This window comes from Bombina bombina, unplaced genomic scaffold (genome assembly GCF_027579735.1).
Source record: "Bombina bombina isolate aBomBom1 unplaced genomic scaffold, aBomBom1.pri scaffold_527, whole genome shotgun sequence".
Classification (NCBI taxonomy): Eukaryota; Metazoa; Chordata; class Amphibia; order Anura; family Bombinatoridae; genus Bombina; species Bombina bombina.
The window spans coordinates 1-72,089 of record NW_026512956.1 but is presented as its reverse complement, the minus strand read 5'-3'; the positions used below and the strand labels follow the sequence as shown (position 1 = coordinate 72,089).

The 72,089-nt window shown below is 36.1% G+C and overlaps 15 non-coding genes across 15 annotated transcripts; all 15 read left to right on the top strand.

Annotated features, from left to right (window-relative positions):
* Positions 1-36,246: 36,246 nt before the first annotated feature.
* TRNAC-GCA (transfer RNA cysteine (anticodon GCA)) lies at positions 36,247-36,318 on the top strand. The gene has a single exon. It is a non-coding gene; the product is annotated as a tRNA-Cys (tRNA).
* Positions 36,319-37,685: 1,367 nt separating this feature from the next.
* TRNAC-GCA (transfer RNA cysteine (anticodon GCA)) lies at positions 37,686-37,757 on the top strand. Its single transcript has one exon. It is a non-coding gene; the product is annotated as a tRNA-Cys (tRNA).
* Positions 37,758-39,051: 1,294 nt separating this feature from the next.
* Positions 39,052-39,123, top strand: TRNAC-GCA (transfer RNA cysteine (anticodon GCA)). The gene has a single exon. It is a non-coding gene; the product is annotated as a tRNA-Cys (tRNA).
* A 2,762-nt stretch (positions 39,124-41,885) lies between these two features.
* On the top strand, positions 41,886-41,957 carry TRNAC-GCA (transfer RNA cysteine (anticodon GCA)). Its single transcript has one exon. It is a non-coding gene; the product is annotated as a tRNA-Cys (tRNA).
* A 920-nt stretch (positions 41,958-42,877) lies between these two features.
* On the top strand, positions 42,878-42,949 carry TRNAC-GCA (transfer RNA cysteine (anticodon GCA)). The gene has a single exon. It is a non-coding gene; the product is annotated as a tRNA-Cys (tRNA).
* Positions 42,950-48,807: 5,858 nt separating this feature from the next.
* TRNAC-GCA (transfer RNA cysteine (anticodon GCA)) lies at positions 48,808-48,879 on the top strand. Its single transcript has one exon. It is a non-coding gene; the product is annotated as a tRNA-Cys (tRNA).
* A 1,179-nt stretch (positions 48,880-50,058) lies between these two features.
* On the top strand, positions 50,059-50,130 carry TRNAC-GCA (transfer RNA cysteine (anticodon GCA)). The gene has a single exon. It is a non-coding gene; the product is annotated as a tRNA-Cys (tRNA).
* A 920-nt stretch (positions 50,131-51,050) lies between these two features.
* On the top strand, positions 51,051-51,122 carry TRNAC-GCA (transfer RNA cysteine (anticodon GCA)). Its single transcript has one exon. It is a non-coding gene; the product is annotated as a tRNA-Cys (tRNA).
* Positions 51,123-53,861: 2,739 nt separating this feature from the next.
* Positions 53,862-53,933, top strand: TRNAC-GCA (transfer RNA cysteine (anticodon GCA)). The gene has a single exon. It is a non-coding gene; the product is annotated as a tRNA-Cys (tRNA).
* Positions 53,934-54,853: 920 nt separating this feature from the next.
* TRNAC-GCA (transfer RNA cysteine (anticodon GCA)) lies at positions 54,854-54,925 on the top strand. The gene has a single exon. It is a non-coding gene; the product is annotated as a tRNA-Cys (tRNA).
* Positions 54,926-55,845: 920 nt separating this feature from the next.
* Positions 55,846-55,917, top strand: TRNAC-GCA (transfer RNA cysteine (anticodon GCA)). Its single transcript has one exon. It is a non-coding gene; the product is annotated as a tRNA-Cys (tRNA).
* Positions 55,918-56,837: 920 nt separating this feature from the next.
* TRNAC-GCA (transfer RNA cysteine (anticodon GCA)) lies at positions 56,838-56,909 on the top strand. The gene has a single exon. It is a non-coding gene; the product is annotated as a tRNA-Cys (tRNA).
* A 4,893-nt stretch (positions 56,910-61,802) lies between these two features.
* Positions 61,803-61,874, top strand: TRNAC-GCA (transfer RNA cysteine (anticodon GCA)). The gene has a single exon. It is a non-coding gene; the product is annotated as a tRNA-Cys (tRNA).
* Positions 61,875-68,638: 6,764 nt separating this feature from the next.
* Positions 68,639-68,710, top strand: TRNAC-GCA (transfer RNA cysteine (anticodon GCA)). Its single transcript has one exon. It is a non-coding gene; the product is annotated as a tRNA-Cys (tRNA).
* Positions 68,711-69,688: 978 nt separating this feature from the next.
* TRNAC-GCA (transfer RNA cysteine (anticodon GCA)) lies at positions 69,689-69,760 on the top strand. Its single transcript has one exon. It is a non-coding gene; the product is annotated as a tRNA-Cys (tRNA).
* Positions 69,761-72,089: the final 2,329 nt, after the last annotated feature.

Genomic DNA, 72,089 nt, shown 5'->3' with positions numbered 1-72,089 from the left:
ATTGATGCTACTTTAAATAAAAGTGTACATGTAAAGAAAATTTCACCAGACAAAGAGGGGGAAGTTATGCCGACTAACTCTCCTCACGTGTCAGTACCTTCGTCTCCCGCTCAGGAGGTGCGTGAAATTGTGGCGCCAAGTACATCAGGACGGCCCATACAAATCACTTTACAAGACATGGCTAATGTTATGACTGAAGTATTATCTAAATTGCCAGAAATTAGGGGTAAACGCGACCACTCTGGGGTGAGAACAGAGTGTGCTGATAATATTAGAGCCATGTCTGATACTGCGTCACAATTTGCAGAACATGAGGACGGAGAGCTTCATTCTGTGGGTGACGGATCTGATCCAAGTAAACTGGATTCAGACATTTCAAATTTTAAATTTAAGCTTGAGAACCTCCGTGTATTCCTAGGGGAGGTATTAGCGGCTCTGAATGATTGTAACACGGTTGCAATTCCAGAGAAAATGTGTAGGCTGGATAAATATTTTGCGGTACCGACGTGTACTGACGTTTTTCCTATTCCTAAAAGGCTTACAGAAATTATTAACAAGGAGTGGGATAGACCTGGTGTGCCATTTTCTCCCCCTCCTATATTTAGAAAAATGTTTCCAATAGACGCCACCACACGGGACTTATGGCAGACGGTCCCTAAGGTGGAGGGAGCAGTTTCTACTCTGGCTAAACGCACCACTATCCCGGTGGAGGATAGCTGTGCTTTTTCAGATCCAATGGATAAAAAGTTAGAGGGTTACCTTAAGAAAATGTTTGTTCATACAAGGTTTTATATTACAACCCCTTGCATGCATTGCGCCTGTCACGGCTGCGGCGGCATTCTGGTTTGAGTCTCTGGAAGAGACCATTAACTCAATTACATTGGATGAGATTACAGACAAGCTTAGAGTCCTTAAGCTAGCTAATTCATTTATTTCCGATGCCGTAGTACACTTAACTAAACTTACGGCTAAGAATTCAGGATTCGCCATTCAAGCGCGCAGAGCGCTGTGGCTTAAATCTTGGTCAGCCGATGTGACTTCTAAATCTAAATTGCTTAACATACCTTTCAAAGGGCAGATGTTATTCGGGCCCGGTTTGAAAGAAATTATCGCTGACATTACTGGAGGTAAGGGTCATGCCCTGCCTCAAGACAGAGCCAAACCAAGGGCTAGACAGTCTAATTTTCGTGCCTTTCGTAACTTCAAGGCAGGAGCAGCATCAACTTCCTCAGCTCCAAAGCAGGAAGGAACTGTTGCTCGCTACAGACAGGGCTGGAAACCTAACCAGTCCTGGAACAAGGGCAAGCAGGCCAGAAAACCTGCTGCTGCCCCTAAGACAGCATGAAGTGAGGGCCCCCGATCCGGAAACGGATCTAGTGGGGCGCAGACTTTCTCTCTTCGCCCAGGCTTGGGCAAGAGATGTCCAGGATCCCTGGGCGCTAGAGATCATATCTCAGGGATATCTTCTGGACTTCAAAGCTTCTCCTCCAAAAGGGAGATTTCATCTTTCAAGGTTGTCAGCAAACCAGTTAAAGAGAGAAGCGTTTCTACGCTGTGTACAAGACCTTTTATTAATGTGAGTGATCCATCCAGTTCCGCAGTCGGAACACGGACAAGGGTTTTACTCAAATCTGTTTGTGGTTCCCAAAAAAGAGGGAACCTTCAGACCAATTTTGGACTTAAAGATCCTAAACAAATTCCTAAGAGTTCCATAGTTCAAAATGGAAACTATTCGGACAATCTTACCTATGATCCAAAGGGGTCAATTCATGACCACAGTGGATTTAAAGGATGCCTACCTTCACATACCGATTCACAAGGATCATTATCGGTACCTAAGGTTTGCCTTCCTAAACAGGCATTACCAGTTTGTAGCTCTTCCCTTCGGGTTAGCCACGGCTCCAAGAATCTTTACAAAGGTTCTGGGCGCTCTTCTGGCGGTACTAAGACCGCGAGGAATTTCGGTAGCTCCGTACCTAGAAGACATTCTGATACAAGCGTCAAGTTTCCAGACTGCCAAGTCTCATACAGAGTTGGTTCTGGCATTTCTAAGGTCGCATGGGTGGAAGGTGAACGTAGAAAAGAGTTCTCTATTGCCACTCACAAGAGTTCCCTTCTTGGGGACTCTTATAGATTCTGTAGAAATTAAAATTTACCTGACAGAAGACAGGTTAACAAAACTTCTAAATGCTTGCCGTGTCCTTCATTCCATTCAACACCCGTCAGTGGCTCAATGCATGGAGGTAATCGGCTTAATGGTAGCGGCAATGGACATAGTACCTTTTGCACGCCTACATCTCAGACCACTACAATTGTGCATGCTAAGTCAGTGGAATGGGGATTACTCAGATTTGTCCCCTATGCTGAATCTAGATCAAGAGACCAGAGATTCTCTTCTATGGTGGCTTTCTCGGCCACATCTGTCCAGGGGGATGCCCTTCAGCAGGCCAGACTGGACGATTATAACAACAGACGCCAGCCTACTAGGTTGGGGCGCTGTCTGGAATTCCCTGAAGGCTCAGGGATCATGGACTCAGGAGGAGAGTCTCCTTCCAATAAACATTCTGGAATTAAGAGCAGTTCTCAATGCTCTTCTGGCTTGGCCTCAGCTAGCAACTCTGAGGTTCATCAGGTTTCAGTCGGACAACATCACGACTGTGGCTTACATCAATCATCAGGGAGGGACAAGGAGTTCCCTAGCGATGATGGAAGTCTCAAAGATAATTCGCTGGGCAGAGTCTCACTCTTGCCACCTGTCAGCGATCCACATCCCAGGCGTGGAGAACTGGGAGGCGGATTTCCTAAGTCGCCAGACTTTTCATCCGGGGGAGTGGGAACTTCACCCGGAGGTATTTGCACAACTGCTTCGGCGTTGGGGCAAACCAGATCTGGATCTCATGGCGTCTCGCCAGAACGCCAAGCTTCCTTGCTACGGTTCAACGTCCAGGGACCCGGGAGCGGTTCTGATAGATGCTCTGACAGCACCTTGGGTCTTCACCATGGCTTATGTGTTTCCACCCTTCCCGATACTTCCTCGACTGATTGCCAGGATCAAACAGGAGAGAGCATCAGTGATTCTAATAGCACCTGCGTGGCCACGCAGGACCTGGTATGCAGATCTAGTGGACATGTCGTCCTGTCCACCATGGTCTCTGCCTCTGAGACAGGACCTTCTGGTTCAGGGTCCTTTCAAACATCCAAATCTAATTTCTCTGAGGCTGACTGCATGGAGATTGAACGCTTGATTCTATCAAAGCGTGGATTCTCGGAGTCAGTGATTGATACCTTAATACAGGCTAGGAAACCTGTTACCAGGAAAATTTACCATAAAATATGGCGTAAATACTTACATTGGTGCGAATCCAAGAGTTACTCATGGAGTAAGGTTAGGATTCCTAGGATATTGTCTTTTCTACAAGAAGGCTTAGAAAAGGGTTTATCTGCTAGTTCGTTGAAGGGACAGATCTCAGCTCTGTCCATTCTTTTACACAAGCGTCTGTCAGAAGTTCCAGACGTTCAGGCTTTTTGTCAGGCTTTGGCCAGGGTTAAGCCTGTGTTTAAATCTGTTGCTCCGCCATGGAGTTTAAACTTAGTTCTTAACGTTTTACAGGGTGTTCCGTTTGAACCCCTTCATTCCATTGATATCAAGCTGTTATCTTGGAAAGTTCTGTTTCTAATGGCTATTTACTCGGCTCGAAGAGTCTCTGAGTTATCAGCCTTACATTGTGATTCTCCTTATCTGATTTTTCATTCAGACAAGGTAGTTCTGCGTACTAAACCTAAGTTCTTATCTAAGGTAGTCACTAACAGGAATATCAATCAAGAGATTGTTGTTCCATCATTGTGCCCTAACCCTTCTTCAAAGAAGGAACGACTTCTGCACAATCTGGACGTTGTCCGTGCCCTGAAATTTTATTTGCAGGCAACTAAAGATTTTCGACAAACTTCTTCCCTGTTTGTCGTTTATTCTGGACAGAGGAGAGGTCAAAAGGCTTCGGCTACCTCTCTTTCCTTCTGGCTTCGTAGCATAATACGTTTAGCCTATGAGACTGCTGGACAGCAGCCTCCTGAAAGAATTACAGCTCATTCTACCAGAGCTGTGGCTTCCACTTGGGCCTTTAAAAATGAGGCCTCTGTTGAACAGATTTGCAAGGCTGCAACTTGGTCTTCACTTCACACCTTTTCAAAATTTTACAAATTTGACACCTTTGCTTCTTCGGAGGCTGTTTTTGGGAGAAAGGTTCTTCTGGCAGTGGTTCCTTCCGTGTAAAGGTCCTGCCTGTCCCTCCCGTCATCCGTGTACTTTTAGCTTTGGTATTGGTATCCCATAAGTAATGGATGACCCGTGGACTGACTACACTTAACAGGAGAAAACATAATTTATGCTTACCTGATAAATTCCTTTCTCCTGTAGTGTAGTCAGTCCACGGCCCGCCCTGTTTTTACGGCAGGTCTAAATTTTAAATTAAACTCCAGTCACCACTGCACCCTATAGATTCTCCTTTCTCGTTTGGTTTCGGTCGAATGACTGGGTATGACGTAGAGGGGAGGAGCTATATAGCAGCTCTGCTTGGGTGATCCTCTTGCACTTCCTGTTAGGGAGGAGATATAATCCCATAAGTAATGGATGACCCGTGGACTGACTACACTACAGGAGAAAGGAATTTATCAGGTAAGCATAAATTATGTTTTTTGTTTGTCTGTAAAGTTTTTAATGCTTTTATAGACTCATTATATAGAAGACACCCATTATGGCCATAAGTATCTACATATTTAGGGGGGTGGAGCCAGCGCTCAACAGAGATGGCTGCACAAGAGTGAGCTCCGTAAATCAATGTGGGCCAAGTTACAAAGATCTTGCTATGTTTGAGGGGAGCATGGCTATGTAATCCCCTTGAAGGTATAACAATATAGGCAGATACTTGTGTAAGCGTTCTGGAGCCTATAAAAAGAAGAAGAGGTCTCTTTTTAAAAATATCTACAGTGTGCCATTAGACGGAACTGGCGGTCTGAGACTCCGACACACAGATCTCCCGCTGCAGCTGGAGAAATTGATTTTAGCAGCAACTGTGGAGCTGGGGACACCAGACTGGTCGTTGGAAAGGAGAGACCCGCTACATAACATTTTAAAAGGTGAGAGTTGCACACCGCAACGATTGTGACAACTAAACCGCCGGTCAATAATGTAGAACTTTCCCCTGATACAAAAGTGCGAGAAAGCATAAACGCCAGTGACATTGAAATATGGGGACAGCAATCTGATAGTCTGTTGGGGATTTTTAAGCCACATTGTAAACAACAGAAACAAAAGCTAGCCCATCAGTGAAAATTTCTGAAGGTGCGTCACAGCCAGTTAATACAGCAGTATGGTACTGAGGCCTAAAATTTCAACTACTAAACTTGAAGCGTCTCAGACTACTATATGAGCTATGGTTAAAGGAATGCCCTAAAGTATACAGCAAATATATAATACCAAGCAAGGATGACACTTAAAATGGCTAGATAGCACTGCTGAAGTTATGTTATTATAGACATATTTAATTGGATACTTGCAAAACCTTTACCTGGGTTAAACATAGATCAATACTGTTCAATAAAACTGAGTGACTGATTTTCCTGTCCTTATGCTCTATGGGGCAAAGGTATTATAATATATAAAGCTACCCAAGAAGGATAAAACGTTTTACTGTTCAAATTGGTTTGCTCAGGAAACTAAGAGACTATAGATATCTGGCGAGCTGAAACACAGCTGAGGTTAAGGGACCCTTGGTAAAGAGTTGTCAGATTTACAGCTGATTCTGTAGAGGAGCTGGTCAATATGTCACCCAAAAAGGGCTCTAAGGGAGATAACCCTGGGAAAAAAAGGGAATGGTGTGCCTTCAGTTAACAAGTTTTTTAAGAGCCTTGAACAGTCACAGATTCCAAGTGCACAAGAAGTAGAGCCTAGAATGAGAACAGAGTCTATGTCATCAGAGTCTGATTCTGATACCTCTGGACATCCAATCACTGTCCCTAAAGCTTTACTTGACTCCTTGCCCTCTAAAAAAGGATTTTACATCTCTGGTACAACAGGTAAAACAATGTATATGGGAGGAGATAGCGGATATAAAAAAAGACCTCACAGAGATAGGTCAGAGGGTTGATAAATTGGAAGATGACTCGTCTCAACAACATACAGCATTGAATGACCTTACCGGCAGAATATCGCAACAAGATTTGACAATCCTGCAACTAGAAAATAAAGTCAATGACTTGGAGAATAGGAGCAGGCGTCATAATATAAGGATAAGGGGTATCCCTGAGGAAGTGTCTCCACAAGATCTAGAGACTTATGTTCAAAGTTTATTTGCCTATCTGGCGGAAGAGGGAGATGATTCCACTTTTGCTTTGGATAGAACCCATAGGGCTTTGAGATCTAAACCCTTAGAAGGCCAGCCCCCTAGGGATGTAATTGTCAAGGTAACCAGCTATCCTATAAAAGAAATGTTAATGAAAAAGATGAGACATAAACATCCAATAAAATTCAAGGGTATAAACTTTCAGCTATTTGAGGATCTATCATCCAGGACCCTGCTTAAAAGGAGGGACCTTAGACCTTTTACGACTAAGCTACGTCAGCAGAACATACCATATAGATGGGGTCATCAGTTTAATCTGCAGATTCAATGGAAAGGAAGAAAAATCTTTTGCCAATCACCAGATGATGTTCCTTCAGCATGTAAAGAACTCAAACTGGATCCCCCAGAGATGAGTGAAAATTTAAAGATGCCTCCAGACATTCGATCTAATAAAGCAGTCCCACTCCCTCAGAGGGTGGAATGGCAGAAGGTGTCCAACCGGAGAAGTGATAAGTTTGCCACTAGGCAACATAATACTGGAACCACAGGACAAGAGATTACTTGAAGCAAATACTAGTATTGTATTATAAGGTTTATGTTATATCTGAAAAGTCTGAGTATTGCCTAGATGCATTCAGTAAGGGGGTTCCCGGTTATAGGAAATTATATAGTTGTTACTTAGTTAGTTAAAGGACCACCAGTTCTAGATTAGATCAGGTCCTCATAGTTAAAGGGGCATTGATGAAGCAACATTTCTCACAGGTCCGCTTAAGAATTTATATATTAAGTGTGAATTCAAGTGTCTGAGTTCATTTATTTGGACTGAATTATGTATGCCTGAATGTGTTGATATGACTGCAAACAGAAATATGGTGGGCGAATGTTTGTTTGAATGTTCAGCTGTGTTCTTGCCAAAAAATAGTTGTTTTTATATATGTAGACTTGGCCCCAATGTGCAATTTCCCCCCTACTTGTTGTTTTTTCTATATAAAGCTTCTGATTTGGAGGCTAAATGTTTTCAACACATTACTGTTTTGTTGGTAATTTTGTTGGTAAATATGTTTCTTTTTAAATGTTGTTCTTAAGCCCAGGGAATGCATATGGTAACGATAAAACCAGATTAGTTCAGTCGACCGAGTGCAGCGAGTTGGAAACAATTTCCTGATGACGATAAACCACAAAATCTACACATAATTACCCAAAATGTTAAGGGGTTTAATGTTCCAAATAAAAGAGCAATGGCCCTCCAAGATTTATATAAGAGGGGTGGTAAGATCCTCATATTACAGGAAACTAATTTTAAATTAAATTGCACGTCAAAATATTTTACTACGCAATATACTTAACACTTTCACAGTGTAAATCAGCATAAAAAGATTAATGGAGTGAGTATTTTAATCCACAGATCTATCCCATTCAAGGCACTGAAAATTGATAAAGATAGAGAGGGTATGTTTTTATGTATAGTAGGCTTGTTGTATGGCAAACCGGTAACACTGGTTAACCTGTATGCCCCAAATCTACAGCAAGATAATTTTTTTCAACAGATAACTCGGAAAATCATAGATATATCTAAAGGACCTCTGATTATTGGGGGAGATCTTAATATACCTTTAGTCCCTACAATAGATAGCTCTAATCTATCTAATAATATTCCACACAAAGTCTCCAAGTCCATATGGAAATCTATCAAAGCACTCACTCTACATGATACGTGGCGCTATCTACACCTTTCTAAGCGAGACTATACATTTTTCTCACACCCACACAAGAGTTATTCTCGTCTAGATTATATTTTAATGGACCACATAGCTCTTTAATACATTAAATGTGATATAAAACTTACTACGTGGTCAGACCACTCTTTAGTGGAATGTTTTTTACAATGGCCTTCAATACCGACACGTCCGTTCTGTTGGAGATTGGATTACTCTCTACTCTTAGACCCTCAAGCAGTGGAGAAATACAAAAAGCTGATTGACTCCTATTTTTCTATAAATAACAACCCAGAAACTAAGCTAGATATAATATGGGAAGCACATAAGGCGTATATGAGAGGTGAATTCATTAAGACTAAAGCTACTAAACAAAGGGAAAATAGAAAAATATATATGTCTTTATCAGGGGAGGTTTCAGAATTGGACTACTTATCTAAACTCAACCCTAGAGATGATACTATACGACAATCTCTCAATGAGAAGCGGGACCTCTTGAATAACCACTTACAAATTGAATCCCAAAGAAAGCTCCTGTTTTTACAGCAGAAGTTTTACGGAGAAAGTAATAAAACAGGTAAATATCTAGCCAGGGCTCTAAGGAAACAATAGAATAAATTGTATATTCATTCCCTCAGGACAGGATCAGGTTCAGAAGTAGAGGATACGGTAGCTATAGCCAAAATATTCCAGAAATATTATCACAACCTCTACAACATTCATCTTGACAGGCCCTCTGAGACACACAGGCAAAATTGTGACCAATACTTAAAAGATATAGATCTTCCCAAGATAACGCCTAAAGAGGCACAGTTATTAGAGCTACCTATAAGTGTGGAGGATGTTCAGTCTGCAATTTCAGATATGAAATCGAATAAAGCTCCGGGACCAGATGGTTTCACTACCCTCTACTATAAAAAAATTAAGTCCCAACTCAGTTCACATCTCACATTGTTATTTAATTATATTACTGATATGGGTGGGTACCCTGAAACTATGCTGAAGGCACATATCTTGGTTATTCCGAAGCCAGGCAAACCGTCCATGACTCCAGCTAAATATAGACCTATTTCTCTGCTTAACGCAGATATCAAATTATACGCAAAAATATTAGCTACTAGGATGAATGCTCTGCTATCTACACTGCTTGATGAAGATCAGGTGGGATTTGTCCAACATAGAGAAGCCAGGGATAATGTAGGTAAAGTCATCACCCTGATAGATCACATTAAAGTCACCAAAACTCCAGCTGTCTTTCTCTCAATGGATGCGGAAAAGGCATTCGACAGGCTAGATTGGACTTTCTTACACTCTACATTAATCAAATTTGGATTCCCCTCTAAATTTATTTCCCACATTTTAGCTTTATACTCCAACCCAACAGCTCAAGTAAGGGTTAACAGTCTGCTGTCGGATGCCTTTGAGATACGCAATGGGACAAGACAGGGGTGCCCACTATCCCCATTATTATTTGTACTTTCTCTAGAACCATTAGCTGCTAAACTAAGGGACAACCCGAATATAAGAGGAATAGAGATTAGAGATAAATCTTATAAGCTAGCTATGTTTGCGGATGATGTCCTAATGACTGGTGGAATCTCTAAAATGGTCCCAGGAGGAACTGTTAAAATATAAAGATGTATCTAGCTTTTTGGTTAACCCAACCAAATCAGAATTATACCCTATTAATGTCCCAACAGACACCCTGAATTATTTGCAGATTAATAGTCCGTTTAGAGTTAATTTTGCGTCATTAAAATACCTAGGTATACATTTAACCTCAGATGAGGATAAATTACGTAAACTTAACTATGGGAAATTTGTTACTGAATTCCATTCCTTAACATCACGATGGATGCCAAAGCAAAATATATCGTGGTTAGGTAGAATTGCAGCTGCAAAAATGACTTTGCTTCCAAAAGCGCTATATCTTATTCAGGCCTTACCTATTGGAGGTGTAAATAAAGATATCCATAAATTGCAGAAAATATTGAACTCCTACATATGGCAGGGAAAACTGCCTAGATTATCTCAAAATGTACTATATACCCCTAGAGAGAAGGGAGGTCTGGGGGTCCCCAATTTATATTGGTATAAGACTGCTATATCTTTGGGTAGAATTCTGGACTGGTGTAGACAGAAAAAGCATTCTTTTAAAAAATTGATTCAATTGGAGGGGCAATTATTAAATATACCTCATATGAGTGGGATATGTTGGGCCCCTTGGGTCTCCACAACATTACTGAATACAGGTAGAGCATACACAATCTTTAAAGAGACATGGTCTACTTGGACAATGTATAGAAACAAATTCCCCAAGATCTCCATGCCACACTTCCCATTGACAACATTATTATATAATAGAGAATTTGGAGACCGTAGATCTGAGTCTGGGAAGGTGTCTAAAGAAGTTGGAGATCTGAAAGATCGAATCCCAGTTTATAATACTATACAAGAAGGTAAAATGCTAGGTAGACAGGTCCTACAAGATCAGGGATATGATTATTTTAATAATTAGTACACCTATCATCAGATTAGACATTATATATTTACACATAAATGTAAGAAAGATTTTCTACGTCCATTGACGGCATTTGAAACACTTTGTTTGGGTCAGGTACCCTTAATGAATGGTATAATTTCTACAATTTATAAGTTCCTTATGGAACTACACTTACCGCTTAGACCTACTTATGTGCAGAAATGGGAGAGAGAGAGATGAATATACAGATATCCCCCCAGCAGTGGAAACGATGGTCCTATTTCACAGCGAAATCCTCACACTCATCTTCATTTTTGGAAACTAACATGAAAATACAAATGAGGTGGTATCTAACTCCCAATAGGTTAAAATATATGTTTAAGAATGCGAGTAATAGGTGATGGAGAGGGTGTGGTCAAGAGGGAACTATGTTCCATATCTGGTGGGAATGTACTTACTTGAGTCCATTTTGGAAGGACATATATACAGAAATAGGTAAAGCTACGGTAATCACGTTAGATTTTTCCCCCTCTCTGTTTTTTTTCAACAATCTCTCTAGTGTTACATGTTGATTAAGACGTAGTTTAACCCAAATTATGATAAATGCGGCTAAAAAGCTGATCCCCAAACTATGGAAATCCTCAAGTATACCAACAATAACAAATTGGAGAAAGCAAGTTGACTTTACTATTAAAATGGAGAGATATTTCTACTTCTCTACTAATAGGATAAATATGTATCATGATATCATATTTCTTTGGGAGCAATATAAATATGCTACAATTCAGAATTAGTGAGAGGATGATCAGTAGCTTTTCTATGTTTCGAAGTTGGTTAATTGTGCCCCTTGGTCTTCTTATACACTGGGGAATACAGCGGGTACACGTACCAATTATGTTTATAGTTAAACTGAACTAGAATTATGCCTATATTTATACTTTGTTTATATTTATATACATATAGTGTGCTTTATATGTTGAAATATTTGAGAAGAGAGCCAATGCAAACCCCTGGGCAATCCTGTTTTTTACAATATTGAAATATTATTGTTAATGTTACTTTTTTATGTTATTTTTGATTCTTGACAGCAGTTATACCTAGAAATTTAGATTGATTGAAACAAAGTGTTTTGTATGAATATGATATATGTTTGTATCACAGATGCCACAGAAGCAATGAGAGACTTTCAAAAGAACTTTATTTCTAGTGGTGGTTATGTGTCATGTTTGTACAATGTATATTATTATGGCGATATTTTGTCTACATGTCAAACTTCAAATAAAAATAAAACATTTAAAAAAAAAGTATCTACATATTTATTTTTATTTTTTTATTTTTTTGTACTTTGTTCTGTAAATTTTTAATATCATCTAATACCAATTTAGAAAAAATATGGATACTATGGTCATAATTTGATGGCATGTATTTACTCTTAAAGGGCCACTAAACCCAAAATCTTTCGTTCATGATTCAGATAGAAAATAGAAATTTAAACAACATTACAATTTACTTCCATTATTTATTTTGCTTCATTTTTTAAATATCCTTAGTTGAAGAAAAAGCAATGCACATGGTGAGCCAATCACACGAGGCTTCTATGTGCAGCAACCAATCAGCAGCTAGGGAGCATATCTAGATATGCTTTTCATCAAAGAATATCAAGAGAATAAAACAAATTAGATAATATAAGTAAATTAGAAAGATGTTTAAAATTGCATTCTCTTTCTAAATCATAAAAGAAAAAATGTGGGTGGAATGTCCCTTTAAGTTTAAAACCCAAATTTTTAAGATGTAACTTACTCGACTCAACTTCATAATTCACAGGTTTATCAATATAGCAGTCATTGGAAAACATAGATTTCAACTTGAGCGATCTAAAAAACTTAAACAGATCTTTCTCTATTTCAAAAAAATCACATTTAGAAAAAGGGCAAAAAGAAAGTCCACATTGTAATAGTGACGATTCAGTCTCTGTAATCTGTACCTGTGATAAATTTAAAACTAATGATTCACCCTTGCTCCTCGTCTGTTCCGGTTGCTCCTGCGTGGTGCCGTGACTGTGTCTCCTGCCCCCACGTCTGACCTTGTGTCTGTCTCTGAGTCCCCCGTCGAGGACCCCAGATCTTGACTTGTATTAGATGTTCCACCATACCGGCGTCTGTTGTATCTCTGTCTGCAAAAACCGTAAGCTCCTCTGACGCAGTGACGTGCAGTGAGGTCAGAGGCTGGTGAGGCACTGGCAATGATACGACCAGGAAATACACACACACACACACACACACATATATATATATACACATACATACATACTCGCTCTCACTTTCTCACACACACACACACTCTCTCACTCTCACATTCTCTCTCACACTCTCTCTCTCTCTCACACTCTCTCTCACACTCTCTCTCACACACTCTCTCTCTCACACTCATTAAAGTTAATATGCATATATACTGTATATATGTGTATATTTAACTTACAAAGTTATAATAATGTCCACTGCCCATTCTGTGAATAGAATTACATAGTCCAGTATTTCCTAAGCTCCATACAATGTGTAGAAACAACAGGCAAGGGGAGTGTACAATGATGCTTTGTGTAACCCAAAATTCACACTATCCACATAAAAAAAAATAGATTTGTTCACTAAAATAATTTCACCTACTGCAAGAGATTTGCCTCTCCTACAGGAAAATATTATAATAGATTTGTATTCATGAATCAATTATTTTTTCAAAGTCTATGTTCCTAATAAATAAAATACAATGTTTGATGCATATTAAAGGGAATTATCACCCAACATTTAGACTCAGGGGCTCACAATGGTCCTGTCCTGCTTGGAACCAAGTGAATAACTACATCTTTAAATTTTTCTGGAATAGCTAACTTGTAGAAAAATGTCTGATCAGATTAACAAAGGTCATCAGGTAGGCCAGTTTAATTTTTGTCAGTTTCATTCCAGATATATATATATATATATATATATATATATATATATATATATATATATTACCAGCTGTTTAAACAGCTGGTAATAAAAATATGTATATCTGGAATGAAACTGACAAAAATGAAACTGACCTACCTGATGACCTTTGTTAATCTGATCAGACATTTTTCTACAAGTTAGCTATTCCAGAAAACTTTAAAGATGTAGTTATTCACTTGGTTCCAAGCAGGACCATTGTGAGCCCCTGAGTCTAAATGTCGGGTGATAATTCCCTTTAATATGCATCAAACGTATTTTATTTATTAGGAACATAGACTTTGAAAAAATAATTGATTCATGTCTTTCATGAATAAAAAATCTATTATAATATTTTTCCTGTAGGAGAAGCAAATCTCTTGCAGACGCAGTAGGTGAAATTATTTTAGTGAGCAAATCTATTTTTTTTTAAATTTTCACATATACAAGTTCAAGAACAAATGAGGGCCAAACACTTGAATGTATTAGACTACTACAGCTACTTTATAAATTAAATTAGATGCGCCTCGGCCAGGGATAGTGCAAAATGCAAATGCATGATGACAATGATCATACCTGTCCTGCAGGGAATGGAGACCCTCAGACCAGACCTGTGTGTGCACAAGCCTGAGAGGCCTGCCGCTTGAGCCCCCACGCACTGCTGCTGACCGCTCCAGTCTCTCTGACACCCGACCGAGGCAAGCTGATGTCCGATGACAGTCTGATGACTGGAATCCATTCTGGACAATGCAGGCACTGTCTGACAGCTGATCTGTCCGCTCCGCTCCTGAGTCCAGTCCACTGACTCTAACTGAGCTCAGCCTGCCCTGAGGACTCCTCCTGACACCGGGTCACGGGCTGACTGAGAGTCTGAGACTTTCCTCCTCCAGTCTCTGATTGCGCACCTCACAGTTTCCCGCCCGCCCGGCAGTAGTCAGACTCAGCCCACTGAGACTCAGACATGCTCATGTCTGATTGGCTGAGGGGCAGGCAGGCAGGGCTGAGGGCTCCCGAGGCTTGGAGAGACAAGCCTCCGGTGGGAGCAGTATGGGCCGCAAGAGAGACTGCATTAGCTCTAATTCACCACTGGTGGCAGTCTCTAGCGGCCCATACAACACAATAGATTCATATTGCGCAATGGAAGTATAGCTGGCCTCTACTTTCTTGCGCAATATGAATGTATTGTACACGTTTTTTTTTTTAAACATTAAAAGTCAATAACGTTTACTGAATTTGGTGGAGGGGAGGGGGGGTGTCACCTTTTGATGGAAAAAAAATAAAATTGGAAAAAATAATGATTTAATTTTTTTTTATTATTGTTATTAAAAAGGCTGTTATACCCACATTGGCCAGGGGAGGCACTGCCTCACCTGCCTCCTATGAATGCACACCACTGCTCTGACATAACCTCCGGTGTGTTCGGATCTCCAGCGGTACACTGTCCCCAGTGAATAATCAGTTCGGTCACATCCTTATTTGTTGTTTCTAGACATGTGCGGTTCGGTTCGATTCGGAAATTCGGAAAATTCTGCAAATTCGGATCGAAGCGAATTTCCGAATTAAAATACTGCCGAATTTACCGAATAAATCCAAATTAGTTGGGATTTATTTGGTAAATTCGGATGGACATGAATTACACTAGTATTGTACAGTATATTAGGTTATATCACTCTGCTATGGGTTACACCTAATATACAGTACATAATACTAGTCTAATACACAGCACACATACCGAAATTCCGAATTTCTGAACCGAACTGAATCCAGCCGAATTTTTTCAAATCCGAAACGAATCCGAAACTAATTAATTCGAAGTTTTCCGAATTCGAATCGATCCGAAACGAAATTCGAAAACCTCCAAATCGATCCGAACCGAACCGAATTTTTCGATCATGCACATATCTAGTTGTTTCCAACAATTTGCTTAATTCATCAGTCTTTATACTTGCCTTCAACTCTGTCTCCAACTTTAACAGTTCAGACTGCTGTGTGTTGATCTCTTTCTGTAATCAATCGACAGTTAGAACCATCAGATCAAACGAACATTTGTTCAAGATATGTTCGAATTTCTCTCAGTATTCTGAATTGTTAAGCATAAGAGGTGGTCGCACATTCATCCATAAGCCGCGGGGGATACGTCCCACCCTGTAGTATTCGGCTAATTTAGTGGAGTGCAATTCCCAGGCAAGTTTCTTTCTAGACACTTTGTCAAATTGTTTAGTGGAAACCTCTGCTGGTAATATTTTCAGGAAATCTCGGGAACCACGGGCAAGGGTGGTAATACGTGCAGCCTCCATCTCAGTGTAGGCAAACATCTTTGAATTAGTATCTCCATAATTTGTAACTATATCAGTTACCGTATCCATTACATCCAAGTGAAAATTACCAGTGTGGTGAAAAATACAAATGCAGTCCAAATGGTACAGCACAATGGTTTTCCAATGGTTCACCCTTGCTCCCCGTCTGTTCCAGTTGCTCCTGCGTGGTGCTGTGCCTGTGTCTCCCACGTCTGACCTTGTGTCTGTCTCTGAGTCCCCCGTCGAGGACCCCAGATCTTGACGTGTATTAGATGTTCCGCCATACCGGCGTCTGTTGTATCTCCGTCTGTGAAAACCGGAAGCTCCTCTGACGTCACCTCCGGTGTTTTCGGATCTCCAGCGGTACACTGTCCCCAGTGAATAATCCTCCTCATCGCGTAGGAACTTGGTATGTTTACGTGCTACCAGCACAGAACAAAGTTCAGTCACAGCCTTATTTGTTGTTTCTAACAATTTGCTTAATTCGTCAGTCTTTATACTTGCCTTCAACTCTGTCTCCAACTTTAACAGTTCAGACTGCTGTGTGTTGATCTCTTTCTGTAAACAATTGACAGTTAGAACCATCAGATCAAACGAACATTTGTTCAAGATATGTTCGAATTTCTCACAGTATTCTGAATTGTAAAGCATAAGAGTCAGTCGCACATTCTTCCGTAAGCCGCGGGGGATACGTCCCACCCTGTAGTATTCGGCTAATGTAGTGGAGTGCGATTCCCAGGCAAGTTTCTTTCTAGACACTTTGTTGTTTAGTGGAAACCTCTGCTGGTAATATTTTCAGGAAATCTCGGGAACCACGGGCAAGGGTGGTAATACGTGCAGCCTCCATCTCAGTGTAGGCAAACATCTTTGAATTAGTATCTCCATAATTCGTAACTATATCAGTTACCGTATCCATTACATCCAAGTGCAAATTACCAGTGTGGTGAAAAATACAAATGCAGTCCAAATGCTACAGCACAATGGTTGATAGGTGGTGCAAGCTGTAGGGGTACCACACAAAGCCCCTGTAACAATGTAGCACAGTCCAAAGGAAACAACAGCACTCACCAATTATGCAAAAACTTCCATCTTTATTGGGATACTCAAAGAGAAAAAGACAACGTTTCGGACCTCTAGTCCTTAGTCATGTCAATATATAAATGCAGGTAACACACCTTAATATAGGGGATGGGGTTAAAAAACCACATCAACCAATTAACTTTTTAACTGTGAAAACACAAATACTATTGCAGTGTAACCTGACTGAAAGAGGATGCGCCATCTAGTGACAAGCACATAATAATTCATATACATAAAATCAATTATAAATAGTTGCAAATAGCAGATATAAAAATATGGGGTGCTATCCATGTTTAGGCTGTGCGAGATGCAATAGCATGGTAAAAGGTAAATATTTCTACCATCCCCGCACTGGCAAGAAATATAGCATTAGGGGTTTATTTACATGTAATACTACTTATGCCATATATATGATCAAATGCCCATGTGGGCGGAGCTATATCGGAGAGACCACTAGGATGGTCCGGGAGAGAATATGTGAACATAGGTCTGACATTAGGAATAGTAAGCTAAAAAATCCAGTAGCAGAACATTTTATTCAGGCAGGTCACAGCATATGCCAACTTAGGTTTCAAATTATTGATCACATTAATACACCAAGGAGGGGAGGAGATAGAGAGCTGTTTTTAAAACAGAAAGAGGTATTTTTGATTAATAAACTGGAAACTTTGTTTACTATTGGAATGAATAAAGAATATGACCTTTCTGTTTTTCTTTGAATTTTTTTAAAGGACATGTAACAATGATATTTTGTATCTGATATTCTTTACTGTTGCTATTTGCAACTATGTATAATCGATTTTATGTATATGTATTTTTATGTGCTTGTCACTAGATGGCGCATCCTCTTTCAGTCAGGTTACACTGCAATAGTATTTGTGTTTTCACAGTTAAAAAGTTAATTGGTAGGTGTGGTTTTTTAACCCCCATCCCCTATATTAAGGTGGTCCGAAACGTTGTCTTTTTCTCTTTGAGTGTCCCAAAAAAGATGGAAGTTTTTGCATAATTGGTGAGTACTGCGGACTGTGCTACATTGTTACAGGGGCTTTGTGTGGTACCCCTACAGCTTGCATCACATATCAACCATTGTGCTGTACCATTTGGACTGCCTTTGTCTGCTTGTCTTCAGCAAACTGTTTGCTGTCTTTCTTGTGCATCATCTTTAGAAGAGGCTTAGTTCTGGGACGACAGCCATGCAGACCAATTTGATGCAGTATGCGGCGTATGGTCTGAGCACTGACAGGCTGACTCCCCACCCCTTCAACCTCTGCAGCAATGCTGGCAGCACTCATACATCTATTTCTCAAAGACAGCCTCTAGATATGACACTGAGCACGTGCACTCAACTTCTTTGGTCAATGATGGCGAGGCCTGTTCTGAGTGGAACCTGTCCTGTGAAACCACTGTATAGTCTTGCCGACCGTGCTGCAGCTCAGTTTCAGGGTCTTGGCAATCTTCTTATAGCCTAGCTCATATTTATGTAGAGCAACAATTCTTTTTTTTCAGATCCTCAGAGAGTTCTTTGCCATGAGGTGCCATGTTGAACTTCCAGTGACCAGTATGAGAGAGTGTGAGAGCGATAACACCAAATTTAACACACCTGCTCCCCATTCACACCTGAGACCTTGTAACCCTAATGAGTCACATGACACCGGGGAGGGAAAATGGCTAATTGGACCCAATTTGGAAATTTCCACTTAGGGGTGTACTCACTTTTGTTGCCAACGGTTTAGACATTAATGGCTGTGTGTTGAGTTATTTTGAGGGGACAGCAAATGTACACTGTTATACAGGCTGTACACTCACTACTTTACATTGTAGCAAAGTGTCATTTCTTCAGTGTTGTCACATGAAAAGATATAGCAAAATATTTACAAAAATTTGAGGGGTGTACTCACTTTTGTGAGATACTGTTTATGTCTATATATGTATACATATGTATTTATATGTATATATGTATTTACAGACAAATATACACATATAAAGACATAAATACGTATGTACACACATATAGACATATTCGCAGTTAAGTAGTTGAAACATGAAAAAGTGTATTTATGCAATATTCATATTTAATACATTGTTATACAGTGTATTTACTGTAAATATTTCACATTTCAATGTTCTTCACATAGGGGAAAATGTCATGTATTTTTAAATAGATATTTCTATACATATCTGTATATAGCTATACCTATATATTATAATCTATCTATATAGGTATAGAAATATTTTGAACCAAAATACCATCACATATATGTAGAAATATATATATATATATTTTTTTTTTAATTCTTTTTATTGAAGAGACATAGGAACAAGACAACATATACATATGCACTCAAGGAGAAATTACAGAGAATAAGTTACAATCAGAGTTCTAGATTAATTGCTACATACTAATTCGCATATTCTTGAGAAAGATGAAAGGTACTTATGCATTGAGAGGTACATAAAGCTTGTTCAAACATCTTATGTTGCACCCATGTCTCTAAATTTTATAATATCAACAAAACTAAACTAAGCTAAACAAGACCAAAACTAAACACTAAATAAAATAAAATACAACACAACCAACCCCCTTCTCCCCCCAAGAACATGGATATATATGTATTGCACTGTGGAGCAAATTGATAGTATAATCTCATAAATAAAGGTTCAGAGTCATAATGAATAATGTTGTTGTGCGTGTTTTCGACAATTTGAAATACACCACAGCCCGCGCCTTGTAGACCAGGAGAAGTTAACTAAAGAGTGAGGCAGAGAGGGTGAGGCAATGAGGACCATTCTGTAACCAGGAGCTTTGTGTTGGATCAAAGGGAATTTTGTTGGGACTAGAAAAATAAAGAAATAAAAAGATAATATTCTGGGGACTATAGGAATAAAACAGCTGGAAGTTTACCCCTGTATTTATGCAGTGGGAGACTGATTATGAAAAAAAAAAAAAAAAAAAAAAAAACTGTTTGCAGATTTAGATATATAGAGGTGCTCAAAGTGGGATATTGACGGTTCAGCTTGGCTGCTACAGATGGGTTGAGCCTACAAATGCAGCATTCAAGTGAATAGTATTCTACTGCCATAGAAGCTAAAAAGGGGGGGCTCCCTGCCCGACTATTAACAATTTTGTCACCCTGTCAAACAAAGGTATGCATGGCAGAGAGAATAGCAGATTATCCATAGTTTCATTCCCATCTTGTGTTGTTGCAAATAAACAAATGTAGTGAACAAATATAGTAAACAGACAGTGAATAAAGTCTAACCAGATTAAAAACTAACGGTAAACAGTCTCCAATATAGATCCAGCAACAGTGTTAATCTAAGGGTTAAATGTTCATCCACCAAATGGCAAGGTTATTTCAACACACAACTCTCTCTGTAACACAGAGAATGGTTCTCTAACTGCCGCCTGTGTGTAGCGCTCTGAAATACTAACAGTATCAATGGCAGTCATTTTGGAAGTTAGTGAGCTCAAGAGCGAGGTGCTATCGAGGCTGACAGAGTATTACAATGTCATAATGGTCAGATTTTTATGCCCCAGTTCAGCAAACATAACACTCCCTGGGCAGTAAAAACAATAAAGATACCTGTAACGGAGCTATTTAAGTAAAGAGGTCCGGTTTAGACAAGTCCAAGCAGTGCCGTGGGGTAAAGTGAAATAGCTAACTAACCAGACCGGCACACAACACTAATTATAGATTGACCCAGACCCGCATTTTTCACCGCAGTGGATCAGTGCTGAGTGGAGATCAGGCATGATGAGACATGAGACTGTCCGGGAGAGAGTCATTAACTTGTTCCTCTTTCTTTTAGGGTGAATCAGCTGAGGGGGGGGGGGGACCATGCTCAATTAGCAGAAACGTAGATGCTACATCATTGCCCTGTCAAAGCACCGTTATGCATGGAGGATAAAGTTTATAAACATAGCGCAGGCGAGCTCATATTAACTTAAACTTTGGGATGTGTCCTTAAGCTTCTCAGCCCACCCCCATCACTGCATGGAGCCTCAGCCTTCTCTTCTCTAGGGTCATTTCAGATATCCATCGGTGCAGGTATGTGTCGGGACAATCCAAGGTGGTAAGCAAAGAAAACCAGGTAGTTGGTAGAGAATGATCTGATGGGTCTGTAGTCAGCTCCGTTTCAGATGTAGACTGTAGCTGAATCTTTGTTAGCAGCAAGTCTCTGGGTGACACTTTGTCGTATGACCGGCATATAGCCCAGGAAGCTGCGATCTTTAATGGCTGGTAGGAAGAAGAATACTTGTTGGAGTCGTGCTGTAGCTTAGAGTCAGACCTTGCGGTATTCCTCACCCCCTCTTCAGTGGCTGTGAAGGGTCTTTCTTCCTTGCTGATTTTGTGTGTGGGTCCAAAACCCACAGACATCAGTAGTTGTCCCTTCGGTCTCTCCTTATATTTTCTCTTATGTGTCTCAGGAGTCATGCAGGCATAATTGCAGGAGGATTCTGTTGGAAGGCGGCGCCATTTTGGAACCGCATGCGAGAGACACCCGACCTGGGTTTCAGCTAGCAGAGTTTGCAGGGTATATTCCAGCTTATTTAACGCTGGTAAAAATAAGTCTTGCATAGCAGTGAAAATTTCTTCAGTTTGAGAGTCTGTCTCCATACTTGTGTCTTTTCCAGCTGTGTTGTGTATTACTCGTATCCCACGTGGGTTTCAGTACCTCAGCGCTACCGGGGGCTAGAGCAGATGACAGGCTCTGCACAGTTGCTTTGATCGGTCGGCGAAATCCGTTGAAGGAGCACCCAACAAGATATAACTGTGGGGAAGGCGGATTGGCAGCAAAGAATCAGTTATTAAAGTATTTTTAAAACTCTCAATGTCGGAGCTCTCAGTCTCTGCTGCCATCCGCTAAGCCCTCCCACCGGAAGCCTCTAGAAAGATATATTTATGAATAAATAGAACATATTCTTCTATGTGAAGAACATTGGAATGTGAAATATTCATATTTTAATGTCAGGTTTGCACACTTGAGAGTCTGCGATCTGGTTGTCACCTGAGTAGGGTGTTTTTTTGCTCCATTGACTTCTATGGGGGAATAAGTTAATGTGTTATTCTAACTTCGGCTTTTTACGCACGTCAGGTTAGTGCACAAGCAAAAACTTTTTACTTTCAGTTTGAAATATGAGAGCTACCCGACGCGCACAAAAAGCTTACTTCTTGCAGGGGTTAGTGCGCAAGCGGAAGCATTAAATACTGCTCCACTTGTAATCTGGCCCATAGACTTTTATTTGGACTTGGCTGATAGCTGTCACATGATGCAAAGGGAAGAAAAATTTAACTAACTTTTAAATTTTTCAGAAGAAATTCTACTACTTATTTGAAACTCAAACTAATGGCCAGATTATGAGTTTTGCGTTAGTAGCTATGTGGTGCTAACGAGCATTTTTTTCTTACCGCTCACTTACCTGCAGCGCTGGTATTACAGGGTTTTACAAACCCGGCGTTAAAAGGCAAGAAGTGAGCGTTGAGCAAAATTGTGCTCCTTGCCGCACTCCAATACCAGCGCTGCTTAAGTCAGCGGTGAGCTGGTCGTACGTGCTTGTGCATGATTTCCCCATAGGAATCAACGGGGAGAGCCGGCTGAGAAAAAGTCTAACACCTGCAAAAAAGCAGAAAAACTCAGTAACGCAGCCCCATTGATCCCTATTGGGAAACTAAAGTTATGTTTACACCTAACACCCTAACATCAACCCCGAGTCTAAACACCCCTAATCTTACACTTATTAACCCCTAATCTGCCGCCCCCGACATTGTTGCCACATACATTATACTTATTAACCCCTAATCTACTGCTCCGGACATCGCCGCCACCTACATTATACTTATTAACCCTTAATCTGCTGCCCCCAACATCACCGACACCTACATTATATTTATTAACCCCTAATCTCCCTCCCCCAGTGTCACCGAAACCTACCTACATTTATTAATCCCTAATCTGCCGCCCCCAAAGTCACCGTCACTATAATAAACATATTAACCCCTAAACTGCCGTACTCCCGCCTCGCAAACATTAGTTAAATATTATTAACCCCTAATCTGCCGTCCCTAACATCGCTGCCACCTACCTACATTTATTAACCCCTAATCTGCTGCCCCCAACGTCGCCGCCACTATACTAAATGTATTAACCCCTAAACCTAAGTCTAACCCTAACCCTAACACCCCCTAACTTAAATATAATTACAGTAAATCTAAATAAATATTAATATTATTACCTAAATAATTCCTATTTAAAACTAAATACTTAACTGTAAAATAAACCCTAAGCTAGCTACAATATAACTAATAGTTACATTCTAGCTATCTTAGGGTTTATTTTTATTTTACAGGCAAGTTTGTATTTATTTTAACTAGGTAGAATAGTTTCTAAATAGTTACTACCTAGCTAAAATAAATACAAAAGTACCTGTAAAATAAAACCTAACCTAAGTTACACTAACACCTAACACTACACTACAATTTAATAAATGACCTAAATTAAATACAATTAAATAAATTAAATACAATTAGCTAAAGTACAACCCCCCCCACTAAATTACAGAAAATAATAAACAAATTACAAGATATTTAAACTAATTACACCTAATCTAATAGCCCTATCAAAATAAAAAAGCCCCCCCCCAAAATAAAAAAAAACCTTAGCCTAACTATCAATAGCCCTTAAAAGGGCCTTTTGCGTGGCATTGCCCCAAAGTAATCAGCTATTTTACCTGTAAAAAAAAATACAAACAACCCCCCACACAGTAAAACCCACCACCCACACAACCAACCCCCAAATAAAACCCTAACTAAAGAAAACCTAAGCTCCCCATTGCCCTGAAAAGGGCATTTGGATGGGCATTGCCCTTAAAAGGGCAGTTAGCTCTTTTGCGGCCCAAAGCCCTATCCTAAAAATAAAACCCACCCAATACACCCTTAAAAACCTAACACTAACCCCCTGAAGATCGACTTACTGTTCTGAAGACCGGACATCCATCCTCAAGGAAGCGACAGAAGTCTTTATCCAACCGGGCCGAAGTCCTCAATGAAGCCGGGAGAAGTCTTCATCCAAGCCGGGTGAAGTGGTCCTCCAGACGGGCAGAAGTCTTCATCCAGACAGCATATTCTATCTTCATCCATCCGACGCAGAGTGGGTCCATCTTCAAGACATCCGACGCGGAGCATCCTCTTCATCCGGAGTCTTCTTACTGAATGACGGTTCCTTTAAATGACGTCATCCAAGATGGTGTCCCTTAGATTCTGATTGGCTGATAGAATTCTATAAGCCAATCGGAATTAAGGTAGAAAAAATCCTATTGGCTGATCCAATCAGCCAATAGGATTGAAGTTCAATCCTATTGGCTGATCCAATCAGCCAATAGGATTGAGCTTACATTCTATTGGCTGTTCCAATCAGCTGAAAAATTGACTGAATTTACTGAAAGGTTACATTCTATTGGCTGTTCCAATCAGCTGAAAAATTGACTGAATTTACTGAAAGGTTAACATTAATACAATGTCATTTGACCAGACTTTCTGATAGTCATATTTAAGTTGATTGTACTTTTACCAAGCCTCTAAAACTCTTCCTATTTTCATGTATATTAATTCATACGTAGTTCATTGATATCTGAAACTCCAGTCAGACATCAAAAGCAGAGATTAATCATAAATACATTCAAAAACATTTTCCCAAAGTATCATTATTACATAAATTAGTTTTTCTGACTAAATTCTGTACCTTGCAGATAACCAACATCACAAAAGAAAAGTATGGAATAGGTTTTTGTGGGGATATAGCTCAGTGGTAAAGCATTCAACTGCAGATTGAGAGGTCCTTGGTTAGAATCCGGGTGTCCCCCTTTGTTTATACCTTAAAATTTAGGGAACGCCATTCAAATGGGACTTAAAAATTCTGTACCAAATTATCATTATTACATAAATTAGTTTTTCTGACTAAATTCTGTACCTTTGAGATAACCAACATCACAAAATGAAAACTATGGCATAGCTTTCTGTGGAGATATAGCTCAGTGGTAGAGCATTCAACTGCAGATCGAGAGGTCCCTGGTTCAAATCCGGTTGTCCCCTTTGTTTATACCTTAAAATTTAGGGAACGGCATTCAAATGGGACTTATAAAAATGTGTGGGTTTTCAAAAGTCTAATAATTGATAGCTATTACTCATGTCAATTTGTAAAATTAGCCAACGATAACCAACATCACAAAAAGAAAACTATGGCATAGGTTTCTGTGTGGGTATAGCTAAGTGGTAGAGCATTTGACTGCAGATTGAGCGGTCCCTGGTTCAAATCCGGGTGTCCCCTTTGTTTATACCTGAAAATTTAGGGAACGCTATTCAAATGGGACTTATAAAAATGTGTGGCTTTTCAAAAGTCTAATAATTGATAGCTATTACTCATGTCAATTTGTAAAATTAGCCAACGCTATCTCTTAAACAATTAAGAGTACATACTATACTTTGTAAAGGAAGATATAAACTGCAAGCCCCGTGTGTTTTCCTGAAATATGATTATGAAAAAATAACCTTTTGAGGAAACTTTCAAGAAAGCCTGATAAGGTTAGAATAATATCCTTTGGACTGTGCTACATTGTTACAGGGGCTTTGTGTGGTACCCCTACAGCTTGCACCACCTATCAACCATTGTGCTGTACCATTTGGACTGCATTTGTCTGCTTGTCTTCAGCAAACTGTTTGCTGGCTTTCTTGTGCATCATCTTTAGAAGAGGCTTACATCTGGGACGACAGCCATGCAGACCAATTCGATGCAGTGTGCGGCTTATGGTCTGAGCACTGACAGGCTGACTCCCCACCCCTTCAACCTCTGCAGCAATGCTGGCAGCACTCATACATCTATTTCTCAAAGACAGCCTCTAGATATGACACTGAGCACGTGCACTCAACTTCTTTAGTCAATGATGGCGAGGCCTGTTCTGAGTGGAACCTGTCCTGTGAAACCGCTGTATGGTCTTGCCGACCGTGCTGCAGCTCAGTTTCAGGGTCTTGGCAATCTTCTTATAGCCTAGCTCATATTTATGTAGAGCAACATTTCTTTTTTTCAGATCCTCAGAGAGTTCTTTGCCATGAGGTGCCATGTTGAACTTCCAGTGACCAGTATGAGAGAGTGTGAGAGCGATAACACCAAATTTAACACACCTGCTCCCCATTCACACCTGAGACCTTGTAACCCTAATGAGTCACATGACACTGGGGAGGGAAAATGACTAATTGGACCCAATTTGGACATTTCCACTTAGGGGTGTACTCACTTTTGTTGCCAACGGTTTAGACATTAATGGCTGTGTGATGAGTTATTTTGAGGGGACAGCAAAGGTACACTGTTATACAGGCTGTACACTCACTACTTTACATTGTAGCAAAGTGTCATTTCTTCAGTGTTGTCACATGAAAAGATATAGCAAAGTATTTACAAAAATTTGAGGGGTGTACTCACTTTTGTGAGATACTGTTTATGTCTATATATGTATACATATGTATTTATATGTATATATGTATTTACAGACAAATATACACATATAAAGACATAAATACGTATGTACACACATATAGACATATTCGCAGTTAAGTAGTTGAAACATGAAAAAGTGTATTTATGCAATATTCATATTTAATACATTGTTATACAGTGTATTTACTGTAAATATTTCACATTTCAATGTTCTTCACATAGGGGAAAATGTCATGTATTTTTAAATAGATATTTCTATACATATCTGTATATAGCTATACCTATATATTATAATCTATCTATATAGGTATAGAAATATTTGAACCAAAATACCATCACATATATGTAGAAATATATATATATATATTTTTTTTTTTTAAATTCTTTTTATTGAAGAGACATAGGAACAAGACAACATATACATATGCACTCAAGGAGAAATTACAGAGAATAAGTTACAATCAGAGTTCTAGATTAATTGCTACATACTAATTCGCATATTCTTGAGAAAGATGAAAGGTACTTATGCATTGAGAGGTACATAAAGCTTGTTCAAACATCTTATGTTGCACCCATGTCTCTAAATTTTATAATATCAACAAAACTAAACTAAGCTAAACAAGACCAAAACTAAACACTAAATAAAATAAAATACAACACAACCAACCCCCTTCTCCCCCCAAGAACATGGATATATATGTATTGCACTGTGGAGCAAATTGATAGTATAATCTCATAAATAAAGGTTCAGAGTCATAATGAATAATGTTGTTGTGCGTGTTTTGGACAATTTGAAATACACCACAGCCCGCGCCTTGTAGACCAGGAGAAGTTAACTAAAGAGTGAGGCAGAGAGGGTGAGGCAATGAGGACCATTCTGTAACCAGGAGCTTTGTGTTGGATCAAAGGGAATTTTGTTGGGACTAGAAAAATAAAGAAATAAAAAGATAATATTCTGGGGACTATAGGAATAAAACAGCTGGAAGTTTACCCCTGTATTTATGCAGTGGGAGACTGATTATGAAAAAAAAAAAAAAAAAAAAAACTGTTTGCAGATTTAAATATATAGAGGTGCTCAAAGTGGGATATTGACGGTTCAGCTTGGCTGCTACAGATGGGTTGAGCCTACAAATGCAGCATTCAAGTGAATAGTATTCTACTGCCATAGAAGCTAAAAAGGGGGGGCTCCCTGCCCGACTATTAACAATTTTGTCACCCTGTCAAACAAAGGTATGCATGGCAGAGAGAATAGCAGATTATCCATAGTTTCATTCCCATCTTGTGTTGTTGCAAATAAACAAATGTAGTGAACAAATATAGTAAACAGACAGTGAATAAAGTCTAACCAGATTAAAAACTAACGGTAAACAGTCTCCAATATAGATCCAGCAACAGTGTTAATCTAAGGGTTAAATGTTCATCCACCACATGGCAAGGTTATTTCAACACACAACTCTCTCTGTAACACAGAGAATGGTTCTCTAACTGCCGCCTGTGTGTAGCGCTCTGAAATACTAACAGTATCAATGGCAGTCATTTTGGAAGTTAGTGAGCTCAAGAGCGAGGTGCTATCGAGGCTGACAGAGTATTACAATGTCATAATGGTCAGATTTTTATGCCCCAGTTCAGCAAACATAACACTCCCTGGGCAGTAAAAACAATAAAGATACCTGTAACGGAGCTATTTAAGTAAAGAGGTCCGGTTTAGACAAGTCCAAGCAGTGCCGTGGGGTAAAGTGAAATAGCTAACTAACCAGACCGGCACACAACACTAATTATAGATTGACCCAGACCCGCATTTTTCACCGCAGTGGATCAGTGCTGAGTGGAGATCAGGCATGATGAGACATGAGACTGTCCGGGAGAGAGTCATTAACTTGTTCCTCTTTCTTTTAGGGTGAATCAGCTGAGGGGGGGGGGGACCATGCTCAATTAGCAGAAACGTAGATGCTATATCATTGCCCTGTCAAAGCACCGTTATGCATGGAGGATAAAGTTTATAAACATAGCGCAGGCGAGCTCATATTAACTTAAACTTTGGGATGTGTCCTTAAGCTTCTCAGCCCACCCCCATCACTGCATGGAGCCTCAGCCTTCTCTTCTCTAGGGTCATTTCAGATATCCATCGGTGCAGGTATGTGTCGGGACAATCCAAGGTGGTAAGCAAAGAAAACCAGGTAGTTGGTAGAGAATGATCTGATGGGTCTGTAGTCAGCTCCGTTTCAGATGTAGACTGTAGCTGAATCTTTGTTAGCAGCAAGTCTCTGGGTGACACTTTGTCGTATGACCGGCATATAGCCCAGGAAGCTGCGATCTTTAATGGCTGGTAGGAAGAAGAATACTTGTTGGAGTCGTGCTGTAGCTTAGAGTCAGACCTTGCGGTATTCCTCACCCCCCTCTTCAGTGGCTGTGAAGGGTCTTTCTTCCTTGCTGATTTTGTGTGTGGGTCCAAAACCCACAGACATCAGTAGTTGTCCCTTCGGTCTCTCCTTATATTTTCTCTTATGTGTCTCAGGAGTCATGCAGGCATAATTGCAGGAGGATTCTGTTGGAAGGCGGCGCCATTTTGGAACCGCATGCGAGAGACACCCGACCTGGGTTTCAGCTAGCAGAGTTTGCAGGGTATATTCCAGCTTATTTAACGCTGGTAAAAATAAGTCTTGCATAGCAGTGAAAATTTCTTCAGTTTGAGAGTCTGTCTCCATACTTGTGTCTTTTCCAGCTGTGTTGTGTATTACTCGTATCCCACGTGGGTTTCAGTACCTCAGTGCTACCGGGGGCTAGAGCAGATGACAGGCTCTGCACAGTTGCTTTGATCGGTCGGCGAAATCCGTTGAAGGAGCACCCAACAAGATATAACTGTGGGGAAGGCGGATTGGCAGCAAAGAATCAGTTATTAAAGTATTTTTAAAACTCTCAATGTCGGAGCTCTCAGTCTCTGCTGCCATCCGCTAAGCCCTCCCACCGGAAGCCTCTAGAAAGATATATTTATGAATAAATAGAACATATTCTTCTATGTGAAGAACATTGGAATGTGAAATATTCATATTTTAATGTCAGGTTTGCACACTTGAGAGTCTGCGATCTGGTTGTCACCTGAGTAGGGTGTTTTTTTGCTCCATTGACTTCTATGGGGGAATAAGTTAATGTGTTATTCTAACTTCGGCTTTTTACGCACGTCAGGTTAGTGCACAAGCAAAAACTTTTTACTTTCAGTTTGAAATATGAGAGCTACCCGACGCGCACAAAAAGCTTACTTCTTGCAGGGGTTAGTGCGCAAGCGGAAGCATTAAATACTGCTCCACTTGTAATCTGGCCCATAGACTTTTATTTGGACTTGGCTGATAGCTGTCACATGATGCAAAGGGAAGAAAAATTTAACTAACTTTTAAATTTTTCAGAAGAAATTCTACTACTTATTTGAAACTCAAACTAATGGCCAGATTATGAGTTTTGCGTTAGTAGCTATGTGGTGCTAACGAGCATTTTTTTCTTACCGCTCACTTACCTGCAGCGCTGGTATTACAGGGTTTTACAAACCCGGCGTTAAAAGGCAAGAAGTGAGCGTTGAGCAAAATTGTGCTCCTTGCCGCACTCCAATACCAGCGCTGCTTAAGTCAGCGGTGAGCTGGTCGTACGTGCTTGTGCATGATTTCCCCATAGGAATCAACGGGGAGAGCCGGCTGAGAAAAAGTCTAACACCTGCAAAAAAGCAGAAAAACTCAGTAACGCAGCCCCATTGATCCCTATTGGGAAACTAAAGTTATGTTTACACCTAACACCCTAACATCAACCCCGAGTCTAAACACCCCTAATCTTACACTTATTAACCCCTAATCTGCCGCCCCCGACATTGTTGCCACATACATTATACTTATTAACCCCTAATCTACTGCTCCGGACATCGCCGCCACCTACATTATACTTATTAACCCTTAATCTGCTGCCCCCAACATCACCGACACCTACATTATATTTATTAACCCTAATCTCCCTCCCCCAGTGTCACCGAAACCTACCTACATTTATTAATCCCTAATCTGCCGCCCCCAAAGTCACCGTCACTATAATAAACATATTAACCCCTAAACTGCCGTACTCCCGCCTCGCAAACATTAGTTAAATATTATTAACCCCTAATCTGCCGTCCCTAACATCGCTGCCACCTACCTACATTTATTAACCCCTAATCTGCCGCCCCCAACGTCGCCGCCACTATACTAAATGTATTAACCCCTAAACCTAAGTCTAACCCTAACCCTAACACCCCCTAACTTAAATATAATTACAGTAAATCTAAATAAATATTAATATTATTACCTAAATAATTCCTATTTAAAACTAAATACTTAACTGTAAAATAAACCCTAAGCTAGCTACAATATAACTAATAGTTACATTGTAGCTATCTTAGGGTTTATTTTTATTTTACAGGCAAGTTTGTATTTATTTTAACTAGGTAGAATAGTTTCTAAATAGTTACTACCTAGCTAAAATAAATACAAAAGTACCTGTAAAATAAAACCTAACCTAAGTTACACTAACACCTAACACTACACTACAATTAAATAAATGACCTAAATTAAATACAATTAAATAAATTAAATACAATTAGCTAAAGTACAACCCCCCCCCACTAAATTACAGAAAATAATAAACAAATTACAAGATATTTAAACTAATTACACCTAATCTAATAGCCCTATCAAAATAAAAAAGCCCCCCCCAAAATAAAAAAAAACCTTAGCCTAACTATCAATAGCCCTTAAAAGGGCCTTTTGCGTGGCATTGCCCCAAAGTAATCAGCTATTTTACCTGTAAAAAAAAATACAAACAACCCCCCCAACAGTAAAACCCACCACCCACACAACCAACCCCCAAATAAAACCCTAACTAAAGAAAACCTAAGCTCCCCATTGCCCTGAAAAGGGCATTTGGATGGGCATTGCCCTTAAAAGGGCAGTTAGCTCTTTTGCGGCCCAAAGCCCTATCCTAAAAATAAAACCCACCCAATACACCCTTAAAAAACCTAACACTAACCCCCTGAAGATCGACTTACTGTTCTGAAGACCGGACATCCATCCTCAAGGAAGCGACAGAAGTCTTTATCCAACCGGGCCGAAGTCCTCAATGAAGCCGGGAGAAGTCTTCATCCAAGCCGGGTGAAGTGGTCCTCCAGACGGGCAGAAGTCTTCATCCAGACAGCATATTCTATCTTCATCCATCCGACGCAGAGTGGGTCCATCTTCAAGACATCCGACGTGGAGCATCCTCTTCATCCGGAGTCTTCTTACTGAATGACGGTTCCTTTAAATGACGTCATCCAAGATGGTGTCCCTTAGATTCTGATTGGCTGATAGAATTCTATAAGCCAATCGGAATTAAGGTAGAAAAAATCCTATTGGCTGATCCAATCAGCCAATAGGATTGAAGTTCAATCCTATTGGCTGATCCAATCAGCCAATAGGATTGAGCTTACATTCTATTGGCTGTTCCAATCAGCTGAAAAATTGACTGAATTTACTGAAAGGTTAACATTAATACAATGTCATTTGACCAGACTTTCTGATAGTCATATTTAAGTTGATTGTACTTTTACCAAGCCTCTAAAACTCTTCCTATTTTCATGTATATTAATTCATACGTAGTTCATTGATATCTGAAACTCCAGTCAGACATCAAAAGCAGAGATTAATCATAAATACATTCAAAAACATTTTCCCAAAGTATCATTATTACATAAATTAGTTTTTCTGACTAAATTCTGTACCTTGCAGATAACCAACATCACAAAAAGAAAAGTATGGAATAGGTTTTTGTGGGGATATAGCTCAGTGGTAAAGCATTCAACTGCAGATTGAGAGGTCCTTGGTTAGAATCCGGGTGTCCCCTTTGTTTATACCTTAAAATTTAGGGAACGCCATTCAAATGGGACTTAAAAATTCTGTACCAAATTATCATTATTACATAAATTAGTTTTTCTGACTAAATTCTGTACCTTTGAGATAACCAACATCACAAAATGAAAACTATGGCATAGCTTTCTGTGGAGATATAGCTCAGTGGTAGAGCATTCAACTGCAGATCGAGAGGTCCTTGGTTCAAATCCGGTTGTCCCCTTTGTTTATACCTTAAAATTTAGGGAACGGCATTCAAATGGGACTTATAAAAATGTGTGGGTTTTCAAAAGTCTAATAATTGATAGCTATTACTCATGTCAATTTGTAAAATTAGCCAACGATAACCAACATCACAAAAAGAAAACTATGGCATAGGTTTCTGTGTGGGTATAGCTAAGTGGTAGAGCATTTGACTGCAGATTGAGCGGTCCCTGGTTCAAATCCGGGTGTCCCCTTTGTTTATACCTGAAAATTTAGGGAACGCTATTCAAATGGGACTTATAAAAATGTGTGGCTTTTCAAAAGTCTAATAATTGATAGCTATTACTCATGTCAATTTGTAAAATTAGCCAACGCTATCTCTTAAACAATTAAGAGTACATACTATACTTTGTAAAGGAAGATATAAACTGCAAGCCCCGTGTGTTTTCCTGAAATATGATTATGAAAAAATAACCTTTTGAGGAAACTTTCAAGAAAGCCTGATAAGGTTAGAATAATATCCTTTGGACTGTGCCACATTGTTACAGGGGCTTTGTGTGGTACCCCTACAGCTTGCACCACCTATCAACCATTGTGCTGTACCATTTGGACTGCATTTGTCTGCTTGTCTTCAGCAAACTGTTTGCTGGCTTTCTTGTGCATCATCTTTAGAAGAGGCTTACATCTGGGACGACAGCCATGCAGACCAATTCGATGCAGTGTGCGGCTTATGGTCTGAGCACTGACAGGCTGACTCCCCACCCCTTCAACCTCTGCAGCAATGCTGGCAGCACTCATACATCTATTTCTCAAAGACAGCCTCTAGATATGACACTGAGCACGTGCACTCAACTTCTTTAGTCAATGATGGCGAGGCCTGTTCTGAGTGGAACCTGTCCTGTGAAACCGCTGTATGGTCTTGCCGACCGTGCTGCAGCTCAGTTTCAGGGTCTTGGCAATCTTCTTATAGCCTAGCTCATATTTATGTAGAGCAACATTTCTTTTTTTCAGATCCTCAGAGAGTTCTTTGCCATGAGGTGCCATGTTGAACTTCCAGTGACCAGTATGAGAGAGTGTGAGAGCGATAACACCAAATTTAACACACCTGCTCCCCATTCACACCTGAGACCTTGTAACCCTAATGAGTCACATGACACTGGGGAGGGAAAATGACTAATTGGACCCAATTTGGACATTTCCACTTAGGGGTGTACTCACTTTTGTTGCCAACGGTTTAGACATTAATGGCTGTGTGATGAGTTATTTTGAGGGGACAGCAAAGGTACACTGTTATACAGGCTGTACACTCACTACTTTACATTGTAGCAAAGTGTCATTTCTTCAGTGTTGTCACATGAAAAGATATAGCAAAGTATTTACAAAAATTTGAGGGGTGTACTCACTTTTGTGAGATACTGTTTTTGTCTATATATGTATACATATGTATTTATATGTATATATGTATTTACAGACAAATATACACATATAAAGACATAAATACGTATGTACACACATATAGACATATTCGCAGTTAAGTAGTTGAAACATGAAAAAGTGTATTTATGCAATATTCATATTTAATAAATTGTTATACAGTGTATTTACTGTAAATATTTCACATTTCAATGTTCTTCACATAGGGGAAAATGTCATGTATTTTTAAATAGATATTTCTATACATATCTGTATATAGCTATACCTATATATAATAATCTATCTATATAGGTATAGAAATATTTTGAACCAAATACCATCACATATATGTAGAAATATATATTTATGAATAAATAGAACATATTCTTCTATATGAAGAACATTGAATTTGAAATATTCATATTTTAATGTCAGGTTTGCACACTTGAGAGTCTGCGATCTGGTTGTCACCTGAGTAGGGTGTTGTTTTGCTCCATTGACTTCTATGGGGGAATAACTTAATGTGTTATTCTAACTTCGGCTTTTTACGCATGTCAGGTTAGTGCACAAGCAAAAACGTTTTACTTTCAGTTTGAAATATGAGAGCTACCTGACGCGCACAAAAAGCTTACTTCTTGCGGGGGTTAGTGCGCGAGCGGAAGCGTTAAATACGGCTCCACTTGTAATCTGGCCCATAGACTTTTATTTGGACTTGGCTGATTGCTGTCACATGATGCAAAGGGAAGAAAAATGGAACTAACTTTTAAATTTTTCAGAAGAAAATCTCCTACTTATTTGAAACTCAAACTAACGGCCAGATTACAAGTTTTGCGTTAGGAGCTATGCGGTGCTAACGAGCAGTTGTTTCTCACCACTCACTTACCTGCAGCGCTGGTATTACAGGTTTTTACAAACCTGGCGTTAAAAGGCAAGAAGAATCAACGGGGAGAGCCGGCTTAGAAAAGGTCTAACACCTGCAAAAAAGCAGCGTAAAACTCAGTAACGCCGCACCATTGATTTCTATTGGGAAACTAAAGTTATGTTTACACCTAACACCCTAACATGAACCCCGAGTCTAAACACCCCTAATCTTACACTTATCAACCCTAATCTGCCGCCAGCCCGACATTGTCGACCACCTACATTATATTTATTAACCACTAATCTACCGCTCCGGACATCGCCGCCACCTACATTATACTTATTAACCCTTAATCTGCTGCACCCAACATCACAGACACCTATATTATATTTATTACCCCTAATCTCCCTCCCCCAATGTCGTCGCAACCTAACTACATTTATTAATCCCTAATCTGCCGCTCCCAACGTCACTGTCACTATAATAAACATATTAACCCCTAAACTGCCACACTCCCCGCCTCGCAAACATTAGTTAAATATTATTAACCCCTAATCTGCCGTCCCTAACATCGCTGCCACCTACCTACATTTATTAAACCCCTAATCTGCCACCCCCAACGTCACCACCACTATACTAAATGTATTAACCCCTAAACCTAAGTCTAACCCTAACCCTAACACCCCCTAACTTTAAATATAATTATAATAAATCTAAATAAATATTAATATTATTACCTAAATAATTCCTATTTAAAACTAAATACTTAACTGTAAAATAAACCCTAAGCTAGCTACAATATAACTAATAGTTACATTGTAGCTATCTTAAGGTTTATTTTATTTTTACAGGCAAGTTTGTATTTATTTTAACTAGGTAGAATAGTTACTAAATAGTTATTAACCTAGCCTTTGAGGAAACTTTCAAGAAATAGCCATATTTAAGTTGATTGTACTTTTATCAAACCTATAAAAAATCTCACATGATCATTTTTTATCACTTTATACAGTTTATTGATATCTGAAACTCCAGTCAAATATCAAAAAGCAGACATTAATCATAAATGCATTCATTAACTTTTTTTCCAAGTTATTATTCCAAAAATTAGTTTTACTGACTAAATTCAATACCTTTAAGATAACATACATTACAAAATAGAAAATATAGATCCAGGTTTCTATTAATACATTTAGAAGACAGAAAACATTGACAAAAGATTAACATTAATACAATGTCATTTGACCAGACTTCCTGATAGTCATATTTAAGTTTATTGTACTTTTATCAAGCCTCTAAAACTCTTTCTATTTTCTTGTATATTAATTTATACGTAGTTCACTGATATCTGAAACTCCAGCCAGACATAAAGCAGAGATTAATCATAAATACATTCAAAAACAATTTCCCAAATTATCATTATTAACATCAATTAGTTTCTACTGACTAAATTCTGTACCTTTGAGATAACCAACATCACAAAAAGAAAACTATGGCATAGGTTTCTGTGGGGATATAGCTCAGTGGTAGAGCATTCGACTGCAGATCAAGAGGTCCCTGGTTCAAATCCGGGTGTCCCCTTTGTTTATACCTTAAAATGAACGCCATTCAAATGGACTTATAAAAATGTGTGGCTTTTCAAAAGTCTAATAATTGATAGCTATTACTCATGTCAATTTGTAAAATTAGCCTTAAACAATTAAGAGTACATACTACACTTTGTAAAGGAAGATATAAACTGCAAGCCCCGTGTTGTTCTCCTGAAATATGATTATGAAAAAATAACCTTTTGAGGAAACTTTAAACTTTGTAAAGGAAGATATAAACTGCAAGCCGAGTGTGTTCTCCTGAAATTTGATTATGAAAATATAACCTTTTGAGGAAACATGTTCATTTTTTATCACTTTATACAGTTTATTGATATCTGAAACTCCAGTCAAATATCAAAAGCAGACATTAATCATAAATGCATTCATTAACTTTTTTCCAAGTTATTATTCCAAAAATTAGTTTTACTGGACTAAATTCGATACCTTTAAGATAACATACATTACAAAATAGAAAATATAGATCCAGGTTTCTATTAATACATTAAGAAGACAAAAACACTGACAAAAAATTAACATTAATTCAATGTCGTTTGACCAGACTTTCTGATAGTCATTGTTTAGAGAAAAAGAGGGGGGGGGGGAGTAGAGGAGAGTAGAGTTATAAGAATGGTGCCAGGTATTAGCCTATATTAAGATTTTAATAATAGTATTCTAATTACTAGAATTTGAGTTTATATATAACAACAGCGAAACCTGGAGTGGATTATTCAATAGAACAACTGACAACAACTAGGCAAACTAGTTGTAACTGAGAGTACAACAAAGTTTAAAGAGAGAATAATTCCACTGAGTATTATCAAACTAACTCTACTAATATCAGAAAGTGTTCAAAATAATTAAATCGTTCCCAATCATTCATACATTAAAGTTTATTAAGTTAACTAAGGAACTCACACTCATTCAGTAGCAAAGGCTGTGAATTAAAACCACTTAAACTCTGTGGTTTGCATAATAGCTATTAGATATGTCAGTCCACTATTCAATATCCCCAATCCGTTTTTAAATTAGAATTAACTAAGCCCTTACAATCCGAGGGCTGCATTAATATTAATATATGACAATAAAGGATTGGAGGACATAAATTAAACCACTTCTTAATATATTTTCCACAAGAGTAAGCACATTAAAAACAAAACAACAGGAGAGACTAAGCTGCCCCTGCCGGACCCCTAAGGGATCTGAAACTCCAGGCAGACATAAAAGCAGAGATTAATCATAAATACATTCAAAAACAATTTCCCAAATTATCATTATTACATAAATTAGTTTTTCTGATTAAATTCTGTACCTTTGAGATAACCAACATCACAAAAAGAAAACTATGGCATAGGTTTCTGTGGGGATATAGCTCAGTGGTAGAGCATTCGACTGCAGATCGAGAGGTCCCTGGTTCAAATCCGGGTGTCCCCTTTGTTTATACCTTAAAATGTAGGGAACGCCATTTAAATGGGACATAAAAATGTGTGGCTTTTCAAAAGTCTAATAATTGATAGCTATTACTCATGTCAATTTGTAAAATTAGCCAACGCTATCTCTTAAACAATTAAGGGCTCCATGTACGAAGCAGCGAAAGCTGCTCCGGAGCCTTTGCGGGGCAGGTTCGCATATGCGAGCCTGCTTTCCCGCAAGTGTAGGAAGCAGCGGTCTAATGACCGCTGCTTCCTACACCCTACGCCACCTCTTAGGTGGCGAAGCAAAATCACCGAGAGCTCGCTCGCTCTCGGTGATTGACAGCCCCTTCAGTCGCGTGATTGGTCGCGCGACTGAAGGGGCGGGCATTACACACTCCGCTGAGTGTGTAATGATACATACGGGCAAGCGGATCAATAGATCCGCTGCCCGTGTGTAGCGGAGGCGGGGGGGACAGCTTCGCGAGTTAGAGAAGCTGTCCGCCCGCCTCTTAGTACATGGAGCCCTAAGAGTACATACTACACTCTTGTAAAGGAAGATAATAACTGCAAGCCCCCGTGTGTTTTCCTGAAATTTGATTATGAAAAAATAACCTTTTGAGAGAAACTTTCAAGAAAGCCTAATAAGGTTAGAATAATATCCTTAAATAAAAAAAAAAACATTAAGAAGACCAAAACATGGTTAAAAAATTAATATTATAAAAGTAGTTTGACAAGACTTTTGATAGCCATATTTAAGTGATTGTACTTTTATCAAACCTATAAAAATCTTCACATGTTCATTTTTTATCACTTTATACAGTTTATTGATATCTGAAACTCCAGTCAAATATCAAAAGCAGACATTAATCATAAATGCATTCATTAACTTTTTTCCAAGTTATTATTCCAAAAATTAGTTTTACTGACTAAATTCGATACCTTTAAGATAACATACATTACAAAATAGAAAATATAGATCCAGGTTTCTATTAATACATTAAGAAGACAAAAACATTGACAAAAAATTAACATTAATACAATGTCGTTTGACCAGACTTTCTGATAGTCATATTTAAGATTATTGTACTTTTATCAAGCCTCTAAAACTCTTTCTATTTTCATGTATATTAATTCATACGTAGTTCACTGATATCTGAAACTCCAGGCAGACATAAAAGCAGAGATTAATCATAAATACATTCAAAAACAATTTCCCAAATTATCATTATTACATAAATTAGTTTTTCTGACTAAATTCTGTACCTTTGAGATAACCAACATCACAAAAAGAAAACTATGGCATAGGTTTCTGTGGGGATATAGCTCAGTGGTAGAGCATTCGACTGCAGATCGAGAGGTCCCTGGTTCAAATCCGGGTGTCCCCTTTGTTTATACCTTAAAATGTAGGGAACGCCATTCAAATGGGACATAAAAATGTGTGGCTTTTCAAAAGTCTAATAATTGATAGCTATTACTCATGTCAATTTGTAAAATTAGCCAACGCTATCTCTTAAACAATTAAGAGTACATACTACACTTTGTAAAGGAAGATATAAACTGCAAGCCCCTGTGTGTTTTCCTGAAATATGATTATGAAAAAATAACCTTTTTGAGGAAACTTTCAAGAAAGCCTGATAAGGTTAGAATAATATCCTTAAATTAAAAAAACATTAAGAAGACCAAAACATGGTTAAAAAATTAATATTAATACAAGTTAGTTTGACAAGACTTTTTGATAAACAAACAAAAGGGTGGTGTGAGTGCTAGTCAGAAAAGGTTTTCTGTGCTTAAATCCCTGATATGGTCTGATAAAATCTCCAATTTACAGACTGTAAGATATAGAGGTGAGAATGGTGTGGGGATAAGCGCTCCAGCTAAGTAGAGCCAACCAGATTATTATGCAAATAAAATGAAATAACAAGAGGACCCAATGGTACTAAAAAATAAGGATTTATATAGCAATTTAAGTGAATAATTGGTTAATGCATACAGAATATTGTTAGCATATATTCAATTACATGGGATGCCGGCATCAATAACAATAAAACATACTAATCATATTAAAAAACATAAAATACAGCAGATATAAAATATCTAAAAGGTTCCCTGAGTGTGCCTTTAAGAATATTATGAATATGAATAACACTTGATAAAGGTAAATGGCTCTTAACACAGTAAAGTTGACTCGACTAAATGTTACCAGTATTTTTGTTTAAGCAGTGAGATATTTGATCACAGTATTCAGTGGAGGCGTCTGATCTGTCAGCCGTTAGGAGTAACTGTGAGTAATGGATCGGGAGGTGTGACGTCACGTCACCTGACTATTGTATTCCTCCAATCCCTGTGATATGCTTAAGCACAACACGTTTGAAAATTGTATCCAATTCTTGATTGTAACAAAGTATAATTGGTTGTGTAATGGTTAGTATCAATACTTGCGAATGTCCAGTGTCCAAAAATCTGTCCAAGATCTTGATAAAGGCAGCTAACACTGCCGAAACGCGTAGATTTGCTTACTCCTGTTATTCTAGAATTTTAATATTGATAGTGTTACACTATACAGGTTCATCCCCATCTCTATGATTAATATAGAGGGAGGACATATGAATAATTCCTGTGTGCAACCAAGTACTCACTAAGGCTATTCAACTGCTGAATTGTTCTATTGGCGCAAAAACAGGTTCATTTCTATCTCCTTGAATCAACACTGAGATCGATGTATGAATAATTCCTGTGTGCCCTCCTGTCCCTTCCTTGCTCCCATCATAGCCCTAGTATACACTAAAAGTGAAAAAAAACCAAGTGCTTAGGAGCTTCTTCAAAAAGGACAAGTTTCATATTCCAAGAAACGGACAAAAAAAAACCAAACGGATCAACACTTCACAGGATTCAGAGCTGCTGATAAAAACAAACCGGTTTGAAGATTTGGACAGATTTTTGGACACTGGACATCTCGCAAGTATTGATACTAACCATTACACAACCAATTATACTTTGTTACATTCAAGAATTGGATACAATTTTCAAACGTGTCTGTGCTTAAGCATATCACAGGGATTGGAGGAATACAATAGTCAGGTGACGTGACGTCACACCCTCCCGATCCATTACTCACAGTTACTCCTAACGGCTGAACAGAAGCAGACGCCTCCACTGAATACTGTGATCAAATTCTCACATGCTTAAACAAAATACTGGTAACATTTAGTCGAGTCAACTTTACAGTGCTAAGAGCCATTTACCTTTATCAAGTTTTATTCATATTCATATATATTCTTAAAGGCACACTCAGGGAACCTTTTAGAAATTTTATATCTGCTGTTATTATTATGGTTTTTTAATATGATTAGTATGTTTTCTTGTTATTGATGCCGTGCATCCCATGTAATTGAATATATGCTAACATATTCTGTATGCATTAACCTGTTTATTCACTTAAATTGATTATATAAATACTTTTTTTTTAGTACCATTGGGTCCTCTTGTTTATTTCTTGTTTATTTTGCATAATAATCTGTTGGCTCTACTTAGCTGGAGCGCTTATCCCACACCATTCTCACCTCTAAGACTTTTTGATAGCCATATTTAAGTTGATTGTACTTTTATCAAACCTATAAAAATCTTCACATGTTCATTTTTTATCACTTTATACAGTTTATTGATATCTGAAACTCCAGTCAAATATCAAAAGCAGACATTAATCATAAATGCATTCATTAACTTTTTTCCAAGTTATTATTCCAAAAATTAGTTTTACTGACTAAATTCGATACCTTTAAGATAACATACATTACAAAATAGAAAATATAGATCCAGGTTTCTATTAATACATTAAGAAGACAAAAACATTGACAAAAAATTAACATTAATACAATGTCGTTTGACCAGACTTTTTGATAGTCATATTTAAGATTATTGTACTTTTATCAAGCCTCTAAAACTCTTTCTATTTTCATGTATATTAATTCATACGTAGTTCACTGATATCTGAAACTCCAGGCAGACATAAAAGCAGAGATTAATCATAAATACATTCAAAAACAATTTCCCAAATTATCATTATTACATAAATTAGTTTTTCTGACTAAATTCTGTAAATTTGAGATAACCAACATCACAAAAAGAAAACTATGGCATAGGTTTCTGTGGGGATATAGCTCAGTGGTAGAGCATTCGACTGCAGATCGAGAGGTCCCTGGTTCAAATCCAGGTGTCCCCTTTGTTTATACCTTAAAATGTAGGGAACGCCATTCAAATGGGACATAAAATGTGTGGGCTTTTCATAAAGTCTAATAATTGATAGCTATTACTCATGTCAATTTGTAAAATTAGCCAACGCTATCTCTTAAACAATTAAGAGTACATACTACACTTTGTAAAGGAAGATATAAACTGCAAGCCCCGTGTGTTTTCCTGAAATATGATTATGAAAAAATAACCTTTTGTCGAAACTTTCAAGAAAGCCTGATAAGGTTAGAATAATATCCTTAAATTAAAAAAACATTAAGAAGACCAAAACATAGTTAAAAAATTTATATTAATACAAGTTAGTTTGACAAGACTTTTTGATAGCCATATTTAAGTTGATTGTACTTTTATCAAACCTATAAAAATCTTCACATGTTCATTTTTTATCACTTTATACAGTTTATTGATATCTGAAACTCCAATCAAATATCAAAAGCAGACATTAATCATAAATGCATTCATTAACTTTTTTTCCAAGTTATTATTCCAAAAATTAGTTTTACTGACTAAATTCGATACCTTTAAGATAACATACATTACAAAATAGAAATATAGATCCAGGTTTCTATTAATACATTAAGAAGACAAAAACATTGACAAAAAATTAACATTAATACAATGTCGTTTGACCAGACTTTCTGATAGTCATATTAAGATATTGTACTTTTATCAAGCCTCTAAAACTCTTTCTATTTTCATGTATATTAATTCATACGTAGTTCACTGATATCTGAAACTCCAGGCAGACATAAAAGCAGAGATTAATCATAAATACATTCAAAAAACAATTTCCCAAATTATCATTATTACATAAATTAGTTTTTCTGATTAAATTCTGTACCTTTGAGATAACCAACATCACAAAAAGAAAACGATGGCATAGGTTTCTGTGGGGATATAGCTCAGTGGTAGAGCATTCGACTGCAGATCGAGAGGTCCCTGGTTCAAATCCCGGTGTCCCCTTTGTTAATACCTTAAAATGTAGGGAACGCCATTCAAATGGGACATAAAAATGTGTGGCTTTTCAAAAGTCTAATAATTGATAGCTATTACTCATGTCAATTTGTAAAATTAGCCAACGCTATCTCTTAAACAATTAAGAGTACATACTACACTTTGTAAAGGAAGATATAAACCTGCAAGCCCGTGTGTTTTCCTGAAATATGATTATGAAAAAATAACCTTTTGAGGAAACTTTCAAGAAAGCCTTATAAGGTTGGAATAATATCCTTAAATTAAAAAAACATTAAGAAGACCAAAACATGGTTAAAAAATTAATATTAATACAAGTTAGTTTGACAAGACTTTTTGATAGCCATATTTAAGTTGATTGTACTTTTATCAAACCTATAAAAATCTTCACATGTTCATTTTTTATCACTTTATACAGTTTATTGATATCTGAAACTCCAGTCAAATATCAAAAGCAGACATTAATCATAAATGCATTCATTAACTTTTTTCCAAGATATTATTCCAAAAATAGTTTTACTGACTAAATTCGATACCTTTAAGATAACATACATTACAAAATAGAAAATATAGATCCAGGTTTCTATTAATTCATTAAGAAGACAAAAACATTGACAAAAATTTAACATTAATACAATGTCGTTTGACCAGACTTTCTGATAGTCATATTTAAGATTATTGTACTTTTATCAAGCCTCTAAAACTCTTTCTATTTTCATGTATATTAATTCATACGTAGTTCACTGATATCTGAAACCCCAGGCAGACATAAAAGCAGAGATTAATCATAAATACATTCAAAAACAATTTCCCAAATTATCATTATTACATAAATTAGTTTTTCTGACTAAATTCTGTAAATTTGAGATAACCAACATCACAAAAAGAAAACTATGGCATAGGTTTCTTTGGGGATATTGCTCAGTGGTAGAGCATTCGACTGCAGATCAAGAGGTCCCTGGTTCAAATCCGGGTGTCCCCTTTGTTAATACCTTAAAATGTAGGGAACGCCATTCAAATGGGACATAAAAATGTGTGGCTTTTCAAAGTCAATAATTGATAGCTATACTCATGTCAATTTGTAAAATTAGCCAACGCTATCTCTTAAACAATTAAGAGTACATACTACACTTTGTAAAGGAAGATATAAACTGCAAGCCCCGTGTGTTTTCCTGAAATATGATTATGAAAAAATAACCTTTTGAGGAAACTTTCAAGAAAGCCTGATAAGGTTAGAATAATATCCTTAAATTAAAAAAACATTAAGAAGACCAAAACATGGTTAAAAAATTAATATTAATACAAGTTAGTTTGACAAGACTTTTTGATAAACAAACAAAAGGTGGTGGTGTGTGAGTGCTAGTCAGAAAAGGTTTCTGTGCTTAAATCCCTGATATGGTCTGATAAAATCTCCAATTAAGGACTGTAAAGATATAGAGGTGAGAATGGGTGTGGGTAAGCGCTCCAGCTAAGTAGAGCCAACCAGATTATTATGCAAATAAAATGAAATAACAAGAGGACCCAATGGTACTAAAAAAAAGGATTTATATAGCAAATTAAGTGAATAACTGGTTAATGCATACAGAATATGTTAGCATATATTCAATTACATGGGATGCGGCATCAATAACAATAAAACATACTAATCATATTAAAAAACATTAAAATACAGCGAGATATAAAATTTCTAAAAGGTTCCATGAGTGTGCCTTTAAGATATATATGAATATGAATAAACTTGATAATGGTAAATGGCTCTTAACACAGTAAAGTTGACTCGACTAAATGTTACCAGTATTTTGTTTAAGCAGTGAGATATTTGATCACAGTATTCAGTGGAGGCGTCTGATCTGTTCAGCCGTTAGGAGTAACTGTGAGTAATGGATCGGGAGGTGTGACGTCACGTCACCTGACTATTGTATTCCTCCAATCCCTGTGATATGCTTAAGCACAACACGTTTGAAAATTGTATCCAATTCTTGATTGTAACAAAGTATAATTGGTTGTGTAATGGTTAGTATCAATACTTGCGAATGTCCAGTGTCCAAAAATCTGTCCAAGATCTTGATAAAGGCAGCTAACACTGCCGAAACGCGTAGATTTGCTTACTCCTGTTATTCTAGAATTTTAATATTGATAGTGTTACACTATACAGGTTCATCCCCATCTCTATGATTAATATAGAGGGAGGACATATAAATAATTCCTGTGTGCAACCAAGTACTCACTAAGGCTATTCAACTGCTGAATTGTTCATTGGCACAAAAAACAGGTTCATTTCTATCTCCTTGAATCAAACACTGAGATCGATGTATGAATAATTCCTGTGTGCCCTCCTGTCCCTTCCTTCGCACCATCATAGCCCTAGTATACACTAAAAGTGAAAAAAAGCCAAGTGCTTAGGAGCTTCTTCAAAAAAGGACAAGTTTCATATTACCAGAACGGACAAAAAACCAACGGATCAACACTTCGCAGGATCAGAGCTGCTGATAAAACAAACGGGTTTGAAAGATTTTGTACAGATTTTTGGACACTGGACATTCGCAAGTATTGATACTAACCATTACACAACCAATTATACTTTGTTACAATCAAGAATTGGATACAATTTTCAAACGTGTTGTGCTTAACCCCTTAATGACCGCAGCACTTTTCCATTTTCTGTCCGTTTGGGACCAAGGCTATTTTTACATTTTTGCGGTGTTTGTGTTTAGCTGTAATTCTCCTCTTACTCATTTACTGTACTCTTACATATTATATACCGTTTTTCTCGCCATTAAATGGACTTTCTAAAGATACCATTATTTTCATCATATCTTATAATTTACTATAAAAAAAATTATAAAATATGAGGAAAAATTGAAAAAAAATACACTTTTTCTAACTTTGACCCCCAAAATCTGTTACACATCTACAACCACCAAAAAACACCCATGCTAAATAGTTTCTAAATTTTGTCCTGAGTTTAGAAATACCCAATGTTTACATGTTCTTTGCTTTTTTTGCAAGTTATAGGGCCATAAATACAAGTAGCACTTTGCTATTTCCAAACCATTTTTTTTTCAAAATTAGCGCTAGTTACATTAGAACACTAATATCTTTCAGGAATCTCTGAATATCCATTGACATGTATATATTTTTTTTTAGTAGACATCCCAAAGTATTGATCTAGGCCAATTTTGGTATATTTCATGCCACCATTTCACCGCCAAATGCGATCAAATAAAAAAAATTGTTCACTTTTTCACAAATTTTTTCACAAACTTTAGGAATCTCACTGAAATTATTTACAAACAGCTTATGCAATTATGGCACAAATGGTTGTAAATTCTTCTCTGGGATCCCCTTTGTTCAGAAATAGCAGACTTATATGGCTTTGGTGTTGCTTTTTGGTAATTAGAATGCCACTAAATGCCACTGCGCACCACACGTGTATTATGCCCAGCAGTGAAGGGGTTAATTAGGGAGCATGTAGGGAGCTTTTTGGGGTAATTTTAGCTTTAGTGTAGTGTAGTAGACAACCCCAAGTATTGATCGAGGCCCATTTTGGTATATTTCATGCCACTATTTCACCGCCAAATGCGATCAAATTAAAAAAAACGTTAAATTTTTCACAATTTTAGGTTTCTCACTGAAATCATTTACAAACAGCTTGTGCAATTATGGCACAAATGGTTGTAAATGCTTCTCTGGGATCCCCTTTGTTCAGAAATAGCAGACATATATGGCTTTGGCGTTGCTTTTTGGTATTTAGAAGGCCGCTAAATGCCACTGCGCATCACACGTGTATTATGGCGAGCAGTGAAGGGGTTAATTAGGTAGCTTGTAGGGAGCTTGCAGGGTTAATATCACATTTAGTGTAGAGCTCAGCCTCCCACCTGAAACATCAGACCCCCTGATCCCTCCCAAACAGCTCTCTTCCCTCCCCCACCCCACAATTGTCCCCGCCATCTTAAGTACTGGCAGAAAGTCTGCCAGTACTAAAATAAAAGCTATATTTGTTGTTTTTTTGTGTTTTTAAAAAGCATATTTACATATGCTGCTGTGTACTATCCCCCCCTTAGCCCCCAACCTCACTGATCCCCCCCAAACAGCTCTATAACCCTCCCAATCTAACTTAATATGCGCCATCTTGGGTACTGGCAGCTGTCTGCCAGTACCCAGTTTAGAAGAAAATATGTTTTTTTTTTATTTTTATTACAATTTTCTGTAGTGTAGCTTCCCCCCACACAAAACCAACCCCCCACCCCTCCACAATCTATTTTTGTGCTTTTGCACAAACAAGATTGGGCCCTTTTTCCTAGCAATATTTTCCGTAGTGTAGCGGTTCCCACCCGCTCCCGCCCCGTGCACGCGCCCACCCGCCAACCTCCGTGCACGTGCGCGCTCCGGCGCGCCCCCGCGCGCGCCCCCAAACGGCCCCGCCTCCGATCCCGCCCCCTTGATGGCAGAAGATACACCGATGGCCGCCCACCCGCCTCCCAAGTCGGCTCCCACCCACCAACGATACAGGCCATCGATGTCCGGTGCAGGGAGGGCCACAGAGTGGCTCTCTCTGCATCGGATGGCCATGTAAAGTTATTGCAGGATGCCTCCATATCGAGGCATCACTGCAATAACCGGAAAGCAGCTGGAAGTGAGCAGGATCGCTTCCAGCTGCTTTCCACACCGAGGACGTGCAGGGTACGTCCTCAGGCATTAACTGCCTTTTTTTTGAGGACGTACCCTGCACGTCCTCGGTCATTAAGGGGTTAAGCATATCACAGGGATTGGAGGAATACAATAGTCAGGTGACGTGACGTCACTCCTCCCGATCCATTACTCACAGTTACTCCTAACGGCTGAACAGATCAGACGCCTCCACTGAATACTGTGATCAAATATCTCACTGCTTAAACAAAATACTGGTAACATTTAGTCGAGTCAACTTTACTGTGCTAAGAGCCATTTACCTTTATCAAGTTTATTCATATTCATATATATTCTTAAAGGCACACTCAGGGAACCTTTTAGAAATTTTATATCTGCTGTATTTTTATGTTTTTTAATATGATTAGTATGTTTTCTTGTTATTGATGCCGGCATCCCATGTAATTGAATATATGCTAACATATTCTGTATGCATTAACCAGTTATTCACTTAAATTGCTATATAAATCCTTTTTTTTTAGTACCATTGGGTCCTCTTGTTATTTCATTTTATTTGCATAATAATCTGGTTGGCTCTACTTAGCTGGAGCGCTTATCCCACACCATTCTCACCTCTAAGACTTTTTGATAGCCATATTTAAGTTGATTGTACTTTTATCAAACTTATAAAAATCTTCACATGTTCATTTTTTATCACTTTATACAGTTAATTGATATCTGAAACTCCAGTCAAATATCAAAAGCAGACATTAATCATAAATGCATTCATTAACTTTATTCCAAGTTATTATTCCAAAAATTAGTTTTACTGACTAAATTCGATACCTTTAAGATAACATACATTACAAAATAGAAAATATAGATCCAGGTTTCTATTAATACATTAAGAAGACAAAAACATTGACAAAAAATTAACATTAATACAATGTCGTTTGACCAGACTTTCTGATAGTCATATTTAAGATTATTGTACTTTTATCAAGCCTCTAAAACTCTTTCTATTTTCATGTATATTAATTCATACGTAGTTCACTGATATCTGAAACTCCAGGCAGACATAAAAGCAGAGATTAATCATAAATACATTCAAAAACAATTTCCCAAATTATCATTATTACATAAATTAGTTTTTCTGACTAAATTCTGTACCTTTGAGATAACCAACATCACAAAAAGAAAACTATGGCATAGGTTTCTGTGGGGATATAGCTCAGTGGTAGAGCATTCGACTGCAGATCGAGAGGTCCCTGGTTCAAATCCGGGTGTCCCCTTTGTTTATACCTTAAAATGTAGGGAACGCCATTCAAATGGGACATAAAAATGTGTGGCTTTTCAAAAGTCTAATAATTGATAGCTATTACTCATGTCAATTTGTAAAATTAGCCAACGCTATCTCTTAAACAATTAAGAGTACATACTACACTTTGTAAAGGAAGATATAAACTGCAAGCCCCGTGTGTTTTCCTGAAATATGATTATGAAAAAATAACCTTTTGAGGAAACTTTCAAGAAAGCCTGATAAGGTTAGAATAATATCCTTAAATTAAAAAAACATTAAGAAGACCAAAACATGGTTAAAAAATTAATATTAATACAAGTTAGTTTGACAAGACTTTTTGATAGCCATATTTAAGTTGATTGTACTTTTATCAAACCTATAAAAATCTTCACATGTTCATTTTTTATCACTTTATACAGTTTATTGATATCTGAAACTCCAGTCAAATAACAAAAGCAGACATTAATCATAAATGCATTCATTAACTTTTTTCCAAGTTATTATTCCAAAAATTAGTTTTACTGACTAAATTCGATACCTTTAAGATAACATACATTACAAAATAGAAAATATAGATCCAGGTTTCTATTAATACATTAAGAAGACAAAAACATTGACAAAAAATTAACATTAATACAATGTCGTTTGACCAGACTTTCTGATAGTCATATTTAAGATTATTGTACTTTTATCAAGCCTCTAAAACTCTTTCTATTTTCATGTATATTAATTCATACGTAGTTCACTGATATCTGAAACTCCAGGCAGACATAAAAGCAGAGATTAATCATAAATACATTCAAAAACAATTTCCCAAATTATCATTATTACATAAATTAGTTTCTATTAATACATTAAGAAGACAAAAACATTGACAAAAAATTAACATTAATACAATGTCGTTTGACCAGACTTTCTGATAGTCATATTTAAGATTATTGTACTTTTATCAAGCCTCTAAAACTCTTTCTATTTTCATGTATATTAATTCATAAGTAGTTCACTGATATCTGAAACTCCAGGCAGATATAAAAGCAGAGATTAATCATAAATACATTCAAAAACAATTTCCCAAATTATCATTATTACATAAATTAGTTTTTTCTGACTAAATTCTGTACCTTTGAGATAACCAACATCACAAAAAGAAAACTATGGCATAGGTTTCTGTGGGGATATAGCTCAGTGGTAGAGCATTCGACTGCAGATCGAGAGGTCCCTGGTTCAAATCTGGGTGTCCCCTTTGTTTATACCTAAAAATGTAGGGAACGCCATTCAAATGGGACATAAAAATGTGTGGCTTTTCAAAAGTCTAATAATTGATAGCTATTACTCATGTCAATTTGTAAAATTAGCCAACGCTATCTCTTAAACAATTAAGAGTACATACTACACTTTGTAAAGGAAGATATAAACTGCAAGCCCCGTGTGTTTTCCTGAAATATGATTATGAAAAAATAACCTTTTGAGGAAACTTTCAAGAAAGCCTGATAAGGTTAGAATAATATCCTTAAATTAAAAAAACATTAAGAAGACCAAAACATGGTTAAAAAATTAATATTAATACAAGTTAGTTTGACAAGACTTTTTGATAGCCATATTTAAGTTGATTGTACTTTTATCAAACCTATAAAAATCTTCACATGTTCATTTTTTATCACTTTATACAGTTTATTGATATCTGAAACTCCAGTCAAATATCAAAAGCAGACATTAATCATAAATGCATTCATTAACTTTTTTCCAAGTTATTATTCCAAAAATTAGTTTTACTGACTAAATTCGATACCTTTAAGATAACATACATTACAAAATAGAAAATATAGATCCAGGTTTCTATTAATACATTAAGAAGACAAAAACATTGACAAAAAATTAACATTAATACAATGTCGTTTGACCAGACTTTCTGATAGTCATATTTAAGATTATTGTACTTTTATCAAGCCTCTAAAACTCTTTCTATTTTCATGTATATTAATTCATAAGTAGTTCACTGATATCTGAAACTCCAGGCAGATATAAAAGCAGAGATTAATCATAAATACATTCAAAAACAATTTCCCAAATTATCATTATTACATAAATTAGTTTTTCTGACTAAATTCTGTACCTTTGAGATAACCAACATCACAAAAAGAAAACTATGGCATAGGTTTCTGTGGGGATATAGCTCAGTGGTAGAGCATTCGACTGCAGATCGAGAGGTCCCTGGTTCAAATCTGGGTGTCCCCTTTGTTTATACCTTAAAATGTAGGGAACGCCATTCAAATGGGACATAAAAATGTGTGGCTTTTCAAAAGTCTAATAATTGATAGCTATTACTCATGTCAATTTGTAAAATTAGCCAACGCTATCTCTTAAACAATTAAGAGTACATACTACACTTTGTAAAGGAAGATATAAACTGCAAGCCCCGTGTGTTTTCCTGAAATATGATTATGAAAAAATAACCTTTTGAGGAAACTTTCAAGAAAGCCTGATAAGGTTAGAATAATATCCTTAAATTAAAAAAACATTAAGAAGACCAAAACATGGTTAAAAAATTAATATTAATACAAGTTAGTTTGACAAGACTTTTTGATAAACAAACAAAAGGGTGGTGTGAGTGCTAGTCAGAAAAGGTTTCTGTGCTTAAATCCCTGATATGGTCTGATAAAATCTCCAATTACAGACTGTAAGATATAGAGGTGAGAATGGTGTGGGATAAGCGCTCCAGCTAAGTAGAGCCAACCAGATTATTATGCAAATAAAATGAAATAACAAGAGGACCCAATGGTACTAAAAAAAAGGATTTATATAGCAATTTAAGTGAATAACTGGTTAATGCATACAGAATATGTTAGCATATATTCAATTACATGGGATGCCAGCATCAATAACAATAAAACATACTAATCATATTAAAAAACATAAAAATACAGCAGATATAAAATTTCTAAAAGGTTCCCTGAGTGTGCCTTTAAGAATATATATGAATATGAATAAACTTGATAAAGGTAAATGGCTCTTAGCACAGTAAAGTTGACTCGACTAAATGTTACCAGTATTTTGTTTAAGCAGTGAGATATTTGATCACAGTATTCAGTGGAGGCGTCTGATCTGTTCAGCCGTTAGGAGTAACTGTGAGTAATGGATCGGGAGGTGCGACGTCACGTCACCTGACTATTGTATTCCTCCAATCCCTGTGATATGCTTAAGCACAACACGTTTGAAAATTGTATCCAATTCTTGATTTTAACAAAGTATAATTGGTTGTGTAATGGTTAGTATCAATACTTGCGAATGTCCAGTGTCCAAAAATCTGTCCAAGATCTTGATAAAGGCAGCTAACACTGCCGAAACGCGTAGATTTGCTTACTCCTGTTATTCTAGAATTTTTATATTGATAGTGTTACACTATACAGGTTCATCCCCATCTCTATGATTAATATAGAGGGAGGACATATGAATAATTCCTGTGTGCAACCAAGTACTCACTAAGGCTATTCAACTGCTGAATTGTTCTATTGGCGCAAAAACAGGTTCATTTCTATCTCCTTGAATCAACACTGAGATCGATGTATGAATAATTCCTGTGTGCCCTCCTGTCCCTTCCTTGCTCCCATCATAGCCCTAGTATACACTAAAAGTGAAAAAAACCAAGTGCTTAGGAGCTTCTTCAAAAAAGGACAAGTTTCATATTCCAGAACGGACAAAAAACCAAACGGATCAACACTTTACAGGATTCAGAGCTGCTGATAAAACAAACCGGTTTGAAAGATTTGGACAGATTTTTGGACACTGGACATTCGCAAGTATTGATACTAATCATTACACAACCAATTATACTTTGTTACAATCAAGAATTGGATACAATTTTCAAATGTGTTGTGCTTAAGCATATCACAGGGATTGGAGGAATACAATAGTCAGGTGACGTGACGTCACACCTCCCGATCCATTACTCACAGTTACTCCTAACGGCTGAACAGATCAGACGCCTCCACTGAATACTGTGATCAAATATCTCACTGCTTAAACAAAATACTGGTAACATTTAGTCGAGTCAACTTTACTGTGCTAAGAGCCATTTACCTTTATCAAGTTTATTCATATTCATATATATTCTTAAAGGCACACTCAGGGAACCTTTTAGAAATTTTATATCTGCTGTATTTTTATGTTTTTTAAAATGATTAGTATGTTTTCTTGTTATTGATGCCGGCATCCATGTAATTGAATATATGCTAACATATTCTGTATGCATTAACCAGTTATTCACTTAAATTGCTATATAAATCCTTTTTTTTTAGTACCATTGGGTCCTCTTGTTATTTCATTTTATTTGCATAATAATCTGGTTGGCTCTACTTAGCTGGAGCGCTTATCCCACACCATTCTCACCTCTAAGACTTTTTGATAGCCATATTTAAGTTGATTGTACTTTTATCAAACCTATAAAAATCTTCACATGTTCATTTTTTATCACTTTATACAGTTTATTGATATCTGAAACTCCAGTCAAAATAACAAAAGCAGACATTAATCATAAATGCATTCATTAACTTTTTTCCAAGTTATTATTCCAAAAATTAGTTTTACTGACTAAATTCGATACCTTTAAGATAACATACATTACAAAATAGAAAATATAGATCCAGGTTTCTATTAATACATTAAGAAGACAAAAACATTGACAAAAAATTAACATTAATACAATGTCGTTTGACCAGACTTTCTGATAGTCATATTTAAGATTATTGTACTTTTATCAAGCCTCTAAAACTCTTTCTATTTTCATGTATATTAATTCATACGTAGTTCACTGATATCTGAAACTCCAGGCAGATATAAAAGCAGAGATAAATCATAAATACATTCAAAAACAATTTCCCAAATTATCATTATTACATAAATTAGTTTTTCTGACTAAATTCTGTACCTTTGAGATAACCAACATCACAAAAAGAAAACTATGGCATAGGTTTCTGTGGGGATATAGCTCAGTGGTAGAGCATTCGACTGCAGATCGAGAGGTCCCTGGTTCAAATCCGGGTGTCCCCTTTGTTTATACCTTAAAATGTAGGGAACGCCATTCAAATGGGACATAAAAATGTGTGGCTTTTCAAAAGTCTAATAATTGATAGCTATTACTCATGTCAATTTGTAAAATTAGCCAACGCTATCTCTTAAACAATTAAGAGTACATACTACACTTTGTAAAGGAAAATATAAACTGCAAGCCCCGTGTGTTTTCCTGAAATATGATTATGAAAAAATAACCTTTTGAGGAAACTTTCAAGAAAGCCTGATAAGGTTAGAATAATATCCTTAAATTAAAAAAACATTAAGAAGACCAAAACATGGTTAAAAAATTAATATTAATACAAGTTAGTTTGACAAGACTTTTTGATAGCCATATTTAAGTTGATTGTACTTTTATCAAACCTATAAAAATCTTCACATGTTCATTTTTTATCACTTTATACAGTTTATTGATATCTGAAACTCCAGTCAAATATCAAAAGCAGACATTAATCATAAATGCATTCATTAACTTTTTTCCAAGTTATTATTCCAAAAATTAGTTTTACTGACTAAATTTGATACCTTTAAGATAACATACATTACAAAATAGAAAATATAGATCCAGGTTTCTATTAATACATTAAGAAGACAAAAACATTGACAAAAAATTAACATTAATACAATGTCGTTTGACCAGACTTTCTGATAGTCATATTTAAGATTATTGTACTTTTATCAAGCCTCTAAAACTCTTTCTATTTTCATGTATATTAATTCATACGTAGTTCACTGATATCTGAAACTCCAGGCAGACATAAAAGCAGAGATTAATCATAAATACATTCAAAAACAATTTCCCAAATTATCATTATTACATAAATTAGTTTTTCTGACTAAATTCTGTACCTTTGAGATAACCAACATCACAAAAAGAAAACTATGGCATAGGTTTCTGTGGGGATATAGCTCAGTGGTAGAGCATTCGACTGCAGATCGAGAGGTCCCTGGTTCAAATCCGGGTGTCCCCTTTGTTTATACCTTAAAATGTAGGGAACGCCATTCAAATGGGACATAAAAATGTGTGGCTTTTCAAAAGTCTAATAATTGATAGCTATTACTCATGTCAATTTGTAAAATTAGCCAACGCTATCTCTTAAACAATTAAGAGTACATACTACACTTTGTAAAGGAAAATATAAACTGCAAGCCCCGTGTGTTTTCCTGAAATATGATTATGAAAAAATAACCTTTTGAGGAAACTTTCAAGAAAGCCTGATAAGGTTAGAATAATATCCTTAAATTAAAAAAACATTAAGAAGACCAAAACATGGTTAAAAAATTAATATTAATACAAGTTAGTTTGACAAGACTTTTTGATAGCCATATTTAAGTTGATTGTACTTTTATCAAACCTATAAAAATCTTCACATGTTCATTTTTTATCACTTTATACAGTTTATTGATATCTGAAACTCCAGTCAAATATCAAAAGCAGACATTAATCATAAATGCATTCATTAACTTTTTTCCAAGTTATTATTCCAAAAATTAGTTTTACTGACTAAATTCGATACCTTTAAGATAACATACATTACAAAATAGAAAATATAGATCCAGGTTTCTATTAATACATTAAGAAGACAAAAACATTGACAAAAAATTAACATTAATACAATGTCGTTTGACCAGACTTTCTGATAGTCATATTTAAGATTATTGTACTTTTATCAAGCCTCTAAAACTCTTTCTATTTTCATGTATATTAATTCATACGTAGTTCACTGATATCTGAAACTCCAGGCAGATATAAAAGCAGAGATAAATCATAAATACATTCAAAAACAATTTCCCAAATTATCATTATTACATAAATTAGTTTTTCTGACTAAATTCTGTACCTTTGAGATAACCAACATCACAAAAAGAAAACTATGGCATAGGTTTCTGTGGGGATATAGCTCAGTGGTAGAGCATTCGACTGCAGATCGAGAGGTCCCTGGTTCAAATCCGGGTGTCCCCTTTGTTTATACCTTAAAATGTAGGGAACGCCATTCAAATGGGACATAAAAATGTGTGGCTTTTCAAAAGTCTAATAATTGATAGCTATTACTCATGTCAATTTGTAAAATTAGCCAACGCTATCTCTTAAACAATTAAGAGTACATACTACACTTTGTAAAGGAAAATATAAACTGCAAGCCCCGTGTGTTTTCCTGAAATATGATTATGAAAAAATAACCTTTTGAGGAAACTTTCAAGAAAGCCTGATAAGGTTAGAATAATATCCTTAAATTAAAAAAACATTAAGAAGACCAAAACATGGTTAAAAAATTAATATTAATACAAGTTAGTTTGACAAGACTTTTTGATAGCCATATTTAAGTTGATTGTACTTTTATCAAACCTATAAAAATCTTCACATGTTCATTTTTTATCACTTTATACAGTTTATTGATATCTGAAACTCCAGTCAAATATCAAAAGCAGACATTAATCATAAATGCATTCATTAACTTTTTTCCAAGTTATTATTCCAAAAATTAGTTTTACTGACTAAATTCGATACCTTTAAGATAACATACATTACAAAATAGAAAATATAGATCCAGGTTTCTATTAATACATTAAGAAGACAAAAACATTGACAAAAAATTAACATTAATACAATGTCGTTTGACCAGACTTTCTGATAGTCATATTTAAGATTATTGTACTTTTATCAAGCCTCTAAAACTCTTTCTATTTTCATGTATATTAATTCATACGTAGTTCACTGATATCTGAAACTCCAGGCAGACATAAAAGCAGAGATTAATCATAAATACATTCAAAAACAATTTCCCAAATTATCATTATTACATAAATTAGTTTTTCTGACTAAATTCTGTACCTTTGAGATAACCAACATCACAAAAAGAAAACTATGGCATAGGTTTCTGTGGGGATATAGCTCAGTGGTAGAGCATTCGACTGCAGATCGAGAGGTCCCTGGTTCAAATCCGGGTGTCCCCTTTGTTTATACCTTAAAATGTAGGGAACGCCATTCAAATGGGACATAAAAATGTGTGGCTTTTCAAAAGTCTAATAATTGATAGCTATTACTCATGTCAATTTGTAAAATTAGCCAACGCTATCTCTTAAACAATTAAGAGTACATACTACACTTTGTAAAGGAAGATATAAACTGCAAGCCCCGTGTGTTTTCCTGAAATATGATTATGAAAAAATAACCTTTTGAGGAAACTTTCAAGAAAGCCTGATAAGGTTAGAATAATATCCTTAAATTAAAAAAACATTAAGAAGACCAAAACATGGTTAAAAAATTAATATTAATACAAGTTAGTTTGACAAGACTTTTTGATAGCCATATTTAAGTTGATTGTACTTTTATCAAACCTATAAAAATCTTCACATGTTCATTTTTTATCACTTTATACAGTTTATTGATATCTGAAACTCCAGTCAAATATCAAAAGCAGACATTAATCATAAATGCATTCATTAACTTTTTTCCAAGTTATTATTCCAAAAATTAGTTTTACTGACTAAATTCGATACCTTTAAGATAACATACATTACAAAATAGAAAATATAGATCCAGGTTTCTATTAATACATTAAGAAGACAAAAACATTGACAAAAAATTAACATTAATACAATGTCGTTTGACCAGACTTTCTGATAGTCATATTTAAGATTATTGTACTTTTTATCAAGCCTCTAAAACTCTTTCTATTTTCATGTATATTAATTCATACGTAGTTCACTGATATCTGAAACTCCAGGCAGACATAAAATCAGAGATTAATGATAAATACATTCAAAACAATTTCCCGGGGGGCGGAGCTAGCCATCAAAGGAGTAAGACGTGTCCTGATAGAGCTCCTGATTATTTATGCTTTAAAACAGCCTTTAATTATGTAATTTATTACAAAAAGCTATGAGCACTAAGATTTTCAAAGGATAACCCCACTTATTGAACTCAGAGATCGACCAGAAGAGCAGAAAATTTCAGAAGATTCAGTACTTTGACCTGAGGATAACCACGCGGTATTATACACCACGGTCTGGGGAGCTATGGAACAATGTGGATTATAAGCAGCAATAACTTTATGAAGCAGCAGCTCTACTCCTATACACTACAATATCGCTCAGTATATATACCCATAACACTATTTAGTGAGTCTTGTATACCATTGTAGAGCGAATTTATGCCCAAAATGGCGGAGATCATCCTACTCTTGCATCAGCTGGGAGACAAGCTCGACACGCAATTCCTCTTACTAAGGGCAGAACTTATCTCTGATCGGAGTCCTGCGAGAGAGGAGAGTGGATTTAGCGAGAGGAGGTCACAGTGTATAAATAACCTCAGTTGCATAAAATCAGCCGGCCCTTCCTCATTAACACTGCGTGGACCCGAAAACAGCTGTGATCTGATTTTCCCGTGCACGGGACGCTCACCATTCTGCTTGTTTGGACAGTGATGTCCGGTCGCCACGGCAGTCATCTGCCCAGTAGAGAGACCCGCTTTATGCTCCGGTGGCGGTAGAAGTTCAGAGGAACTGGGGGTTACAACTAATCCTGTGGCGTATAGTGCCGATAGTGACATTTTTGACAGCTTTCTAGCTGTTGGAGCTGAACCGCTGGAATCCAGACAATTAAAAGACTCTGGTAATTCACAACGTGAATGGCAAGCAACCTGGAGAGTTATCGGGGACATGGTTGGATACCTTGCAGGACTTTATGTTTCCCTTCTTTCTGAGTCCGGTGTCGGCCGTACCTACCCATATACCCCGCGCACTTTGAAGTTTCATGTACCGGTGGGACTTAGAACTGGAGTGGGGTAAACATTTCATGGCTGCCTTGATACCACAAATGCCCAGCTCTTGCTGGCTTGTGGTTGGATCTACAGCAACTAAGTGGTCTCTTGTGATTTATGTTTAATGCTTGTGGAAGACCTTTCCTTTGTCATTATTATGCTATGCTTTTAGACTCTAAATATGTTCACAGTACGTTGTTTTATTTGATTCTGTGCATCTGTCATAGCAACTGCTCCCCGCAACATACAGTTTTCAGGTTGATTGCTGTTTAACTTGTTCAGCAGGTTCCCTGATGGGAATCCTATCGTTTGTATTGATTAGTATATGGGGATATGTAGTTCTTCAACAGGTCACATGACCTATATGTACACTTTAGTTTGTTTCATGCAGCGTAGGGTGATTACTATAGTGAGTCTCAATATTGCTCCCACGCAACTTTACGTTAGTTTTCAGGTAGCTGTTAGAGAACTTCCTATTGCTAGGTATTAGCGGTTTAGACATCATGCAGCATGTTTACTTATGACAGTATAAGACCCAGGATACCTTATCATATCTATATGACCTTGCCATGTAATAAACTCTTTTATGTTTAAGTTCACCTCAGCTCTCCAATAGTTAAGACCTATCTTATTTATATCCCCATATAGAGCGCACTTCCTATCTGCATATGTACTAAAGGCTCTTGTTGAAACCCTGAATTATGAGCAGCTGGTGGACAGTTTAGGTAGAAAGTTTTCTATATAAATCGATTAGATTACCCCTTTAATCTCCTAGGGATCCCTAAATACTACATATAGTCAAGGTACCTTAACTGTGCATTATAAACAATTAGCATGTATTAGCAAGCTAGGTACTGACAACCACCCCATCTAAATGCAGTCTAACTGCTAGCCAGATTACTGATATTACCCATGGAGGTATAATGGTGCTATATTTCATGGTTTACCTTATTTATAGAAACCCAGTACATATTAAAGCTTTAGCCGTTTGTAAAATCTGTACATGTGTGACATTTAGTTTCAACACTATAGATACAGGGAATCTCCCTTACAAAACTCCCACTATATAGTTATAGCTTCTAGACATGTTCCTACATAGTGGTAAGTGATTAGCCCCTGGTACTACCAGTATCCTTCCACATTTCAGCAGAGATTTGAATTACTAATGTGGTTTACACATAATTATATTTTTAAGTGGATGTCCTATAGGAGATTCTCCTTTGGCTGGGGTTACTCTAGTGGTTGTACGGTTGTAGATTAGACTACTTATACCTCTGAGTGGAGCATATGTCATGTACACATGTGTTCCAATTGTTATTGTTGAAATTCTGTTTATCAGGCAGTTAGTGAATGTCTAGGATAGCAAGTTCCCTATATATACTGGGTTATTCCTTTAGCCTTTTTGAGAGTCCTTAATATTGCATATAGTTAAAGTTTTATAGTGGTGTATTTTATAAATTACTTATACCTCTTCTTAAAACATATGTCCTGTACACATCTGTTCCAAGTGTTATGGTTTAAATCCTGGTTAACAGGCAGTTAGTGAATATATTAGATAAAAAGTTCCCTATATATACTGACTGGGTTACTCCTTTAACCTTTTTGAGAGTCCAAAATATTACATATAGCCACAGTATTATAGTTGTATATTCTATAACTATCTATAAATCAGTCTGCAGCTGTACATATAAGCTTTTAATTTAGAGTAAGCATTGAGACACTAGCACTAACAGTATTATGGTATCATTTTATATTGTTATCCCTGCTCTTATGTTATTTTATAGCTAGGTAGTAGTTGCCTGTATTGCTTAATACAGCTCAGGAGGGATTTCCTTAAATCAGCACTATTTTACACGTTGATAAGGATTTGCCCTTTATTATTTGTGTTTTCCTAGTAAGCCTCACATATATATATGATACTGTTATTGTAATGGTGGATGTCCAGATTTGTGATGTTCATAGGGACAAGGCTCTTTTTTTAGCTGGTTATGGACACACCCTGTTACATGCTTGTCTCGCTGTCTATAACTAAAAGCTGCAAGTATCCACTAGCAATGTTCAAGTTCATAGTTAGCTCTCTATAGATAGCCCATATTTCCTAAATATTGTGAAGTTATCTCTTTTCCTTTGGGCCTTCAGTTTGCTGGATAAACTGAGGATGCTCTTGTCTCCCACAATCTTTACTCCAGCTAGATAGCTTATTTCTTTTTTACACACAGAGAGCAGTCCTACTCCCTATTAGTAAGCAGGGTATATTTTTTGAGGATGATAGGATCCATTTACAGATGCTGTTGGGCCGTGTCTACTGGGAAAGCACGGTCCAGCATATAAGTTTTTCAAAAGCCCTGAGATCCTACTCCATTCCATTTCACATCGCCCTGTAGTTTACATTCTTAAGACAAATTATCTGGCTCCGCCCCCCCCCTTTCCCTTCCCCTCTCCCCTATCCCCCCGTTATGAGCGGCTCTTGCCCGCTGCATCCCTCATCCCCCTATATACACAGGCCTATGGGAGGCCTGATAAATGCCAGCTCCCTTCCTCTCACTATTTTCAGCGTATAGAATACCCCTCATTTGAGAGTAGGGACCACTAGTTACCTGTATTATAAAACTGAGACTTCATTTCTATATGCCCCAGTCACACATGTTTTGATCTCAATGTGCGCATTCTGTATTTAAGGTCATAAAGTCGGTGCTATAATTTACGTCAAATGTTATCTCTCTGTTCTCAACCTTGATATCTTTCATATCTTTGACTCCTATTATTATATAAATATTGAAACTCTATTGTCTAGATAATATTTTAACAAATCCTATATTAGCACATCAATGTTTAAATTCTTATGTACCTTTCATATGTGATTTGTAACAGTTATTTTTCTTTTTGTATTTGTCTTGTGCTGGGACTCACTCCCTTTTCTGTTACTTTTATCCATTGTCTCAATAAAAAATTATTTAAAAAAAAAAAAAAAAAAAAAAAAACAATTTCCCAAATTATCATTATTACATAAATTTGTTTTTCTGACTAAATTCTGTACCTTTGAGATAACCAACATCACAAAAAAAAACTATGGCATAGGTTTCTGTGGGGATATAGCTCAGTGGTAGAGCATTCGACTGCAGATTGAGAGGTCCCTGGTTCAAATCCGGGTGTCCCCTTTGTTTATACCTCCTAAAATGTTTTGAACGCCATTCAAATGGGACATAAAAATGTGTGGCTTTTCAAAAGTCTAATAATTGATAGCTATTACTCATGTCAATTTGTAAAATTAGCCAACGCTATCTCTTAAACAATTAAGAGTACATACTACACTTTGTAAAGGAAGATATAGGGCTCCATGTACTAAGCTGTCTGCGAGGTCTTCGTCACTATTTCCGTCTAAATTTCTGCGTGCAGATTAATAACCGTATGTACTATCCCACAAATCCATTGAAAACCTTATATTAACAAACGTCGAGCGAACTTGCCCGCAAATCTTGAATTCTCGTCTTTTTTGTAGCTAGAAAATACTTGCTCGACATAAATCTCGCACAAAACAGTAATTACTAAACTATCTATTTATACGCTCGTGAATTTATCCGCACCTACCTCGTTAAAAATCCCTCGCCAGCTAATAGGTGGCGAGCACCATAATAAACAATAGGGTCTATCAGATCAACGCCTACAACTGATTTAAAAGAGGTGTACAACTGAATGGTTACTCACTGTTGATCCTGTTAGCCATTATGGAGACACTTCTTCAACTTTATATTATTCGTCTGATGCAAATGAGGGGTAGAAGGCAAATTCGTCAACCTGATGCCCCAAATCCGGTTCGAAGAAGGCGATTACGAGTACAGCGGGTATTCCTTCCTCGGGTTCCTTTAGATGCCCTTTCCGATCGAGAGGTTATTCAAAGGTTCCGTCTGGATCGACATTCAATATTGTCTTTATATGCTCAAATAGCACATTTTCTAGAGCCTGTGACGGCTCGTTCAAGGGCCATTCCCGGAATACTCAAGTTTCTTGCTGCCTTGCACTTTTTTGCCACCGGATCATTTCAGGCAGTGTCCAGCGTCATCATTGGTTTCAGTCAGTCTGCCTTTTCTCGTCATCTTTCCAAGTTATCGATGCACTCATGCATATATTCCCCGAATATGTTTGTCTACCATCTACCACAGAAGAGTGGCAATCGATAAAGTCGCAATTCTACAGTGTGGCTGGAATGCCAAATGTTCTTGGGGCAATAGACTGTACCCATATTGCAGTTCGACCGCCACGGTTACGGGAGGAGATTTACCGCAACCGAAAGTCCTGCCATTCCTTGAATGTACAGATGGTTTGTGACCCCAAAATGAGAATAATCAGCGTGAGATCAAATTACCCTGGCTCCTGCCATGACGCTTATATCCTGCGGCAGACTGGACTGTACCAAAAATTCGAGAATGGGGAAATGCCAGAGGGATGGTTATTAGGTAAGCTTGAATTGAACTAAAAAAAAATTTTTTAAGGATTTTTAAAGAGCATGTAATTTTAAACGACTTTCAAATTGACTTTTTATTCTTTTTATATCACTTGCTGAAAATCATATCTAGATATATGCTCAATAGCTGCCGATTGGTTGCTGCACCTAGAGGCCTTGTGTGATTGGCTCACACATGTGCATTGCTATTTTTTCAACAAAGGATATATAAATAAATTTAAAAAAAACACATTATATAATTAAATTTTTAATTTGTTACTATAAATTTAAACTAATTTGACGCTAGCCTCAATAACTAATAAAAATTATTTTGTCTTTTTGGAATGACTTACATCAATATTTTTTTTTTTAATTACAGGGGATGCCGGTTACCCTTGCTATGAATGGCTTCTGACACCCTATAATAACCCCAACTCCGGAAACATATTCGTTTTAATGAAGCACACAAGAGCACAAGGGTGTCATTGAAAGGACTTTTGGATTGTTGAAAATGAGGTTCCGATGTCTGGACAGATCTGGCGGTGCAATGCAGTATTCTACAGAAAAAGTAGCAAGAATCATCTTAGTTTGCTGTGTCTTGCATAATATTGCCACCAAAAGAGGATGCCCCATTGATGACGATATTGCCATGCCTTTTAATGACTTTCCAGAAGAAATTTTCAGAGAAAACATAAATAGACGTGGCATGGCCACAAGGGATATGGTTTCTAACCAATATTTTGACAATTGATCTTTCTCGACCAATTTTTTCCTCTTGTATGCAAATTGTGTTCTGCAGTTATGTGTTATTTTTTTTCAAATAAAATTTGTGTGCAACATCATCATATTGTTATTTCTTTGTAGCCCTTTTTCTAAACAAACCTTATTTGCATTGGTCACACCCAAAAAATACATGAAACAGAATTTTTTTTAATGAAAATAATATAACAATTTATTTTAAGTTCAAAAGGCAACAAGAATAAGAATTATAACTATTTCTATCCTAATACAACTAATATATTTACATAACTAAAAAAGTTCAACATTTATCTATTCAAAATGTTACATATTAGACTTACTATTCTACATTTAACCAGTGATTTTGTTACATAGTAATTGTATCAAATATAAATGAATCACAAAATTTGAGAATATATATATTAGTAGTGTTATCTGTGGTCAATAACCTAGGATATAGTGATGTACTAAAAAACCAATTATCCATGACGATATATTTATATCGTCATTGTTCATTCCTCATGCAAAATTTATCGTTCCAACAGAAATTTAATATAATTCTTGTTATTAATGGTTAGTCGGATCAACAATATTATTAATGTTACATTGTATTAGAAAAATAAAGATTCAACAAAAAATAATGCTACATTGTAAAAATAGTCATGCGTCAATTTGATTGACAAGTATAGTTGTGACGTCAGATACTAACATGTCGCTAACGGAGCCTTTCACAGCTGGAGAAATAGTCATTCTGGTATATGCAATGGAACGATATTTTCCTCATCGTATGGGAGGAGTTCGATTGGTAAAGCAGGACAGTCGTGATCATATTATATACGAAATGATAAGAAGGATGTATAGAGTATCAAAGATAAAAAGGACAAGACGTCAATGCCTAAGAAAGTACAGCGATTTGAGGCGTAGGGAAACTAAGTATTACAATTCAATTAAACGACTAATAAGAAACTGTAAGCATAAATGTTTAGTGTTACTGATAGTAATAAGTTTCAATTGTAAACGTTATTGATAGTAAGTCCAATAACTGCGTCATCTTTTACCTTTCACCATTGATTTATTTGCAATAATAGTAGGAACAAGGGACAACACATTTGACTTTCAGTATTCTGTTAAAACTTTTCTATCTGAACATTGAAAGACAAAAATTATGTTCATTGTTCCTTTAGCTTTAATAGACTGTTATTTAATTTTTAGCACCTTGTTTATAGTATCTTATTTTTTTTCTAAAGGTATTCACCTTTAAGTAAGCTATATACTTGTTGATTAAACTAGAATGTACTGTCTAATAAGCATTAAATTAATAATATTGACATCAAGATATCTCAAAATCCAATTTTACATTGATAATAGCATTCGATAATCGATTTAATCATATATTTTTAGTATTATTAATCAAGAAAATGTTTGTTTTTAGTATATCTTCAACTTGCATATATGAAATGAAAATTAACATCTATTAATCATTACAACTATAAAAATAAAGTCAATTTTTACAAACAGATATGAAAAAATCAAAATCAAAAACTCAAAAAATTCCACGTTATTTACGAGAAATAAGGATTGAAACGCCAAATAGTGGGATCACTTCACCACCCCTTCCTTTGACACTTATGGACATACCAATGACTCCCAAAAATAACAGAGCAGTGAAAAAAAGGCTGTCAACACTCAAAAAGGTACATAACGATAGAACAGGGTTAACAAGGTTTTATAAATTGTAAATAAAATAACTAATAATTAAAAAAAAATTATGTTTAATAATCGAATGCACATTTAGATATCCCTGGATGTTCTTATGAAGAAATTCCATCCGTTGAAAAAGAACATAATTATTATTTTGATCTTGAGGTCGATGAGCCATGCCCAAAAGATGATGATACTAATCTTGGAAGAGGTATTAGAATCTTTGTTTTTTAGGGAAGTGAAATATTGAAAAAATAATGTAATATTAACTTTAATTTTTTATATATTTATAAAAAGGTCAATCTTTGGACAAAGCGGTACAAGTGGAAATAGAATTGGATGGCATGGTATACGCAACAAGTAATGATATTGGACAAAACATGGTTCCTCCTAAAAAAAATCTGATAGACAAAGGTATTTTATTTAGTTACCTTTGGCAAAAATCGAATAATTGTAAAAACAATAAATTAAAAAGTTACATTTTTTTTTATTTATTTTACTTTAGCCTCTGGTTCAAGCGATGTTTACACATTAGAGGAAAAAATTGTGCAGACAGAAAATGATATGGATATCCTACCTCCCAAAGAAAATGAAGGTATATACAGATATCAATATATTATTTCTATTTTGTTATGTGATTAATATGTGAATTTAATTTATTTTTATTTATTTTAAGGTATAGAAGTTTTTGAAGAAAAAATCGATGAAAGCACACAAACTTTTTTGGATGATTACTTCAAAATTAAATTGGCAAAAATTAGGTCTACAATGGGAATGTTGATGGAGCAAGTTGATTTTTTGTACAAGAAATATGGCATTTAGTTTTTTTTTTAAATAAATCTTTTAAAGCACTTTCTATATTTTGTTTTGAAAAAAAAAATTTAAACATTTTGAAACATCCAAAAAATAAGGGATGATGATTGTTTGGTATAAAAATCGAATTTTTTTTTTGTTTTTTTTTACCATTTCATATAAAAAAATATATTTTAAGCAATAAAAAAAATTTTCAATAAAAAAAAAATTTGATTGATTCTTTTTATTTAAATTTTAATAAAAAACCAAAAATTATTTGTAAAAATATTAATGGAACTCGAAAATAGAAATATATTTTGAACAAAAATATAAAATAAATTAAAAAGTGCAACATCAAAAACAGTATAAACTTAAGTTATTAATACAATTAATAAAGATGTCTATCACTACTGTCCTGGCCTATTGGGTTCAGAAGGACCCTGTCTTTCTCGAATAATGGACAGGAGAGAATTCATTGTTTGTTCTGCTAGGCGTAATGAATGGTTTATCTGTTCGTTGTGCTCCTCGTCCATTCGCCTCTGCCAATCAAACCTCTCTCTGTCTAACTGCAATTGTCTTTCTGCTAATGATGCACTTCGGTCCAGGTGTGCGATTATAGCATTCTGTAACTCTCTATGATCCACCCTATATTGTCTAGCAAGAGAGATCATTTCATTGAGACAGACATCATCCACTTCTTCAATTTCATTGTTGCCAGGTACCACTGGTCTTTCATTAGATTGTGGTTCTGCTGGCTGTACATTTCCTTGAATTGTTGGTTCTTGTACTTCGGATTCATCAGGGACAGGTTGATGGATCTCCATTGGTTGTGCATCCATGATATCATCCAAAAATTCTGGGGTCTCACTTCCATGATCCCTGGATTGAAGTTCCTCCTCCTCAGGTCTTTCTGGTTGTACAGCAACCAGGTTTAAGATTACCTCCCTCGATGACTCTTCTGTATCTGTGATAATTAAAAAGAAAAAAATAAATATATATGAATATATTAAGATATTAATATCTATATAAAAATATAATGTATATATATATATAAATATATATATCTTAAAAAAAAAAAAATATATATATATCAATAAACAATATTTTAAATTTCTTTTTTAATGATTTTTGTTCATAAAAAACTAAACTACTAACTAAATATTTAGTAGCAGCTGTCAAGATGTACTATGGAAAAAAAGGCAGCACTCACTGGTCATTTGTAACTAAAATTCAGCTGTTCATAACACAAAATTAAATAATCTTTCATGTTTTTTTTTTTTAGAAAATTAAATGAAGCTTTTGTATTATTAAATGCTCATTTTAATTTCAAATGACGAGTGATTGATGCCTTTTTATGATCTAAAATTGTAAATATATCTATGTGTGGCTTTTCAAAAGTCTAATAATTGATAGCTATTACTCATGTCAATTTGTAAAATTAGCCAACGCTATCTCTTAAACAATTAAGAGTACATACTACACTTTGTAAAGGAAGATATAAACTGCAAGCCCTGTGTGTTTTCCTGAAATATGATTATGAAAAAATAACCTTTTGAGGAAACTTTCAAGAAAGCCTGATAAGGTTAGAATAATATCCTTAAATTAAAAAAACATTAAGAAGACCAAAACATGGTTAAAAAATTAATATTAATACAAGTTAGTTTGACAAGACTTTTTGATAGCCATATTTAAGTTGATTGTACTTTTATCAAACCTATAAAAATCTTCACATGTTCATTTTTTATCACTTTATACAGTTTATTGATATCTGAAACTCCAGTCAAATATCAAAAGCAGACATTAATCATAAATGCATTCATTAACTTTTTTCCAAGTTATTATTCCAAAAATTAGTTTTACTGACTAAATTCGATACCTTTAAGATAACATACATTACAAAATAGAAAATATAGATCCAGGTTTCTATTAATACATTAAGAAGACAAAAACATTGACAAAAAATTAACATTAATACAATGTCGTTTGACCAGACTTTCTGATAGTCATATTTAAGATTATTGTACTTTTATCAAGCCTCTAAAACTCTTTCTATTTTCATGTATATTAATTCATACGTAGTTCACTGATATCTGAAACTCCAGGCAGACATAAAAGCAGAGATTAATCATAAATACATTCAAAAACAATTTCCCAAATTATCATTATTATATAAATTAGTTTTTCTGACTAAATTCTGTACCTTTGAGATAACCAACATCACAAAAAGAAAACTATGGCATAGGTTTCTGTGGGGATATAGCTCAGTGGTAGAGCATTCGACTGCAGATCGAGAGGTCCCTGGTTCAAATCCGGGTGTCCCCTTTGTTTATACCTCCTAAAATGTAGTGAACGCCATTCAAATGGGACATAAAAATGTGTGGCTTTTCAAAAGTCTAATAATTGATAGCTATTACTCATGTCAATTTGTAAAATTAGCCAACGCTATCTCTTAAACAATTAAGAGTACATACTACACTTTGTAAAGGAAAATATAAACTGCAAGCCCCGTGTGTTTTCCTGAAATATGATTATGAAAAAATAACCTTTTGAGGAAACTTTCAAGAAAGCCTGATAAGGTTAGAATAATATCCTTAAACTAAAAAAACATTAAGAAAAAAAAATGTCTGATAAGGTTAGAATAATATCCTTAAATTAAAAAAAAATTAAGAAGACCAAAACATGGTTTAAAAATTAATATTAATACAAGTTAGTTTGACAAGACTTTTTGATAGCCATATTTAAGTTGATTGTACTTTTATCAAACCTATAAAAATCTTCACATGTTCATTTTTTATCACTTTATACAGTTTATTGATATCTGAAACTCCAGTCAAATATCAAAAGCAGACATTAATCATAAATGCATTCATTAACTTTTTTCCAAGTTATTATTCCAAAAATTAGTTTTACTGACTAAATTCGATACCTTTAAGATAACATACATTACAAAATAGAAAATATAGATACAGGTTTCTATTAATACATTAAGAAGACAAAAACATTGACAAAAAATTAACATTAATACAATGTCGTTTGACCAGACTTTCTGATAGTCATATTTAAGATTATTGTACTTTTATCAAGCCTCTAAAACTCTTTCTATTTTCATGTATATTAATTCATACGTAGTTCACTGATATCTGAAACTCCAGGCAGACATAAAAGCAGAGATTAATCATAAATACATTCAAAAACAATTTCCCAAATTATCATTATTACATAAATTAGTTTTTCTGACTAAATTCTGTACCTTTGAGATAACCAACATCACAAAAAGAAAACTATGGCATAGGTTTCTGTGGGGATATAGCTCAGTGGTAGAGCATTCGACTGCAGATCGAGAGGTCCCCGGTTCAAATCCGGGTGTCCCCTTTGTTTATACCTTAAAATGTAGGGAACGCCATTCAAATGGGACATAAAAATGTGTGGCTTTTCAAAAGTCTAATAATTGAGAGCTATTACTCATGTCATAAATTAGTTTTTCTGACTAAATTCTGTACCTTTGAGATAACCAACATCACAAATAGAAAACGATGGCATGGGGTTCTGTGGGGATATAGCTCAGTGGTAGAGCATTCGACTGCAGATCGAGAGGTCCCCGGTTCAAATCCGGTTGTTCCCTTTGTTTATATCTTAAAATGTAGGGAACGCCATTCAAATGGGACATAAAAATGTGTGGCTTTTCAAAAGTCTAATAATTGATAGCTATTACTCATGTCAATTTGTAAAATTAGCCAACCCTATCTCTTAAACAATTAAGAGTACATACTACACTTTGTAAAGGAAGATATAAACTGCAAGCCCTGTGTGATTTCCTGAAATATGATTATGAAAAAATAACCTTTTGAGGAAACTTTCAAGAAAGTCTGATAAGGTTAGAATAATATCCCTAAATTAAAAAAACATTAAGAAGACCAAAACATGGTTAAAAAATTAATAATAATACAAGTTAGTTTGACAAGACTTTTTGATAGCCATATTTAAGTTGATTGTACTTTTATCAAACCTATAAAAATCTTCACATGTTCATTTTTTATCACTTTATACAGTTTATTGATATCTGAAACTCCAGTCAAATATCAAAAGCAGACATTAATCATAAATGCATTCATTAACTTTTTTCCAAGTTATTATTCCAAAAATTAGTTTTACTGACTAAATTCGATACCTTTAAGATAACATACATTACAAAATAGAAAATATAGATCCAGGTTTCTATTAATACATTAAGAAGACAAAAACATTGACAAAAAATTAACATTAATACAATGTCGTTTGACCAGACTTTCTGATAGTCATATTTAAGATTATTGTACTTTTATCAAGCCTCTAAAACTCTTTCTATTTTCATGTATATTAATTCATACGTAGTTCACTGATATCTGAAACTCCAGGCAGATATAAAAGCAGAGATTAATCATAAATACATTCAAAAACAATTTCCCAAATTATCATTATTACATAAATTAGTTTTTCTGACTAAATTCTGTACCTTTGAGATAACCAACATCACAAAAAGAAAACTATGGTATAGGTTTCTGTGGGGATATAGCTCAGTGGTAGAGCATTCGACTGCAGATCGAGAGGTCCCTGATTCAAATACGGGTGTCCCCTTTGTTTATACCTCCTAAAATGTAGTGAACGCCATTCAAATGGGACATAAAAATGTGTGGCTTTTCAAAAGTCTAATAATTGATAGCTATTACTCATGTCAATTTGTAAAATTAGCCAACGCTATCTCTTAAACAATTAAGAGTACATACTACACTTTGTAAAGGAAAATATAAACTGCAAGCCCCGTGTGTTTTCCTGAAATATGATTATGAAAAAATAACCTTTTGAGGAAACTTTCAAGAAAGCCTGATAAGGTTAGAATAATATCCTTAACTTAAAAAAAATTAAGAAAAAAAAATGTCTGATAAGGTTAGAATAATATCCTTAAATTAAAAAAACATTAAGAAGACCAAAACATGGTTAAAAAATTAATATTAATACAAGTTAGTTTGACAAGACTTTTTGATAGCCATATTTAAGTTGATTGTACTTTTATCAAACCTATACAAATCTTCACATGTTCATTTTTTATCACTTTATACAGTTTATTGATATCTGAAACTCCAGTCAAATATCAAAAGCAGATATTAATCATAAATGCATTCATTAACTTTTTTCCAAGTTATTATTCCAAAAATTAGTTTTACTGACTAAATTTGATACCTTTAAGATAACATACATTACAAAATAGAAAATATAGATCCAGGTTTCTATTAATACATTAAGAAGACAAAAACATTGACAAAAAATTAACATTAATACAATGTCGTTTGACCAGACTTTCTGATAGTCATATTTAAGATTATTGTACTTTTATCAAGCCTCTAAAACTCTTTCTATTTTCATGTATATGAATTCATACGTAGTTCACTGATATCTGAAACTCCAGGCAGATATAAAAGCAGAGATTAATCATAAATACATTCAAAAACAATTTCCCAAATTATCATTATTACATAAATTAGTTTTTCTGACTAAATTCTGTACCTTTGAGATAACCAACATCACAAAAAGAAAACTATGGCATAGGTTTCTGTGGGGATATAGCTCAGTGGTAGAGCATTCGACTGCAGATCGAGAGGTCCCTGGTCCAAATCTGGGTGTCCCCTTTGTTTATACCTAAAAATGTAGGGAACGCCATTCAAAT